Source organism: Suncus etruscus, chromosome 9 (genome assembly GCF_024139225.1).
Source record: "Suncus etruscus isolate mSunEtr1 chromosome 9, mSunEtr1.pri.cur, whole genome shotgun sequence".
Lineage (NCBI taxonomy): Eukaryota > Metazoa > Chordata > Mammalia > Eulipotyphla > Soricidae > Suncus > Suncus etruscus.
The window spans coordinates 102,892,680-102,964,768 of NC_064856.1; the positions used below are offsets into that span (position 1 = coordinate 102,892,680).

At 35.6% G+C, this 72,089-nt stretch overlaps 3 protein-coding genes across 3 annotated transcripts; all 3 read left to right on the forward strand.

Annotated features, from left to right (window-relative positions):
• Positions 1 to 14,417: 14,417 nt before the first annotated feature.
• LOC126018733 (olfactory receptor 1440-like) lies at positions 14,418 to 15,371 on the forward strand. The gene has a single exon (XM_049780827.1). It carries the CDS (start codon positions 14,418 to 14,420, stop codon positions 15,369 to 15,371), a length of 954 nt encoding a protein of 317 aa, XP_049636784.1.
• A 9,370-nt stretch (positions 15,372 to 24,741) lies between these two features.
• On the forward strand, positions 24,742 to 25,701 carry LOC126018734 (olfactory receptor 5A1-like). The gene has a single exon (XM_049780828.1). It carries the CDS (start codon positions 24,742 to 24,744, stop codon positions 25,699 to 25,701), a length of 960 nt encoding a protein of 319 aa, XP_049636785.1.
• Positions 25,702 to 51,352: 25,651 nt separating this feature from the next.
• Positions 51,353 to 52,312, forward strand: LOC126018735 (olfactory receptor 5A1-like). Its single transcript, XM_049780829.1, has one exon. The coding sequence runs from the start codon at positions 51,353 to 51,355 to the stop codon at positions 52,310 to 52,312; it is 960 nt and encodes a 319-aa protein (XP_049636786.1).
• The last annotated feature ends 19,777 nt before the right edge of the window (positions 52,313 to 72,089 follow it).

Sequence of the window (72,089 nt, forward strand, 5' to 3'; positions counted from 1 at the left end):
TTACCTAAAATAAATATGTTGATTTAAATTTGTATAATCCATCCAAATGAAAAACGGGGCTAAGAGATAGAAAATGATTTTCTCATTAAGTAAAAAACCAAATGATCAAGAAGAATTAACTCTAATTAACATTTCTAACCCAAGTGAAGAGGTAGATAAGTTTATAAATGCACTGTTAATAGATCTCAGAGATACACTGACTATACTATTATATATCTGGATACTTTAATTTTCTATTCACATCATTGGGCAGATAAAGCAAAATATATATCAATAAGAAAACCAAAATGAGAAATTGAAAGACTTGGAATTAATAGACAGTTACAGAATCCTTCACCTCTAAAGGCTATATGCATGCACTTCAATGAGAAACATCCTGCAGGATAAACCACATTCTGGGACACAACTCAAGAATCCATAAAGTCATGCAAAATAAAAATGTGGAAAATCCCAACTTAGGGGAAAGTAAACAAATAGGATACCAAAGAAAAATAAGTAGCACAAGGAGACTCTCTTCAATAAGTTGTGATGGAAAAAACTAATAAAAAAGAAATAACAATCAAGTAGGAATAAATAATATAAAATTTTGTAAAATAATATGGAGCAAATAAAAGTTGGAGTTGAAAAATAAAAAAGAAAACCATTTAAATAGCTATATGCACCAATAGCCAGACTATTTCAATTGGGTGTAGAGCATTAGTCAAGTTATGAAAATAATCCAACTACTCAAATACCAATGAATAAATCAGGAAATTCTGGTATATGTACACAATGGAGTATTCTATAGAAATAAGAAAACAGAATCAAGGAAATAGAGAGTTTCTAGCCTCAGGAATTTCTTGGACTTTGGACTTTGATTACAGAACTGAGATGACCACGTACTGGTGGACCAGACTGGGGGAGGTGGTGCTTTATAGTAGAAAAGGAAGAGGAGGAATAGAGGAAAATAAGCTAGTAAGTTTTGTCACTTTGGTGTTGGTACAGTTAACTGTATACCATAAGCATGAATACTAACAATCTTGCAAACATTACTTCTACTAACAATAACATTTATAATATTATGATAAAATTATAAACAAAGAATTTTGCCATTGTGGCATTATTACTATTGAAAGACTTGGAATTAATAGACCTCTAAAGGCTATATGCATGCATTTCAATGAGAAACATCCTGCAGGATAAACCACATTCTGGGAAACAACTGAAGAATCCATAAAGTCATGGAAAATAGAAATGTGGAAAATCCCAACTTTGGGAAAGTAAACAAATAGGATACCAAAGAAAAATAAGTAGCACAAGGAGACTCTCTTCAATAAGTTGTGATGAAAAAACTAGTATCATATCATATGATATAAGTCACATAGATAAGACAAATACTGTATGATCTCTCTTATGTGGACCTTCATCAAAATAGCTTATAGAAACATAAACTTTAGTTTTAATACAGGATTAATGACCATAATATGTAAATGGTTCAAGTTTCTAGTCAGAAGATAAATAAAATCAGGAAGAGCAAGAATAAATAATGTGATGACTATATAATATTCTATTAGACACTCAAAAGTTTCTGAGAAGATCTAAAAATAGTCATGAGGGAAAAATATAATTTGGTGAGAAAAGTCACATTCTATAATCCTATAGAATTAATGACTATAAATATTTACATATGTGAAATTACTGTATTATACCTCTAAGTTTATACCTCATTACTGTTCATTGTATCTCTCAGTATAAATATACAATAAGTGACAAATAATCACTGGCTATTAGTGTTATAAATTGTTTACACATAACAAAGAATGATAGCTATATCTGGTGATAGGAAATTCAGGGTTGTAATATTATACAAGTCATTATGAAGAAATTACTGAAGAAACATTGACCCTGTATATAGTTAGGCGACAATGCTCAAGGACTTTGTAGATTCAGTCCTCCTGTATAGGAGAATGCATTTATTTGTGGCATTGTCAGTGCAAATCATACATGTAGTTTTCGCTTTAGAATTAGGTGGCCTGTATATCACATTAACTTCCAGAGCTACATTCCATTTATGCTAGTGACTAGAGGCACTGAAATGATGGCACAGATCACTGGAGACTCATTTCTTTAGAGTATTTTTAGATCAATGTGATGTACTTTATTTTACTTTTACTTTCTCTGTCTCAGACACATCGATACTGTCTTTCTGTCTCACTTCATATTTCTTTTGAATAAAAATGTTTTACAGTTTTGCATTTTACATTTTACATAAATTTACAAACTAATTAAATAACTTTTCACTTTCTTCTTCCTTTCTGGTAACAGAGGCAGCCAGAGCATCAAATAGCCAACTTAATCATCACTATCAGATAAGAGTAAGTATACTTTATCTTACTTAGGGTACATTAAAAAGTGCTATAATTCATAAATATAGAGGAAAAGAAAGTTTATGAACCGATTCACTGTCTTTGAACAATTATTTGCACACATTAAAGGTCTCCTTTAGGAGAGTTTTACAAAGGAACATGACCAATGTAAATATGCACTGTAGATTTCATCATGCAATTAACAAATTAAAATCCTTTCTGATCCTGATGTACATTTAGTATATGTATAGAATTTCTGGACTTTCTGCAGTGTAACACATCAGTTTACAAAATCCAGAACTTTACTGAGTTATGAACAGCAACAAATACAGAAATGTACAAAAATATAACAATACTTGTGTTTGGAGAGAACTATCTTTGTTACCTGTGCCACCCAGTCTTATGCTGTGAGATTCAAGAATCTTCCAAGATTACACCGGAGATGTACTCAAAGTACTTCAAACAATCTATCACATTCCTTTTGAGCATTTTTAACACCTTGATGTGGTGCTCTAAAATATTCTGCTGAAATCAGTAAATTATAGTTTTTGGCTCACTTCTCTACTAACAATTATAATGTGTCCATTATTATAGACCTACCACATTGATTCCAATTATCACATTATATTCACTTTAAACACAAAAATTAGCTAGCAATATGCAAGATCACACCTTCTAGATTGAATTCCTGGATATTTATTTCCATTCAGCACCCAGGTTTAAAGAAGATCAGTGTTTCAGGACCCTCAAACTTTTTCTACATAGAAAACAAAAAAAGTTCTATTTTCTCTAACATTAGATTTATCACCTTGACGAAGATCCCGAGTAAGACAGAATACTTGCCCAGTGTTAACCAAGTATATTTTGCTCTCTCAGTTTTTCAGGATGGATCCTATTGACTCCAAGATGAAAGCTGATCACCGAGAAATAGATCACCACAAATAAGAGTGGCGTACTGTAGAAGAGATTCTCTAAATTGTGTTAATAGTGTAGGCGAATGAAGAAAAGACAATTAAAGGGAATCAATTCTCCAAGCACTTGCTCTCCAGGGTCATGATTATCATGGAGATTTTCATCATATTTAACATACCTGAGTTTCTCTTTCCCTTCTGGATTCATTATTCACATCCCCATAGTCCAATCATAACTTTATAGCTAAGGATTTACTTTAGTGATTTTGAATCCATTAGATTTACAACGAGTTCCCTCATTACCCCAAATTTCCAGGTGAGAAAGTCAAAACCAAAGTAGGTATGCGAGTTTTCCAAAACAATAAATTAGATATGGGAAAATGTACCTATAATCTTTAATTGTACTTATTGGTGGAGGTCTCCCCAGTAGTACTCAGGAAGCCCCTCCCATTGAATTTTGGCCAACATTTCAATATAAGGACTTAAAGGTGTAATGTGTTCAGACCCTGTTGTATTCAGAGGCCAGCACTATTACAAAGAGGGGGATTTAGAGACTGTATCTAGTGATGCTCAGTGGGAATATGTGGACTTCAGGTATTAAATTGGGATCAGCTGCACGCAAATCTCTCCTTTACCCCCCATAATGCTAGTGTAACTATTCCCCACTTGTACAGCTTGTTGTAAACTGGGTATCGATTCTGTTGTCGTTGAAGACATCTCTTAATTAAATCTCTTGAAATGTTTTACTTATGTTTCTAAATATAATATCTAGGTCTTGAAGCCCTTTATAATTGACCTTTGAGCACAATGTGAGAAAGAAACCTGAAGTCAGTTTGTTTACATGTGACTGATCATATTTCTCCAACCTATTTGTCACTTGCTATGGAATACAAATAGAAACAACAGTGGTATATCATCTCACACCATTGAGACTGGCATAAGTCACAAAGAACAAAACCAGAGTTGACTTAATTGTGGTGAAAAAAGAGACCCACTCCCATTGCTGTTTGTGATATCAATTGTACCAACCATTTAGAAAATCAATATGGGCACTTGTCACATAACTAATAATTGAGCTTTCAGATGACTCAGAAATAAAACTTCTTGGCATCTATCCCAATGGACCCAAAAGACTATTTAGAAAAGACACTTTCACTCTTGTATTTTTATGTATACATTATGAATGTATACAAATAAATACTATAAATATTCATGTCACTATAAATTCAGTCACTATGGAAAACAGTAATGAGATTCTTCACAAAAAGGAAAGTAGAAGTGCCATATTACCTAACATTTTCATATATCTGGATATATAATATTAAAAATATGTTCACTCCATACTTGTTTTAGAATTATCCATAACCAAATAGAAAAATAAATTTCTATCAACAGATGCCTAGATTAAGAAGTTGTAGTAGACCTAAACTTCTGAATATTATTCAACCATGACACCTAGGAAAAATTTGCTCTTTGTGACTACATAAATGAAATTTGTGGGCATTATATTAATATTAAATAAAACAAGTCAGAGAAAGAAATCCTAAGATATAAAAATAGTGGCTATGATGGAATTATTGAAGTAGAATATCTAGAATATGTTACTTAATATTAAAAGTTGTGACTGCATGATATTTACTGAGATTGAATGATCTCATTCAATTATATAATTATATATAATTATAATTATATATAATTATATATAATTCATTATATAACCATAGTTATATATAACTATATATTATAATTATTATTATATTATAATATTAATATTATTATATTATATTATATTATTATTAATATTATATTATTATATTATAATGTTAATATTATTATATTATATTATATTATATAATTATATATAATTATATATAATTCATTATATAACCATAGTTATATAGCCAAGAAGACTTTCTTGCTTGCAAATGTCATTGTTCCTAAGAAAGTAGGTTATTTCCCAGAAGAATAAATAATTATGCTCATTAATAAGAGTGTTCGAAAACAATAGTGGGGTAAATTCATATTGCAATATGCAATATACCAAGTCCACACCATAAGCACTTTGTTAATCAAATTGATTATCAATCAATTTTATTTCAATAGTAATATAATTTATAAATAAAATTATCAAAAGGAAAAAGAAAAAGAGAAAAATTTAAAAATTATCAAGGAAGTTTTTTATTTATTTTTATAAACTAAAGCTAAGTATGAATATTATTGCTTTACTTTATGGGTAAATACTTCTTTATCATTTTATCTCTTAATTGTTATCTTTGGGAGTCTTGGTTTTTTTTCCGGTACTCACCCCTATTGGGAGTCTTAGTTTTAAGAGGTATATGGATATTGCCTCACAGGCCTTTCTCACTCATCCATAGCTCTTTCAAACTCAAGTTTTATAGGAATAAAAGACAGGTGCCAGTCCTTGACCTTTGTGGTTTGCTCTTACTCTTTATCATATTAATTGTCCCTCTGGATTTATATGTCAACCCACTGCCTCAACCATAAGTCATGCATTTCATGTAGGATCACTGTCTTCTTTGAACAGAGTGATAGCCACATTATCAAATAAACATAAAAAACAATATGTTTATTAAATTTTGTTATTTATTTATCATTAGCCATTTTCTCTCATCCCCTACTATTCAGTTTGCTTTCTATTTATCCCTTCAGATATGATTTATGTTAAAAAACATTACAGAGATCTGGAATAGGAGACTAGACTACATAAAAGTCTAATTTTTCATTTCCCATATGCATGCTGTAAAGAAGTAAGGAGAGTCAGAGGAAAATAAAACCTTATAATAAGAAAGACCAGGAGAAAAAGAGGTAGCTATGTAAAAAGTCTATACAAAATTTTAAAGAGATCAGTTATGTCTGTCTTTGAAAGGGACATAAACCAAGTATTGAAAAAAATCATGGATACACCAGCCATGCAGCTGAAAGCTGGCAATCTCTAGAGGAGAAGTTGGACAAGTGACTGCCCTGTCAAGCCACACCTGTTCCACCCAACACCCATAATTTTTGCTTTGCCTATGGCCTTGCTTCATCACTCCTCTATGATTCTCTGCAGACACCAATTTAATAAAATTGCAGATCATTAGGCTGATATCATTGGTGTGAATGCGGGCACCTCTCCCCTTTCACTGCCTTCTGGTACTTACGGAAGACTTGACAACTGAAAACACTCCCCACAAAAGTTGCAATATCAGCAATTGTGCCTTGATTTCCTGAACCACAGGGACACATTCCCTGCCATGCAAGAACTTTATTTTGTCATTCACATAAGAACTCACCAATTTAGATGCCAATGTGTAGCTGAAGTCACTTAATGTTCAGAAACAAATGAAATAACAGAATGATTAGGTAGCAATAAGAGCTTACTAAACTCTCTGACAGTGACCTAATGATGTCATTGGAGATGCAATAAATTTCACAAATTTGCTTGTCTCTGTACATTTTTCCCCTTCCTTGATCTTTTCCCCTCCCCTCCCCTCCTTTCCCCTCCCCTCCTCTCCCCTCCCCTCCCCTCCTTTTCCCTCCCCTCCCCTCCTTTCCCTCCCCTCCCCTCCTTTCCCTCCCCTCCCCTCCTTTCCCCTCCCCTCCCCTCCTTTCCCTCCCCTCCCCTTCCCTTCCCTCCCCTCCCCTTCCCTCCCCTTCTTTTCCCTCCCCTTCCCTCCCCTTCCCTCCCCTCCCCTTCCCTCCCCTTCTTTTCCCTTCCCTTCCCTTCCCTTCCCTTCCCTTCCCTTCCCTTCCCTTCCCTTCCCTCCCCTTCCCTTCCTTCCCCTTCCCTCCCCTTCCCTTCCTTCCCCTTCCCTTCCCTCCCCTCCCATTTCCTCCCCTTCCCTTCCCTCACCTCCCCTCCCCTTCCTTCCCCTTCCCTTCCCTCCCCTCCCATTTCCTCCCCTTCCCTTCCTTCCCTCCCCTCCCCTCTTCTTCCCTTCCCTTCCCTTCCCTTCCCTTCCCTTCCCTTCCCTTCCCTTCCCTTCCCTTCCCTTCCCTTCTCTTCTCATTTCTTTCTATTTTGGGATTTATTTTTGTGATTTTGTTTTGTTTTGTTTTGTGCCACTTCCAGCAGTGTTCAGGGGTTACTTCTGGCTCTGTTGCTCAGAAATCGCTCCTGGCTCAAGAGACCATATGGGATGCCAGAGATTGAATCCAGGTCTGTCCTGGGTCAGCTGTGTGAAAGGTAAGTGCCTTACCACTGTGCTACCACTCTGGCTCTATTCCTTTCTATTTTTTAAATCTACTTTATTTAAAGAACATGTATCACATAGTCAACATAGTTGCCTATAATTCATGTTTCCAGAAAAATGAGTAAATATTAATTTTAAATAGAAATAAAAAAGAAAAAGAAAATGGGAAGAAAGAAAAAGTAATTTAAAGAAGTATTACAGATACTGAGACTTTTGTGGGGGCATATTTGGGCTGTTAGGTCTCCCAGATATGTGAGAAGGTGCTAGGGGAGGTATCCCATATTTATTCCAAAAAGTTCTGGTAATATCAACCTAAATACTGACATACACGAAGTTTAGTTGATTGGCATCTCTGCTGAGAATCATAGAGGAATGGTGAAGCAGGACCATAGGTAAAGCAGTATAATGGTGATGGATACAGCAGGCGTACTTTAGGCAAGGTGGGAGCTTGGTCCACCCTCTCTCTCTGAGATTGCCAGATTTTATCTGTATGGCTACGGTACCCATTATTATTATTGGCTTGGTTTATATCTCTTGAAAACAGAGTGAGTCTAAGGAGCTGGCCCAGAGAAGACATTCTTTTTTTTCCTGCTTTTTGTGCCATACCAAATGACGCTCAGGGGTTACTCCTGGCTATGCATTCAGTAATTACCCCTAGCTTGGGGGACCATATGGGATGCCAGTCCATGCTAGGTCAGCAAATGCAAGGCAAATGCCTTACCACTTGTGCCACCACTCTGGCCCAGAAATTCTATTTTTATTTTAATATTTCTCTCTCACTTATCTGGAAACAAATGTATTATGAACAACTATGTCAACTATATAATACATAATATATTTTTTTTGGTTTTGGGTCAGACCTGGCAGCGCTCAGGGGTTACTCCTGGCTCTGTACTCAGAAATCACTCTTGGCAGGCTCAGGGAACCATATGGGATGCTGGGATTCGAATCACCTTCCATCCCGGATTGGCTGTGATACATGATTTTTAAATAAATTTAACTAAATATAAAAGGAAAAATGTATGAATGTACAAAGAAAATGTGGCCTACGTACACAATGTACTAAAACTCAGTGATCAGAAAGATAAAGACCTTCATTGGCTACAACTTGAATGGAATTGCAAATTATCATCTGAATCAAAATGGATCAGAAGGAAAAACAGAAACTGGGAGTGGTACAACCAATAGGGTGCATGCCTAGCATAAGCCTAACCCAGCTTCGTACAACAATTAGGGCGCATGCCTAACTCACCTTCATTTTCCAGTCACTACATAGTCTCCTGAGCATCACCAAGTATAGCACAGGAGATCCCTGCACCCCCATTGAGGTGGTCTAGGTATCCTTGGCATAGCAAGGCAGAAGCAACTTTGCATAATGGGTCCTTTATTGAACTACTAGCCCACTTTGGCCTCCTAATAACTGATTGACATTTGCCTTGCCTCTCACATACAACCCTCCCAAAAAAAGATTTAAAAAAAAATCAAAATACCGTCCTTATTCGAGTATAACGCACACCCATATATAACACGCACCCCTAATTTTCGATTAAAAATTGGTATAAAATTTTGTTTCACACCAGGCATTGAAATTGACAAAAAAAACAAACAAAAAAAAAAAACAAAAAAAAACGTGTGCCACGATAAAAATTATTTATTGACAACATAAACTGGTATAAACACAATACCTAAATAAAATGACTGGTAACAATATTTATTTAAAATGCTTCAAGTCAGATTCATCATCAGATACACTAACGAGTTGTTCCCATTCTTCTGGAGTGAATTTTTCATCAGTGTCCCAGTTGGCAGGAACATCTGTTTCTCCAGTTAGTTGGCTTTCTTCGGAGTCTGAATTCCACAGCAGGTCATCTTCTGTGTCGTCCATTAGATTGCTTGATGCCTGTCTTCCAAAAACTCTTGATGATCATTTCTTTTGGCGTGTCTTCCCATGATGTTTTAGCCCAGAATGTCACTAGAGATGGGCTAGGTTTCTTGAGGTTTTTTTTTTCTTCTCATTCACGTACAGTGCATGGCTGCAGCCCGGAAAAGGCACAGTGCAAACTCACAATTTGCCTGCTCCCTCATTGGACTGGCCCCCCACTGCCACCCCACTCCCAGCCCTCGTTTATAACGGGCACCCAGACTTTGATTTCTTCCTTTTATTTCTTTTTTTGGTAGAAAATTGTGTGTGTTATACTCGAATAAATAAGGTCATGCCAAAAATTTTTAAGAAGAAAAGAAAGCGACAATTACTGGATGGTCACACATATGTGGAGCATAAAGAAATTAAGCAAGGGATTAGACAACCTGCAATAAAACAAAGTCTGAGATACTGCAAAAGAATTGTGTCAGGATTGGATGGAATAAAGGACCTAGGGATTGTGGTGGACTGAGACTGAATGTTGATTCTGGGTGTAGTAAGACTAAAACATTAATAGTATTATAAATATGGAGAGGCCAATAATTTTAATGTATAATTCTGAGACAACTTATTTGTATTTATAGAGGTCTGACTCTGTCTAGAGGTTCTGATGCCTGATTGCTTATTGGGCTGATAATATTTCAAGAATTCTCCTGAAATCAACCCATAAAACTATGACCTTATTGTACATGAACATAGCTTTCATTCAAGGGTCTCTTCAAGTAATTATTAAACATAAGAAACAATACTAATTAAAAGTTAATATTTGGAATTTTATATTTTTGATTTTACATTTTAATAGGAGTTGGAAAACATTAAGCTAGATTTTAATAATACCCATTTAAGACCATTAGCTTCAAAGAACAGAAATTTAAAATGATTCATCAGTGAAGATTTATAAGTATACACAGAAAGTACAAATTTACTACATTGTTACTCAAAGTTGTGGTCTTTTAATAACTAAAATATTTCAATTTATTGTATTTTTAAGATTACTTTTATTTCCTTTTCCTATTAAAACCATACAAACAAGTTCAGTGATATGATTAACTTATTATAATTCTTATTAGAGAGATTACATATATTAAAAAAATACTTCACTCACATAACTCTTTCTGGAAAGAATTTTGGTTGATGTGTAAATAAAAGAATTGAAACTTAAATTAAAACTAAGATTGCTAATAATAAGAGTAAATAATTTTGATTCCTCTTTCACCATAAAATTTGAGGCAATGATTTAAAGTGCTTTTAATTAATAGTGGGGCAATTGCAGGCAGGAAATTAACATTGGTGAAGAAATAGGTGCTTGAGTATTGTATGACTTAAATATAACCATTAAAATTGTTATAATTAGGGGGTGAAGTGATAACACAGTGGTAAGGCACTTGCCTTGCATGTAGCTGACTCAGGATGGACCTAGGTTCTATTCCAAGAGTTCCATATGGTTCCCTGAGCCAGAAGTGATTTCTGAGTAATCCCTGAGCATCACTGAGTGTGGCCCAAAAACAAAACAAAAAAATGTTAAAATTATATTTATTTCACAGTGATTTAATAAAATACTTTAAAGTTAATAATATAGTCTATAATTCTGGGGTCCTCAAACTTTTTAAACAGGGGGCCAGTTCACTGTCCCTCAGACCATTGGAGGGTCTGACTATAGTAAAAACAAAACTTATGAACGAATTCTTATGCACAGGCATATATCTTATTTTGCAATGAAGAAACAAAACAGATACAAATACAATATGTGGCCCATGGGCCATACTTTGAGGATCACTGGTCCATATAATCTTATATAGTATATGATATTATCATGTACATATTACGTAATATATTATATTATTTTGTAAAATATTATATATTATATTTAATATATAAGAATATATTAGATATAGCATTTAAAATACATTAATAATATAAATATGTAAGTGAATAAATATAAGATAATTTTGCATCAGAGATCATAGGTTAATAGAAGACAGAATTTATATTATGAATTTAGTAATTGCTTTATAAAACTAAAAAAAGTTGAGTTTTCTGTGACCATTTGATTAAGTAATGTAATGCTAGTAGCATCCACAATTAATTGGTGATAAGACTGAACTTAATTTGTTTATCTGAGTTTCAAAAGGAGGATGATTTTTGTTGGTCATAAAATTATCAAATGGAAAACCCAAAATTCTTGATGTCATCAAGATAGTTGTCTTAAGACTAGTTGCATTCCTTTCTTCATGAGTTTTCATACTAATGATAAAGAAAGAATGTCTTAAGCCAAGGGCTTAAGACAATGTCTGAATGTAAAATAAAACTAACAAAAGTAAGGAGGGAAGTGTTCATTCTCATGTCTAATTGGTCATTATGAAGCCATTTACCAGCTGTTTTTCTGGTTTGAGTTTCTCACTAGGAAATTAAGTATAATGATGGAGCATTTCCAAAGTCCATTTTCAATCTTTTTTGGCTCCAAGGTTGTTTTAGTGAATCTTTAACCAGGATATAAAGATTGGACTTTTTAAAAGTCCCATTCTATCTCTATTGTCTTCAAGTTTGTTATAGTAAATCTTTAGCCATGGTATAACAATGGGACTATGGGGATATGAAGGATGGATCCAGAGACAACAGGGAAAATTAGGCAGGTAGCCATGATCAAATCTCCATGACAATCATCACCTCAGAGAGCAACTACCTGGAGAGTTTTCTCCATTTAAGTGTCTTTTCTCTGTTCACCTCTGCCCTTATTAGCACCACTTAGAGGTCCCTTGGTTGTGGACACTTTTCTCCTTGTGAGTGGGAAGTTTGGTTCATGGCTTACAACTTCCATATTAGAGTTGATAGGACCCATTCTGGAAAAACTGGAGGGAGCACAATATACAGTTTCAACCTTTGTCAAGAATTCTATCTTCCTTGGGAGTCTTGGTCAAGGTGAGACAAAAAGTTAGAAAAAATAGTGGTAATTGATGTCTTAGCTGAAATCATGTGGAAAAGGTTTATGTTCCTCAAATACTCACAATCATTAGCTATTGTTACTTATTCCTTAATTTAAACTTGTTCTAATTCTATCTTTTTTCAAGTTTTATGACCATCTGGGAATAGCTCATCTAGAGTCATCAGGCTTAATCATAAGGTGTGGTGTGGATGTTAATTCAGTTAATGTAATTTCTTAGAGATAAGATATTTAAACTGTAATACCTTCTGGTATTTTATGTATGAGATGAGTATAATATTATAGATAAAAGTTAAATGAGGTCTATAATGCCTGACATATTATCATAGACAATGGAGCCAAAAATATTTATTTACTAAATTTTGGGAGAATTTAGGATTAACAGAGCTTATCCCTGGTTTCCAAATTTATTCATACCTAGTACTTTTCCTTTTTCCCTCCATGCTTCTGTTTTAAAATAAAAATTTTGTTTATAATTTATGTTTATGATACAGATATTTGATTAATAATGTTTGTCTATCAATAGATATTTGCCACAAAATTAAAATACTAATTTTCATAAGCAATATGAGAGACCATCTGAAATATGTTTGGAAATTTTTAGAGTAGCACACAAGAACAAAGCTGGCCCGTTCCAACACAGGTAGCTTTTATATCCTATCTTATTTACTTTTCTAAATTATATTTCCTACTTTTCAATAATATCTTGGCCTTTTAAAACTTATTTTGCACCCTGCAGAAACCCAGAACACATGTTCCATGGAATTCAGGATTTAAAAGGCTTTTAATTCACATGGTGATCTGCAAATGAATATTTATATTGGCTACCTTCCTGTCTCCAAACTTTCTTAAAAGAGAATGAATATATGGAGATTTTTTTCTTTTCTCAAGATTTCCAAATTTTAAGATGGAAGAATATATCCTGGGTACCAAATTACAGTCCTCATTATAGGAGTGATAAATTTATATTGACTATTCATAGCTATGGCTGTTTCTGTTTTTTTTTTTTTTAATTTTATTTGTTCTTGGGGACCATACCCAGCAGTGCATAAGGGTTACTCCTGGCTATTATTCAAGAATTACTCCACGTGCTATTCGAGGAAATGGCAGCTTCTATTACCAGAATGTTAAAAAGAAAAAAATTTGCAGAGGAAATAATACAGAGATTAAGTCTCTTGCCTTGAATCTAGCTGATTCCTGGTTTGACTTCCCATCACCACATATGGTTCTCTGAGTAGCTTTAGGGGTCGATACCAAGCACAGAGTAGGAGTAAGCCCTGAGCACCATTTCCTGTGATCCCTCCAAAACAAACAAACAAACAAATAAACAAGGGCTAGAGAGGTAATATAGAGATTAACTCAGCTGATTGGTTTCACCATAGAAGTTTCTATGGTCAGCTGATGCTCTCCAGGAATGATCCCTAAACTCAGTGCCAAGGGCAAGCAAGCCCTAAGTATATAGTTAGATGTGATCTAGATTGCCCCCTCCACGTGCAAAAGAAGTAAAACTTTTAATATAATTAACTGACCAACAACTGGACTTAATGTATTTTTGACTTATATAATAAAATTTATGCATCAAAAGTAAGTTTTTTATGATCAAATATGTAGCACTGACTAAAAGGCTCTCTGGGAACAGAATAGATCTGGAATGATCTCTGTCCTTATGGCTGTGTTTACTGGTATTTGGCACAATCAAGAAACAGTTCTTGAGTGTTGGCAAGGCTCACCCTGGTGTAGCTAACTCAGCCATAGAAAGAAAAATAATTCTGTGCTTTCAATGTATAGGGATGTGACAGTTTCATCCCACATTGGCATATTTCCAAATCTCATATATTTGTATTTTGAAAGGCAAAACATGAAATTAAGATACCTTATGAGATAATTTTCTAATGAGACTAAACTATCAATATTGTCCCCCAGGACAGAGTAAAATATATTTATACAAAATGTTTGCCAGTTAAGGTTGTGATTATCCTGGAAAAATTAATATAATATTAATAAAAATGGGTGACTATTCATTTGTATGAATTAAAAAACAGAGAATATTTCTGTAATTGTATGTTTTAAGAAGAAAAATTTTCTGTCTCATTTTTTTCTCAGGAGATGGTGCAAAGCAGATGCATGGAAGGGCAGAGCAATCACACATCTGTTATCATGTTTATTCTCCTGGGAATCTCAAATGAAAGAGACCTGCAACTTATTCTATTTCCAATATTCCTAGGAACCTACATGGTAACCCTAATATCGAACCTGACTCTTATTACCCTAATTAGGACAGACTCTCACTTGCATACACCTATGTATTTTTTTCTTAGTGTCCTTTCACTTGTAGATGTTTTCTATTCTACTTCCATCAGTCCAAGGATGCTTTCAGATTTCTTCAGAGATCTAAAAACAATTTCCCCTATTGCTTGTGCCACTCAGTATTTTTTTGCAGCTTGGATGGGTCAGGCTGAGTGCTGCCTCTTGGCTGCCATGGCCTATGACAGATACGTGGCTATTGGGAACCCTCTGCAATACTCAACCATCATGGCACCTGAGCTCTGTCAGATGATGGCTGTTGGGTCTCTTGGAATTGGTTTGATTTGTGGTTTAGCTGAAACAATTCCCTCCTTTAGTCTGTACTACTGTGGGCCAAACATCATTCAACATTTCTTTTGCAATGTTCCTGAGATTGTTACCTTATCTTGTTCCAGTCCTTTTATTAGCCAAATGACTCTTTTTGTAGTAGCTACATTAGTTGGCTTTGGGTCTTTGCTCATTATCCTGCTATCCTATGGTTACATTGCAGCTTCCATCCTGAAAATATCCTCCCTCAAAGGTAGTTTGAAGGCCTTCAATACCTGTGCCTCCCACTTGGCAGTAGTGACCCTCTTCTATGGTACGGCCCTTGCTGTGTATGGACACCCTAGTTCTGGCCACTCTGATAAGCAAGACACGATCCTGTCAGTGTTCTATGTTATTATTATTCCCATGTTGAACCCTCTAATTTATAGTTTAAGGAACAAAGAAATCAAAGAGGCATTCAAGAGGGGAATAAAAAAGGCAGCACTTTAACTTTAGAAAAAAACAATGTGCTGTGTTTTCTATGTATATATAATAAAAAAAAATCACTGGCTGAACAAGTAAGAAACTAAAAGAAAGATCAAAATATAATGTTTTTGCATGAGTTTTTTATTTTAAATGCACATCCAGGTACGAAATAATTTTCTGTTCATCATAGGGCTTGTGGAATAATTAAAAATATAAAATCTTGGTGGAATTATGTTTATTTTGTTTAATTACCTTTTGAATGAACTTAATTTATAGTAGATATTTTTAAATTATATTCATTTATTGGAGATTTCTGTTGCCTAAATAAATGTATATATTAAACTATAGCCATCATGATCATATTGACTTTCCCAACCTCTCTCTTCTGATTACCACCATTTTCAATTTAAAAGACTAAATAATTTTGTTGTGTCTTTTTTTAACATTCTCTTTTTGCTGTTTTTATTCCAAATAGAATTAAGCCTTATATTAATGCTATTTTATTTCTTAATCATTCTCATTTATTTTTAATTATTAGTAGTAAGATCAGCATTTTGGCTTTCAATCCATTCTGGTAGTGCTTAGGTTTCAGTTCATGCTGTTCATGGCTCAGAGACCATTTCTGATGATGGCTTTGGGACCATCTGTCATGCTATCAATCAAATCTCAGATGAATTCATGCAAGGTCAGCACCTTAACCATAGAAATGGACCTGGCAAATAAAAAGAAAAAGAAAAAGAAAATTCTAAATAATAACCACAAGCGTGAAAAAGAAAGAGAAAAGTCGAAGAGCAAAGAGAAGAAAAATAAAGTCACTTTTTTTTTTTTTTTTGCGTAGGCTTACTGTGCTAAATCAAAACAAAACAAAACAAAAGTATGGGTGCTGGAGTGGTAGGGTTTGGCGTTCCCTCCACTTTTTTTTTTTTTTTTTTTTTGCATAGGCAAAAAAACCCGCCAAACCCTACCACTCCAGCACCCATACTTTTTCTTGTTTTGTTTTGATTTCTTAGTTTTTGACTTTATTTTCCTTCTCTTTGCTCTTCCACTTTTCTCTTTCTTTTTCACACTTATGGTTATTATTTAGAGTTTTATTTTTATTTTTATTTGCCGGGTCCATTTTTTTCTTTTTTCTTCCATTTTTTTTCTTTTTTTTTTTTGTCTTTTCTCCTTTCTTTTTTTTTTGGGGGGGGGTAGTTGTCACCACATTTTTTTCTCCCCTTTTTCTTATCCTTTTTATCTCCAATGAAGGTGGAATGGATGCTCAATCTACAACAAACTGTAAAGTGGAGACCAGTTGCACTGGCATACTGGGGGGTAGAGGAGAGAGATGTGGGATGCATGCTGGGAATAGGGGCGGAGGGAGGACACCACTGGTGTTGGGAACGCTCCTCATTCATTGTCACTATGTACCATAAATGATGCAGTGAAAGATTTGTAAAGCACTTTGGTCACAATAAAAATTAAAAAAAAAAGAAAGCTATATATTTAGACCTTTTATTTAGTAGAATTACTTTAAGATACATCTATGTTGTTACAAGAAAGCAAGATTTTTTTAAAAAATTTTTTTGTGTCAGCACTACATTATCTTAGCAGTAAAATCAACTTACAAGTTTTAAGGACAGGAGAGCTAATGTAAGTGTTAAAGTTTGCCTTGTACTGAGCCTATCCTGATTCTACACCTGAGGTATTGCGTATCATCAGCCAAGAACACTATCCAGAGTCATGTTTGAACAAAGTCATGGTTAAGTCCTGAGCACAACTGAGGGTAGCCAAATGAATAAGGAAAGAAGTCAGTTTTTAAACCCTATGGGCCCTGTCTTCCACTTCTTGGCATTTATTTTAAGAAGACAAAGCATTAAATAGAATGTTTTGTGCACTAAATATGCAAAACTATGTTCATTGCAGCATTACTTAAAGTAGCCAATGTCTAAAACTAAGGCAAATGTCCAAAGGCTTATTAGTGTATAAATAAAAATGTGATTTCGGGCCCTGAGTGATAGCACAGCTATAGGTTATTTGCCTTGCCAACCCCAGACAGACCCATTTTGATTCACAGCATCCCATATGGTACCCTGAGCCTGCCAGGAATGATTTCTGAGGGCAGAACCAGGAGTAACCCAGGAACACTGCAGGGTGTGGCAAAAACAAACAAACAAACAAGCAAAAAAGTAATGTGTATTTACAATGTAAAACAACTCAATTGTAGTAAAGTGAAATCAAATTTTCTACAACTTGGCGGAACAGTTAAGATGTCAAAGTGTCAGATGATTGCACTCAGATGTGATGTATAAATAAAGAAATAAGCTAGGAAATGAAGAGTGTCCATAGAAAACAAAACCCAATATATGAACTGATAAGAGATTGCAAAATCTTGAATAAAATCTTCTCCATAATGTGGAGGCATCACCATGAAAACTGAATCAAGCTAAGAAAATCTATAGATACTTTTTTATATAGTTTTCGAATTAAACATCATGTATACTATATTGACATTTATAGAACATTCTGACTTTACCTAAGTACATGCATAGATTGTATTTTGTTATAGTAATTTGTAAATCTTCATGTGAGTAACTATTGTTGAATTCTGGGCCAGTGAGTGATGCTCTGGTCACTATCCTGGGCCCCTCTCAATGGTCCAATTTTTTTTCTTTTTTCTTTTTTTTTGTTTTTGTTTTTTGGGGCCACACCCGGCTGTGCTCAGGAGTTACTCCTGGCTGTCTGCTCAGAAATAGTTCCTGGCAGGCACGGGGGGGGGACCATACGGGACACCGGGATTCGAACCAACCACCTTAGGTACTGGATCAGCTGCTTGCAAGGCAAACGCTGCTGTGCTATCTCTCCGGGCCCAATTTTTTTTTCTTTTATACCTGGCATGACAAAGGGTATGTGTCCAAGGGGGTGTGTCTAAGTGGCATGTCCAGATTCAACTATCATTACAATGGGGTATCTAAGGGTTGTGTCTAAGTCCAACTACCATTACATCAACACACATATGCTTTTGAGTATAATTGCTTTAAAATAATGGTTTATGAGTGAATCAAAAATTGTTTTAGTTTTGGGGGCACTCCTGAGTTGTGCTTTAGGATTTATTTAGGATCTATGCTCAGGTATCACTCCTATCAGGATTTGATGGAACTTAAGAAATGCCATGGATTGAATCCTGGTCAGCTGCATGCAAGGCAAATACCTAATATGTGATATTATTGCCTATTAACAATATTTTATTGTCAAAATTAAACATAGAAATTTAAAATAAGGGTCTGAGAGAGTCCAAGGGTTAAGTGTTTGCCTTGCATGCTAAGACCCCAAATGGATTCCAGGAACCACTGAGACGTCTCAAGAAAGACCCCTGAACACCACTGTAACCCCCAACAACAAAAAAAAAAATTTAAAGTAATTAAGGACCTGAGAGATAGTACATAGATAGGATGCTTGCCTTCTCCATGGCCAACTCTCAACACCAAATACAGTGCTCTGAGAAACACCAAGATATTATGTTAATATCAATTTCTGGGTAACAAACCCAAGCTTTGTGACTTTAAATACATGGCTCAATGGAATATGATCAACAAACATTTTATTGGGGCCCAGAGAGATAGCTTAGCAGCGTTTGCCTTGCAAGCAGCCTATCCAGGACCAAAGGTGGTTGGTTGGAATCCCGGTGTCCCATATGGTCCCCCGTGCCTGCCAGGAGCTATTTCTGAGCAGACAGCCAGGAGTAACCTGAGCACTGCCGGGTGTGGCCCAAAAACCAAAAAAATATTTATTGATTCTTTGGGTTATTATTTATTGAAGACATCTGCACAAATATGCTCTTAAATTTCTTCCCATGAATCTCAAGGGTTATTGGTAGACGTATGACATTTGTAATTTTATTTTATTTTTTAATATCTTTATTTAAACACCTTGATTACAAACATGATTATGGTTCGGTTTCAGTCATGTAAAGAACACCCCCCTTCACCAGTGCAACATTCCCATCATCACCAATGTCCCAAATCTCCCTACTCCCCTCCACGCAGCCCCACCTAGACAGGCTTTCTACTTCCCTCATTCACTCTCATTGTTAGGATAGTTCTCAATGTAATTATTTCTCTAACTGCACTCATCACTCTTTGTGGAGAGCTTCATGAAGTGAGATGGAACTTCCAGCCCTCTTCTCTTTTGTCTATGAAAATTATTGCAAGAATGTCTTTCATTTTTCTTAAAACCCATAGATGAGTGAGACTATTCTGTGTATTTCTCTCCCTCTGACTTATTTCACTCAGCATAATAGATTTTATGTACATCTATGTATGGGAAAATTTCATGACTTCATCTCTCCTGATGGCTGCATAATATTCCATTGTGTATATGTACCATGGTTTCTTTAGCCATTCATCTGTTGAAGGGCATCTTGGTTGTTTCCAGAGTCTTGCTAGGGTAAATAGTGCTGCAATAAATATAGGTGTAAGGAAGGAATTTTTGTGTTGTATTTTTGTGTTCCTAGGGTATATATTCCTAGGAGTGGTATGGCTGGATCATATGGGAGCTCGATTTCCAGTTTTTGGAGGAATCTCCATATAGCTTTCCATTAAGGTTGGACTAGGCAGCATTCCCAACAGCAGCGAATAAGAGTTTCTTTCAACAAACCAACACTGCTTGTTCTCATTATTTGTGATGTATGCCAATCTCTGTGGTGTAAGGTGTAGTTGTTTTGATTTGCATCTCCCTGATGATTAGTGATGTGGAGCATTTGTTCATGTGCCTTTTGGCCATTTGTATTTTATTTTTGTCAAATTGTCTATCCATTTCTTCTCCCCATTTTTTGATGGGACTAGATGTTTCTTTCTTGTAAAGTCTGTAAGCCTTGTATATTTTGGATATTAGTCCCTTATCTGTTGGGTATTGGGTGAATAGTTTCTCCCACTCATTGGGTGGCTCTTGTATTCTGGGCACTATTCCTTTGAGGTGAAGAAGCTACTCAGCTGAATATATTCCCACCTGTTAACCTCTGATTTTACTTATTTGGAGAGTGCAGTTTCCTCCATGAAGATGCCTTTAGTCTCAATGTCATGGAGTGTTTTACCTACTGTTGTTCTACATTTCTTTTGGTTTCAGGTCTGATATTAAGGTCTTTAATCCATTTGGATTTTGATTTGTTACATGATGTTAGCTGGGGGTCTAAGTTCAATTTTTGCAAATGGCTAGCCATTGTGCTAACACTACTTGTTAAAGGGGCTTTTCTTGACCCATTTAGGATTTCTTGCTCCTTTGTCAAAAATTAGGTGATTGTATGTCTGGGGAACATTCTCTGAGTGCTCAAGCCTATTCCACTGATCTGAGGGTCTGTTTTTATTCCAATAGTTATCATTTGATAACTATTGCTTTATAATACAGTTTAAAGTTGGGGAAAGTAATGCCTCCCATATTCTTTTTCCCAAGGATTTTTTTTAGCTATTTAAGGGTGTTTATTGTTCCAAATGAATTTCAAAAGTGTTTGATCCACTTCTTTGAAGAATGTCATGGGTGTCTTTAGAGGGACCACATTAAATCTGTACAATGCTTTGGGGAGTATTGCCATTGTAATGATGTTACAAGCATGGACTTGTGGACAATTTTTTATAATAGGGACATGATCTCTAAAGTAAAAAAGAAAACATCTCAGTCAGACATAGGACATAGAATTACTTTTTTCCCTAAAAAGTGAGTTTACATACAGTTTCCTATTCTGCCTCTATAGTAAGGAGAATTGCCAAAGGGAACAACAGTTTTTCTATTTCTATTTCTATTTCACCAGCTGAGTCTCTTCTCCTTGGCAGTTCTGAGCCTAGAATTCTGTATCTCAATGGTTTTCTAGACTCCTGGGGGCTGCGTACAGTTTCAGAAATTTTTTTCTGAATTGGTGTTGTCCTTCTCATTTTCTACATGAAACTTGAAATCTTTATCCCTATTGATAAATGTTCTATGAGCATCATTAGTTTTATATTTTCTCTTGGTACTTTTCAAAGTCCTTATTGTCTCTTTTTGTATATAATAAGATTATAGAATGAAGAAATAGCTTCTAAAGCTCACATAGTTTACATAGCTTGTCACATTAGTGGCAAATAGAAATCCACACTATATTAAATGATTTCAATGATATGGCTTATAATCATGCTATATTGGTCAAAGGTTAAATTTATTGTATTTCTTTTCACCTAACTTACATAATTTACAAATAGAAATAATGCCATACTTGCCTAATGCATTAATTTCTGCTTGATTTGGGTATAGAATTAAACAACGAAGTGTGTGAATTCAATGTTCTTTACTAATAAGAGAAGTAGGCAACTATCTTGACTATTGTTATTAACTATTTTACTTTCTACTTGGATCCTGTTCTCTACTGGGTTTATAATCTGCACTTAAAACCTGAGTACTTACTGATTAGTACAGTACTTAAATCCTGCCATGATTTAATTAAGAATTCCAACTTCATTAAAAGTAAAGTTACAGTTATGAGGTGACAATTGAACTAGGGAAGTGGGATAGGATCCAAAAAAGAATGACCAAATGAGACATACAATGATCAGGGACCAAAACTACATGACTCAAGAGAGCAAATACCTTGAGAATTCTTCTCTCTAATTGTCTCTTTATTTCACCTATACCATCTAGAACAAGTTCTGTAGTTGTGTGTATCATCTCTGTTACACAGTTATATTTATATGGACAGAAACTCCATTGTAAGTGCAGTAAAACTACAGAAAATACTTTCAGAATTAGGAGCAAAATTTCAGTCTTTGGAAGGAAATATTCTCCTCAGCATTCTGGATACAGGTGAGAGGGCAACTGTCTAAAAGATCAGAGAATTTTGTACTATACTAACAGCCACTTACTCTTCTAGTAGGAGCTTATAGAGCAAGGCTTATGGTCTGCACACTCATCATCAGACTTATGATGAAAACTACTCACTTTTATAAGACTCTTCATCAGACTCTTTGCCCTGCACAATTGGTATTTATTTGGTTCTTATCTCCTTACTCAACTTTCCTGCTCATCAGTGTTCTCTAATTAACCAGGTATGGCATTAGTCTGAGGTTAGATGGAGATTGATTTTAAGCGCACAACTTTAAGAGTGTAATCTTGATAATGGTTTTCTTCTCCTCATTTACCCATTTAAGGGGAGAATGGGTGGTATTGAATTAAATTTGATAGTGTCTATAAAGTCTGGCACTTAGCAAAAGCTGAAAACTTAATTCAGAATCAAAACAGATAACTTACTAAACTTTAGGGACATCCCCAAGAATAACAATCTTTGTCTTTAGTACCAATGTTATCCATTCTAATTATGATTTATATTTAAGATTTTGCTTGAGTATTTCATTTCACTATAGCATAATAATTATGCTTCATTAAAAGTATACAATCTTTAGATAAGTTCCAAATGATATATCTCTATAAAATTATGTATATATACGCCAAATATAAATGAAAATTATTGCTTCATATTTTATGTAATAAGAGACAAGCTTGGCAATCTATAATGATATAAAGTACTGATTTTCAGTCCACTGATCTTTTGAAATACTCAAATATTTCTACAGTGCTGTCTTTGGAGAATCTAAGTATGTGAATATACTAAAATGAGTCACACAGATGCTCAGAGGTGCTTCCTCCAAGAACAAATGGAATAGTTCTGCCGCTTTTAAACTTCCTGTGCTATATAGTTTTGTTTGGTTTTTCAGTCAGTAGTACCCTCGCTTTTATAAACTGTTTATTGAAACCTATATAACCTGGCAAAATGGGCATACCTATGTAGATATAAATGTTATGTTTTGATGACCTAGAACTACTTAGAAAAAATCTCCCTGAATATTTATGACAGTCCTATTCCAAACTTATCTAGAAGATAGTAAAAATATACAAGAAATAATATTTCTACTCAAATAATTAAAAAATCATCCTATGACTTGGCCATTCTTAATGAGATTGTTATTATTACACATTAAATATACAAGAAATAATATTTCTACTCAGATAATTAAACATCATCCTATGACTTGGTCATTCTTAATGAGATCATTATTATTACACATTAAGTTCCCAAACTTTTTTAGTCTTAATTAGAAATGATTATCAACATAAATTCTTCTATTTATGCCTACCTAATTAAAAAGAAAATAATTTGGAGCTGGAGCAATAGCAAATCAGGAATGATGTTTGTCTTTCCTGTGGTCAACCTAGATTTTACCTCCAGCATCCCATGTGGTCTGCAAGCATTCTAGGAGTTATTGCTGTACAAATAGTCAAGAGTAATTAATCCTTGAGTGCTGCCAAGTGTGGCCCAAACCCACCATGTTAATAAAGAAAGGGAAGAAAATTAATTGTATGAAATTCATCTGCAGAGAAAAGCTTCCTGATGTATTTATTGTAGTATTCCTGTATTTTTCTCTTTAAAATAACATTATACACGATTTAAGGACAGTTCATTGTAATTACGGCATTATATAATGATTAGTGTAGACGTATCTGTGATTGAAAACTGTATTTCCCCTATTATCACAAGTATAAAGCAGTCCCTGGAAATTGATGTGGTAAGTCCAAAGTAAGGAGAATTAACAAAATAGAATAATATGCGTGGTATCTTCATGATCCCAGGTGACATTTCACAACCCTTCCCATGCCTAACTACCTACAGATGTGCTTTTGTCTCTGTAATCCAGTTTACAAGACTTTAAAAATAAATCAAAAGCACAGAGATCAATAATTACAATCCTAAAATTTCTGCCTAAAATATGGAAAATCTGGGTATTATCATCCTCACATATTGAAAATTTTCTAGGTTCATTCACATCATTTCCTAAGGATATTTTGTTGTATGATACTTTCCATTATTGGTTGCCATTATTGTATGTCTCAAGATTGTATAAAACTAAAAAGGGTGTTATAGAATAATGTATCTCCAAGATTCAATGAATGGTAGTTTATTTTTAAAATGCTAAAGAAATTTATTCTGGGATCCTCATTTCATATGAGGCTCAAGGTGACTCAGCATTTAAACAGCATTAGAGCCAGACGTGGTCAAACCATTGGGTTGAGAAAGGACAGAATTATCTTATTTGGGTCTCTTTCCAATATTCATATATGTAAAAAATGTGGAAAGGTTAAATAAAAAAATGTTAGTGAATCATGTACTAATGCTTGCCATTTAATTCTTTTTGCCATTTCTTTCTTTCTGTCACACAGAGTGTGACCATATTTATTCAAGAGAACTTTTTAGTTAAGAAATTATTATATATGGAATACACATTAAATCTTCAATGCTCATGAGTCAAGCTTGTATATTTCTTAGCCATAATAAAAAAACTAAGAAGTATCTCATTTTGTTTTCTGAGAATGAAAGCATGTCCTTCTCATCTTTTAGCAGATGGCACCAGGCAGGCCTGTGGCAGATTCCAGAAATCACACCTCTGTGTCCATATTTGTGCTCCTGGGACTTACAGAAAATAAAGAGCTGCAACTTCTTCTTTTCCCAGTCTTTCTAGGGATCTATCTGGTGACCCTGATATGGAACTTGAGTCTGATCATCCTCATTAAAATGGACTCTCACCTGCACACACCTATGTACTTCTTTCTTAGTTTCCTGTCATTCCTAGACGTCTGCTATTCTACTACCATCAGTCCAAGGATGCTTTCTGATTTCCTCAAAGAACAAAAAACAATTGCTTTTGCTGCATGTGCTACCCAGTATTTCTTTGTGTCTTGGCTGGGTTTATCTGAGTGTTGTCTCTTGACTGTCATGGCCTATGACAGATATGTTGCTATTGGTAACCCCTTGCAGTATTCTGCCATCATGGTTCCAGATGTGTGTAAGAAGATGGTTACTGGTGCTTGTGGGAGTGGGCTTTTTAGCAGCTTAGTTCAAACAGTCCCTGGATTTAATCTTGATTACTGTGGACCGAATATCATTGAGCATTTCTTCTGTGACATACCACGTATTTTTCCTTTGTCTTGCTCTGATACCTTTATATTGCAAATGATTATTTTTCTGCTAGCTATATTTGTTGGATTTGGTTCTTTCTTTCTTATCTTATTATCCTATGGTTTTATTGCAGCGTCGATCCTAAAAATATCATCCATTAAAGGCAGTTTGAGGGCATTCAATACTTGTGCCTCCCACCTGGTTGTTGTGACACTCTACTTTGGCACTGGCTTTTTTGTTTACATTCAGCCTACTTCTATCCACACTAAGAATCAAGACAAGGTGCTGTCAGTGTTCTATGTTAATATTATCCCCATGTTAAATCCTCTTATCTATAGTCTGAGGAACAAGGAGATCAAAGAGGCTCTCAAGAGGGTGACAGAAAGAGTAAATAACTACCTCTAAAATTATAATAAATGGCAGAAATTTTCTTCCCTCTCAGAAAAGAACAGTTTGGAACATGAATTTTGGTACATCAATAAAATCTAAAAAAACAAAAGATAATCTGACTGCCTAGAATTTTATTTCCATTTATATTTTCTGCACCCACAAATGACTTTTTTGAAACTGTTATTAGTTTTTAATTTAGCATGATGACTACTTTCCTGGTAAGTCTGCAGATAATTCTTTATCTTGAGATTACAGAGGTCTTGATGATATGTGCAGAGAAATGTCAATTACCTACTAAGCCGTTAAGATGGTTTAATTAATTGATAAAATTCCATATATTTAATATTAATCATATAATATGAAGTTTAGTTTCATTAAATATTAGATTATTTTGACTATCCTACTTATTTTCTTCTTTTTTGAGGAAGAAATTTACAATACTGTGAATACTTAAATAACACTTTTGTTAAAAATTATTACATGTGTTGTTCTAACAGGATATCTAACTCTTAATTCCTACTTTCTTCTATCAACATCCCAAAGATCTCCCCTCCACTTTTCTCCCCCTACATGAAAGCTAAAATTTTGATACCAACTATTTCTGTTGTCTTTGGTCCCTTATTGCTCCCTTCCCATACTTCTATATACACCACATATAACAAATTTCCTTCTGTATTTGTTCTCCTCAGTATGATGTCTTCTAGTTATATCCTAAGAAGCAGCAGATAATATAATGTCTTCTATTCTTAGGGTTGCATTCAATTACATTGTGTATGCATACCACATGATTTTTAAAAGTTAAAAAAGTGTTCTGAATTTAATCACTGTGAGACAGAGTTAAAAGTTGTTAATCATTAAGCTTCAGTCATACTGTTCTAATGCCCATCCCTTCACCAGTCTTTATATCTAACACCAATTTCCTTACTTGCCCCCATTCTCACCCTAAGACTTCTAATGGCCAATACTTTGCTTTTTAATTTTTCCATTTTCTTACATTTAGGCACTATACTTTGAAATACTGTTACTGAAGGGAAATCATGTGTATCAGTTCACTTCCTTTCAGTCCCCAGTTCTTGTACAGAGCAATAATTTCCAACTGTGATTGTCATGGTGGTCCCTTCTTTATCCTGGCTGTACTCTTCCTGACCATCATGTCTATTCCTCCTACTATGGTATACTTATACTATGGTAATGTTATACTATACTTATTCTATGGTATTTTTAATATTATTATACTATGGTATTTTTTAATATTCTGTAGATGAGTGTAATTATTCTATATTATTCTCCTCTCTTTGACTCATATTGCTCACCATGATGCTCTCCATAGTCTATCCATATATATGCTAATTTCATGATTCCTTTTTTTTTTCTTCATAGCTGTATCATACTCCATAGTGTCAATGTACTATGATGTTTTTAGCCACTTCTCTGTTCTTGGGCACATGAATTGTTTCCATTCTGTCTATTGTGAATAATGATCCAATGAATATATGAGTACAGATATTTTTCTGCATTTGAGGGGCCATATTGTTGGGTCAAATGAAAGTTCAATTTCTAGTTTTATGAGGAATGTACATATTGTTTCCTAGAGTGCTGAACCAGTATTCATTTCCATTGGCAGCGAATGAGAGTTCTTTTCTCTCCCCATCTGGTTGTTCTGTTCTTTTTGATGTAGATCACACTTTTTGATCCATTCATATTTAGCTGAACATTTGGGCTTTTTTCCATATTTTACTAAAGGTTACAGTGGACACAGGCATATTTATAACCTTTGAAATTATTTTTTGTGTTTAAGGTAAATACCAAAAAGCTGTATTATTGAGTTATATCAGAAAAGTATGTGTAAAATATTGAGTCATTTAAAATAGTTTAAAAGATAACTTTATAATGAGAAAGAGAAGAGAGTCAAGGAATCATCAAATCAGGACAGGGTGCAATTAGAGAAAGAAAATTTACCTTGAGCTTCTTAAAACATTTTTTTGAGGAAGGCTCAGAGGTGGTCATTGGATAGGTTTTGGGCCCCACTGAGATTTTCAACAGACCCTCTCTTGCATATGCAGGAGACTGAGGAAGTAAAATATCTTTGGCTTTGTGGTACCAAAATACCTTGACAATCTCCAGGGTGCTGGGGGCTTTCTCAACTGCCCCAGCAAGGCTCAGAGGATCTGATATGTACCCTAAATTGCCTGGTATCCACCCTAAACACTGTGAGGTAAAGACCACTGTGGTCTTTATTACATTATTTCTCCTTTATACTTAATGAAAAGCTAAGTGGAAAGAAAAAGGATGAAAAAAGGGGCACCTTTAAGGTTAACAGTTTGGAAGATTTCAGAAAGTAGTCAGAAGTTAGAAGATCACTTTCTATATCATTTGTAAATGCAGTAAGATTCATTGTTAGTTTCTTTTTTTTTTTTTTTTTTTTTTTTGGTTTTTGGGCCACACCCATTTGACGCTCAGGGGTTACTCCTGGCTATGTGCTCAGAAATCGCCCCTGGCTTGGGGGGACCATATGGGACGCCGGGGGATCGAACCGCGGTCCTTCCTTGGCTAGCGCTTGCAAGGCAGACACCTTACCTCCAACGCCACCTACCCGGCCCCCCATTGTTAGCTTCTTAGAGGCCTTAGAGATCTACAAAAATGAGGGTTGTTGTATTGTATTTAAGAAAGCGTGAACTGTGTTTCAGCAATCATAAAATTTCAGGACTTCCAGAGCTTTCTTCATGACTGGCAATCAGAAGACCCATCAGCTATGTGAGCACTAGGGAGACAGAGAAAAACATGAGAATTTACAGAAAAATGTTGGCATATTTTCAGGCAAGAATTAGTTAATCATTTCATATTTTGGCAGTCTGGATACATCATATGCCTTTTTATGTAGTTAATTTGCAAAGGTTATTTGTCTATTTCCTGCAAGAGTGACAGGAAAAAATATCGTTTACCTTTAGGTAAGTTGAGGTTTATTCCTTTCTTCCCAATGATGCAATAATCTATTTGCATATCACAAAATATAGATCTTAAAATATAAATGGTTCTTGTGACCAGATGTAGTTTCTTCTTCTTTGGCCCCATTAGTTTTTGTTTCGTTTTGTTTTGGTTTTGGTTTTGGGGCTACACCGGGTGACGCTCAGGAGTTATTCCTGGCTATGCGCTCAGAAATCGCTCCTGGCTAAGGGGACCATATGGGACACCGGTGACGGGCATGCGAGGAAAATGCCCTACCACTGTGCTGTTGCTCCAGCCCAGTATTTTTGTTATATTTTTAACACTAGTGTAAGCACCTTAATTAAAGATTATAGGGTAGCTATGTAGCAACTAACCTGTTAGAAATCATTAAATCAAAAACTCACCTAATCACACCCATCCCTTTATCAATATAAAAAATCTGACAAAAGTAGATCAAACCCCAAATAGAAACTGTGTAAAACATCATATATCCTGTGGAACTGGCTTCAACAAATGAAGATTTGGGGGAATCATCTGGAGTCTTTCTTTAATGGTAGAGGAGAGAGGTTTTGGCCTTACTTGGTTGTGCTCAGAGTTTTTTTTCCCTGCTTCTATCTTTTTTGCTCAGAGGAATCAAATAGGGCATAGACAATTGGGCAAGGGCTGGCTCTGGGCAAGCAAGATATTTAATAATTTAATATCTCCTATCCTTAAGTAAAATATTTTAAAATTAAATATTAATCCCCCACCACTTTATGTTGAGTAATTATCTGAATATTTTCATAATACAGTTATGAAAGTAATTTTTTTAATTTTTAAAATTTAAACATTTTTAAAATGACTCTTATATTATAGGTTCAGTAGTTTCTATTATTTTAATGTTTATAGTGTCAATATACCATGTTACTATACCACTTCACTCCTAACCAAAGTGCCCATGACTTTCTACCACTGTTTTCATATCACTTCTATCTAGTATGTCCCTGCTCTAAATGTTTGATATTTATTTATTTATTTATTTATTTATTTATTTATTTATTTATTTATTTATTTATTTATTTATTTTGGATTTTGAGCCACAGTAAATGATGCTCAGGCTATACTCTTGGCTCAGCTCAGGGAACCTGATAATGGGATTGAGTCCTCAGCCTGCCACATGGAAGAAAATGCCTTAGTAGTCGTGCTATTGCCTCTGTCTCTACTTTATTTATTCATCCATCCATCCATTCAGTCATTCTTATTACATACAACTGTTTCTATTCCTGGTTTTCTGCTCAGGAATACTTGGCAGTCCTCAGTGGACCATAGATAGTGCTAAAGATTGAACCTTGATCTACTACCACAAAAGCAAGTGCCTTATTCATTGTACTATCTCTCAGGCACAAGTAATTGCTTTTGGAGTTGAATGCCAAGGGTTTATCATTGTTTAGTATTATCTAATCTTTTATTATGATTTTACATAACCATAGTTGAGTGAGGTGAAAGATTAATAATTCAGCATAATATATGGTAATTTTTACAACTCAGAGCACAGAAATTTGCACTTTAGTGTTTATTTCAGGACTGTTCACAACTACCCAAATCTGGAAATAGCACAAGTGACCAATAACAAATGGATGGATAAAAGACTAGATTAAAATACATGTGTAAGTACATAGTACAAATGCACAATAGTATACTACTCAACTTTAAAAAAAAAGACAAAATCATGAAATTTTCTGTTACATGGATGTGAACAGTATTATACTGCACGTTAAGTCTGTTTCCTTGCATTCCCTTTTCTTCATGAATTTTTACATTAATAAATAAAGAAATAATGCCAAGAATATCTCACAGAACTACTATCTGTGATGCTTGATTCAGGCCAAGGTGTTGAGACAATACCAGCCTGAATTTAAAATAAAACTAAAATGAAATAAAAGTGAGCAGGAAATTGTCCATTCTCATGTCTAATTGGTCAATTTGAAGCCACTTATCCACTGTCTATTTAATATTGTATGTAGTTCTTCAGGTTTCAGTTTCTCAAAAGTAAATTAATTGTAGTGATAGGACTTTTCCTACGTCCATTCTATCTCTATTGGCTTCAGGTTTGTTATAGTAAATCTTTAGCCATGTTATAACAATTGGACTATGGGGATATGAAGAATGAATGCAGAAGCAACAAGGTAAATTAAGCAGGTAGCTATGATCAAACCTCCATGAAAACCATCACTCCAGAGACCAACTACCCAGAGAGATTTCTCCATTTAATTGTCTTTTCTCTACTCACTTGTGACTTTATTATCAACAATTACAGGTCCCCTGGTTGTGGACATTCTTGTTATGAGTGGAAAGTTTGGTTCTTGGCTCATAGTTTTTATTTTAGAGTTCAGAAGACCCATTCTGAAAAAATCTGAGGGGAACACAATATGCAGTTGTAGCCTTTGGCAAAATTTCTCTCTTCATTGGGAGACTTGTAAAGATGAGATCAACAGTTAGAGAAAATAGTGGTCATTGATATACTAGTTGTAACTATGTGGTAAAGATTTAAGTACCTCAAATACTCACATTCATTAACTATTGTTACTTTTACTTTACTCTGAACTTATTCTTCTGATTCCTAACTCTTTTTCAAGTTTTCTGACCAATAGGAAATAGCTCATCGTAAACACCAGGCTGAATCCTAGGGGGTAGAGTGGATGCAAATTTTTAGTGTTATGGTATTTAAACTGTGCTACCTTCTCATGTTTAATGTACAAAATGAGAATAATTTATAGAAAAAGTTAAATGAGGAAATATCTATAAAGCCTGACATTATCATATACAATGGAGTTATGGCAAAAGTATTTATTTACTGAATTTCAAATTTCATAAGAACTTTCTAGATCAACAGTACTTATCCTTGATTTCCAAATTGATTTATAGGGCCTGGAGATATAGTACAGTGGTGCTAGCCTTGCAAGCAGTCGATCCAGGACCTAAGGTGGTTGGTTCGAATCCTGGTGTCCCATATGGTCCCCTGTGCCTGCCAGGAGCTATTTCTGAGCAGAAAGCCAGGAGTAACCCCTGTGCCTGCCAGGAGCTATTTCTGAGCAGACAGCCAGGAGTAACCCCTGAGCACTGCCGGGTGAGGCCCAAAAACCAAAAAAAAAAAAAAAAAGAAAGTCCAAATTGATTTATACTCAGTACTTTCTATTTTTCCTACAATAATTCTATTTTAAAATAAAAACATTGTTTTTTAAAATTTTATGATATACATATTTTATTAATAATTGTGTAGAAGATATATTTGCCACAAAATTATAATACTAATTTTCTAAAGCAATATAATCAACCATCTGAAATTGATTTTAATATAATTTATTTTGATCATAGTGGGTTACATATTGTTGACAGTAATATTTTAGGTACATATTTACATAAAATCAGGGGGATTCCCATCATCGATTTGTCCTCCCTACACCTCCGTTTTCGTCCTACCTCCCATATCCTCCTCCCTCACCCCCGGGGTGGTCCCCTCTGTGTCTAGCTTATTACTTAGTAGTCTTGGTCTTGGTGCCTCCCTTATTTCCCCTCTAACTGGGAGGCAGGACTAGATAGTTCAAGTTATGTGGCTTTGTTTGAAGAAGAGAAAAGTAATAAACTGGGGTAAAAGTCTAATACGCCGAACATGGGCAGAATCCTTCTAGACTAGAGGCTCTCATCGTCGGTTTGAGAGATGAAGGAGAAAGAGAAGATGAAATACCCCAACAGTACAAAAAGAAGTGTCAAATATCCAGTGAGCACTCCAACAATAATGATTAGCACCACAAAAAAAAGCCATGGTCTTGAGATAAAAAACATGGCAGAGCACATAAAGAAAGAAAAGAAAAGAAGAAGAAATAAATATAAATGGGCACAACAACTTCAATAACCACACCAAAACAAAGAAATCGACCAAAAATAGATAGGTAAATAAAAATAAAATAATAATAATAAATGAAGATAAAAAATAATATATAAAAATAAAAAATGTTTTGTGTTTTTTGCCTTTTTTTCCCTCCTGCACTGGCACAGTAAATATTGGGGTCATTTGAAAAGGAATTCACTTGGCCTAAGAGATATGGGGTTTCTCCACCCTTGGAGTATATTGTCATGGGAATAACTATAGACTCTGTTCAGGTTCATTTACTCTCCCGGTGGTGCTTTCATGGTGTTTGGAAGACTTCTGCTCCGTCCTGGGTGATAAAATCAGACCTCTGTATCTAGAGATCTCAGTATCTGCACAGGTTCAGGACTGGGACTTATGATGAAGTCTTTCTTTGTGGTTTTAGAAGTTCTGTTCCCTCAGTGTCATTTTAATCCATCTTCTGTGATTGGTGGTCTTGGTCTTACACTGATCCTAGGATGGAACCCAGGATAGAGTCTTTCATTGTGTTTCCAGAAGCCCCATTCCATTGCAATTGTCTCTGCCAGACCTTTGGAACTGGGGAACATGGTTGTTGTGCAGGTCGTAGTTCAAACCCTAGACTAGGGCTTTTTTATTGGTCCCAAGATATATATAGTCCAGTCATGGTTCTAGCAGCCAGTCATCTGTAAATCGCGATCTTGGCTTTTGGACTGACCAAAGGGTGACAAGTCTTCTGATTTTGTCTTATCATTAGCTGGTGAGGTAGGATAACCTGCTCTTAGGTCAAGTTGCTCCCATTTTCCTCGTTGTCAGGATATCATATTAGAGCTGGCACTTGTTGGTGGACCAGCAGTATTAAGGATGTCCCGGATGGGATTTGTTTCCTGTAGCTGTTGTGAAGAACTGTGTCGATTCTATGTCTGGGATCCAGGGTTCAAGGCTGGATGGATGGTGTCTAATCACCTGAGGTCTAAGTTCGGTCCGTGTGACATATTTTCAAGGTGGGAGATATCCCTGTATTGTAAACAAGTATGAGTTCTTATCCCTAGTAGATAAGAGCTCTTTTTTATATGTAAGATTTCCCTTATTTTTAGTGTGCCTTTGCAGAGAGAAATGGTGCTACATTATATTGTCATTGCATTTGGGGGTGAAGAGAGAAGAAAACAGAAACAGGTCACACATCCAAAAAAGATAAAAATAGGAATAAAAATATATGTGCTCACATATGTATATGTAGAACAAAATTTAAAAAAAATGAATTAAAGTAATTAAAGGAACAAAGTGATGCAAGAGACTACATTACTTTTGGGTAAAAGCAGGTAAAGAGGTGGTGTAATACAGGTCTTATACTTATGTTGAAGTATAGGTTTCCCCATTGTCTTTTGGGATTTTCTGTGGTGCATGGGTTCCCAGGCACCTTTCCATCACACCCCCTGACCTTCTTCAGATTGGCAAAAGATTTGCGGCAGGGAGGTCTTAGAAGAGTTCTTGCCTTGGGGATACTAGAGCTAAGTCCGGTTTCAAGTAACAGTCCACGTTAGGGGGAGTTGGTAGGGAGGGCTGCGCAGCATGAGTCCACAGGGAGTTGGTTGCCTTTTCTTGCAGGGGGCGAGGTGTGGGTTTGACTGGGTGTCCTTTCGCTTGGGTGCTGGGTACTGGTTTGTTGGGGTAGGAGGTCAGTCTTGATGCCTAATGGATTAAGAACTGAGGGTGAAGAGTTTTAATACAGTGGGAGGTCTGAATGGGATTGAGGGGTGAAGGGATAGTTGGATTTCCAAAGGGGGGAAAGGGGAAAGTATATGGAAGGGGTAGGAAAGAAGAAAAGAGAAAATATATTAGAAAGAAAGGGAGAAGAGAAAAGAAAAAAGAGAAAAGAGAAGAAAAGAAAAAGAAAAAAGAAAGTAGTGCGAGAGAGGATAAAATATCAAGGAAATGCTAGTTTGCTTGAATGTTTTCGATGAGTAGGGCCTGTAGTTTAAATCTGTATGTCACAGTTGCTGCTTCGGTGGTCTGACTGGTCACATGCTTCAAATCGTAAAAGAAGGTATAACCTAGAGATAAAGTGTATGTTAAAGAGTTTTCTCGGGACATTCTCATAGTGCAAGCTGGGTATGGTATCTCGTTGACTGAGCCCCGAGATGCCATCTTAATTTGTCCACCCTTTGTATCCAAGAATGCCTATGGACAGAAAAGTTAAGAGGTTATTTTAAATATAGTAAGATTAAGGTATTAAAACATAGTGTTATGAGATGTTTCCATTGGAGTCAGTGATTTTCCGTGATATTCTTTACCTGCGATCCTGTATAAGAGACCTACGGGATTATTATGGGCATTTGTAGTAGAAGGCTGATTACATACCTTTTCTCTCTATGCTGCTATTTCTGCTGTTGCTGGTTTCTTTGTGGTATAATGTGTAGTCCAGAGTTTGTGTTGTTCCTTTTTCATGTATTTTAGGCACTTCTCCCAAGTATATGTTGACTGTTACAATGTTTGGAGTTTCTACCCTGTTAAACGTGTTATTTGATTGTTAAGTATTAGTTGTATATAAGGTGTATGTTCTAGGTGCTTCAGAATAGTGCTATCATTCTGTGTTTATCTTTTGTCTTCTGACTTATTTCGTTTAACATGATATGTTCTAGGTCCATCCACATTGCTGCAAAGTCTGTGATTGTATCATTTCTGACTGCCATGTATTATTCCATTGTGTATAGATACCACATCTTAATGATCCATTCACTTGTTGTTGGACATCGAGATTGGTTCCAAGACTTGGCTGTTACACTGAGTGTTGTGATAAATAGTGGGGTGTACATGTATTTTGGAATGAATGTCCTTCCAACTTGGGGGTATATACCTAGGAGAGCAATTTTTGGGTCAAATGGTAGCTCAATTCTGAGTTCTTTGAGCACTCTCCAGACTGTTCTCCATAGGTGTTGGACTAGGGGGCATTTCCACCAGCAGTGGATGAGAGTGCCTTTCATACCGCATCCCCACCAACAGAGATTGTTCCCATTATATTTTTTATCTGAACCATCCTCACTGGTGTAATGTGGTATCTCATTGTTGTCTTGATTTGGATCTCCCTGAGGATGAGTGAAGGTGAGCATGTTTTCATGTGTTTGTTGGCCATACTTCTGTCTTCCTCAGAGAAGTGTCTATTCATTTCGTCTCCGCATTTTTTATGGCTTTATTTGGCTTTGGGGGGGCTCAGCTTTCTGAGTGCTTTGTATGTTCTAGATATCAGTCCTTTATCTGATATGTCGAGTGAAAAGATTTTTCCCCCATTCTGTTAACTGTCTTCTTGGTTAAGTAAGATTTTTTTCACCATGCAGAAGCTTTTTAGTTTGATGTAGTCCCATTTGTTTATGTTTGATGATAACATTTTTGCCATTGGTGCTCCATCCTCGAAGACCTTTTTGATATATAGGTCTTCGAGTGTTCTATTTTATTCTCGATAAACTTTATAGATTCAGGTCTGATTTCAAGGTCTTTGATCCATTTTGAGTTGACTTTTGTATAAGGAGTGAGTATGGGTCAATTTTCACTTTTGTACATGTGGTTTTCCAGTTGTATCAACACCATTTGTTGAATAGACTTTCTTTGTTCCATTTCAAGTTCTTGCCTCTTTTATCAAATATTAGTTGGCTGTATATCTGGGGGTTTATGTCTGGGAATTCTGTTCTGACCCACTAGTCTGAGGTCTGGTCTGTTTCAGTACCATGCTGTTTTTATCACTATGGCTTTATAGTATAGTTTCAAGTTAGATAAGGAGATGCCACCCAGTTTCTTGTTTTTCAGTATGTGTTTGGCTATCCTGGGTCTTTTGTGGTTCCAGATGTATTTTGTGATTGATTGTTCTAATTCTTTAAAGAATGCTGTCTGAATTTGAATAGGGATTGCATTAAATCTATATAGTAGTTTGGGTAGGATAGTCATTTTGACTATGTTAATTCTACCTATCCATGAGCATGGGATGTTCTTCCATTTCATTATATCCTCTTCAATTTCTTTCTGAAGTGTTTTGAAAGTTCCCTGGTATAGGTCCTTCACTTCCCTTGTAAAGTTGATTCCTAGGTACTTGATATTTTTGATACTATTTTAAATGAAATTGTATTTTTAATCTCTCTCTCCTTGACTTCGTTGTTTGTATATAGAAACGCTACTGTCTTTTGTGTATTGACTTTGTATCCAGCCACTTTGCTGTATTGGTTAATTGTTTCTAGGAATTTTACTGTGGACTCTTTAGGGGTTTTGATGTGTATCATCATATCGTCTGCAAATAGAGATAGTTTGAGTTCCTCTTTCCCAATTTGGATTCCTTTGTTTCCCTTCTCTTGTCGGATTGCTATTGCTAGGATTTCTAAGGTTATATTGAATAATAGTGGAGAGAGTGGACAGCCTTGCCTAGTTCCTGACCTTAGTGGGAATGCTTCTAGTTTCTTGCCATTAAGTATAATGTTGGCGGGGCCGGAGAGATAGCATGGAGGTAAGGCGTTTGCCTTTCATGCAGGAGGTCATCGGTTCGAATCCCGGCGTCCCATATGGTCCCCCGTGCCTGCCAGGAACAATTTCTGAGCCTGGAGCCAGGAATAATCCCTGAGCACTGCCGGGTGTGACCCAAAAACCACAAAAAAAAAAAAAAAGTATAATGTTGGCTGTAGGCTTTTCATAGATAGCTGTAATTATCTTGAGGAAGGTTCCTTCTAATCCTATTTTGCTGAGTGTCTTTAACATGAAAGGGTGTTGGATTTTGTCAAACGCCTTCTCTGCATCGATTGATATGATCATGTGGTTTTTGACTTTCTTGTTGTTGATGTGATGTATTATGTTGATTGATTTGCGTATGTTGAACCAACCTTGCATTCCTGATATAAATCCCACTTGGTCATGATGTATGATCTTTCTGATGAAGTGCTGGATTCGGTTTGCTAAGATTTTGTTGAGTATCTCTACATCTATGTTCATTAATGAGATTGGTCTGTAGTTTTCTTTCTTGGTGGTGTCTTTGCCATCTTTGGGAATGAGTGTAATATTAGTCTCATAAAAGGAGTTGGGGAGGATTCCTGTTTTTTCTATGGTTTGGAAGAGCCTATGGAAAAGTGGCAGTAAGTCTTCTCGGAATGTTTGATAGAATTCACCTGTAAATCCATCTGGGCCTGGACTTTTGTTCTTAGGGAGTTTCTTAATTACATCTTCAATTTCCTCTGAGGTGACTTGTCTGTTTAGGGTTTCTAGTTCTTCCTTTTCCATCTCAGAAGATGGTATTTTTCCAAGAATCTGTCAATTTCTACTGGGTTCTCTAGCCTAGCTGAGTATAGTTGTTCATAATATGATCTCATGATATGTTGTATTTCTTGGGGTTCTGTTGTAATCTCTCCACTTTCATTTGTGAACCTACTGATTTGGGTGTTTTCCCTCTTTTTTGTTTTGGTGAGTTCTGCCAGTGGTTTGTCTATCTTGTTTATTTTTTCAAAAAACCAACTCCTGGTCTCATTGATTTTTTGTATTGTTTTCTTAGTTTCTATGTTGTTTATTTCTGCTCTGGTTTTTATTATTTCTTGCCTTCTGGTTGTGGTTGGATTTCTCTGCTGCTGTTGTTCCAATTCCTTGAGGTGATCCTTTAAACTGTTGATTTTGTCGTTTTCCTGTTTCTTGACATAGGACTGTATTGCTATGTTTCCCCCTAATTACTGCTTTTGCCGTGTCCCACAACTTTTGACAAGTTGTCTCTTCATTATCATTTGTCTCAAGGAATATTTTTATTTCTTCCTTGAGTTGTTCTTTGATCCAGCTGTTGTTGAGCAGCATGTTGTTTAATCTCCAGGTATTAGTTTTTCTCCATTGCTTCTTCTTGAAGTCAATTTTGACCTCTGTTGCACAGTGATCTGATAGGGTACTTCTAATGATCCTTACATTTGTGGTCTTATATAGGTTGGCTTTGTATCCTAAGACATGGTCTATTCTGGAGAAGGTTCCATGTGGGCTTGAGAAGAATGTGTATTCTGCTTTCTGGGGATGGAGGTTTCTATATAAGACTATTAGACCTAGATCTTCTAATTTTTCATTTAGAGTTCTTATTTCTTTGCTACTTTTCTGTTTGGTGGACCTCTCCAGTGGTGATAGTGAAGTATTGAGGTCCCCTGCTATTATCACATTTCTCTTCATGTGTTTCTCCAGGTTTGCAAGCAGTTGTCTCACATATTTTGCTGGCTCTACATTAGGTGCATAGATATTGACCAGGGTCAGTACTTCTTAATTTAATGTTCTTCTGATCAGTAAGTAGTGGACCCTCTTTGTCTCTGATCACTTTCTTGAGGTTGAATGCAATTTGGTCTTATATAAGAATGGCTATCCCTGCTCTTTTTTGTTTTCCATTGGCCTAAATAATTACTTTCCATACTTTTACTGAAATTGATTTTTAATGCCATCTTTGGAGATTTTAATTATCATGTTATTAGGGGAAATAGCAAAGAATAACAGAGCTGGCCTCTTCCACAAAGATATTCTTGGTCTCCTGTCTTCTTCACTTTACTAAATTATATGTCCCTTTTATCAATAGTTTCTTGGCCTTTTAAAATTTATTTTGTACCCTGCAGAAACCCAGAATACACCATGTTCCCTGAACCAGAATTGGAAAGACTTTTAACCCACATAATGGACTTTACTATAAATATTTATAATGGTCACCTTTTCTTCTCCAAACTTTCTTAGGAGTTAATGCACATGTGGACAAAATTCTACAGGAGAATTTTTTTCTCAAGATTTCCAAATTTTAACATAAAAAATATATATATCATGGGTGCCAGTCCATTATCCTCATTCTAGAAGTAATGGGTTTATATTGAATTTCATAGCTATGGATGTCTCTGTTTTTGTTTGTTTATGTTTGGGGCCACACCCAGCAGTGCACAGGGGTTACTCCAGGCTCTTCACTCAGGAATTACTTCTGGTGTTGTTCGGGAAAGGGGAGCCTTTATTACCAGAATGTTAAAAAGAAAAGAGTTGCAGAGGAGTTAATACAAAGATTAAAGCTCTTGCTTTGAATCTAGCTGATTCCTGGTTGAATTTCCAACACCACATATGGTCCTCTGAGTAGCTTTAGGATTGATGCCAAACACAAAGTCAGGAGTAAGCCCTGACTACCACTGGCTTTGTTTTCTCCAGAATAAATAAATAAATAAATAAATAAATAAATAAATAAATAGGGGCAGGAGAGGTAGTAAAGGGTCAAGGTGCTTTCCTTTCACTCAGCTGACTTGGTTTGACCATAGCAATGCATTTGGTCAGCTGATGTCCTCCAGAAGTGACCCATAAACTCAATCCCAAGGGCAAGTGCCCTGATTATAGTTAGTTGTGGTTTAAATTACCCCCCACATACAAAAGAAGTAAAGCTTTTTAATATAATTCATTGATCAAGAACTTGACTTAATGTATTAGTTGACTTATGTAATGCAATTTCCTATCAAAAGTAAGTTTATCATGATCTAATATGTAACACTGATTACAGGTCTTTTCAGGAGAAGAATAGATCTATGGCTCTACTTTCTGGTATTTGGCACAAGCAAGAAGCAGCCCTTGAGAGTTGGCAAGCCAACCCTAGCCATAGAAAGAAAAATAATTTCTGTGTATTCTTTGTAAATGAATGTGATATTTTCATCCCAATTTGGCATATTTCCAAATCTCATATATTTGTTATTTTTAAAAGGTAAAACATGAAATTAAGGCATGTTGTGAGATAATTTTCTAATGATACTTAACTACCAGTATTGTCTCTCAGGACAGAGTGAAAATATTTATACAAAATGTTTGCCATTAAGGTTGTGATTATACTGAAAAATTAATACAGCATTGATAAAATGGGTGATTATTCATTTGTATGAATTATAAAACAAAATGAAGAATATTTCTGTAATTGTGTTTTAAGAAATAAATTCCTGATTTACCTTTTTCTCAGGAAATGGTGCAAAGCAGGTGCATGGAAAGACAGAACAATCACACATCTGCTATTATGTTTATTCTTCTGGGAATATCAAATAATAGAGACCTGCAACATATTCTCTTTCTAATATTCCTAGGAACCTACATGGTCACCCTAACATCCAACCTGAATCTAATTACCCTAATTAGGACATACTCTCACTTGCATACACCTACGTAATTTTCTTAGTGTCCTTTCACTTATAGATAGATGTTTGTTATTCTACTTCTATCAGTCAAAGGATGCTTTCATATTTCTTCAGAGGCCAAAAAAACAATTTCCCTTATTGCCTATGCCACTCGGTATTTTGTTGCAGCTTGCATGGGTCAGGCTGAGTGCTGGATCTTAACTTCCAGGGTCTATGACAGATACGTGGCTATTGGGAATCATCTGCAGCACCGCCATCATGGCGCCTAGACTCTGTCAGATGATAGTCTGGGTCTCTTGAAACTGGTTTGATTTGTGGTTTAGCTGAAACAATTCCCTCCTTTAATCTGCACTACTGTGGAGCAAACATCATTCAGCATTTCTTTTGTAATGTTCCCGAGATTGTTACCTTATCTTGTTCCAGTCCTTTCATCAGCCAAATAACTCTTTTTTTAGTAGCTACATTAGTTGGCTTTGGGTCTTTGCTCATTATCCTGCTATCCTATGGTTACATTGCAGCTTCCATTCTGAAAATATTGTCTCTCAAAGGTAGTTTGAAGGCCTTCAATACCTGTGCCTCCCACTTGGCAGTAGTGACCCTCTTCTATGGTACGGCCCTTGCTGTGTATGGACACCCTAGTTCTGGCCACTCGATAAGCAAGACACGATCCTGTCAGTGTTCTATGTTATTATTATTACCATGTTGAAGCCTCTAATTTATAGTTTAAGGAACAAATGAATCAAAGAGGCATTCAGGAGGGGAATAAAAAAGGCAGCACTTTAACTTTAGCAAAAATAATGTGCTTTATTTTTTATGTTTATATAATAAAAATTTCATTGCCTGAACAAGTCAGAAACTAAAAGAAAGATCAAAATATAATGTTTATGCATGAATTATTTATTTGAAACTCAGATTTAGGTACAAAATAATTTTCTGTTTGTCATTGGGCTTGTGAAATGAAGAAAATTAAAAGATGAAATCTGGGTGTAGTTATGCTTATTTTGTTTAATTACCTTTTAAATGAATTTAATTTAAGAAGATATTTCTAAATTATATTCATTTATTGGGGATTTCTGTTGCCTAAATAAATGTATATATTAAACTGCATCCATCATGATCATAATGACTTTCCCAACCTCTCCCTTCTGATTAGCACCATTTTCGATTAAAAGACTAAATAATTTTGTTGTGTCTTCTTTTATTCTTCTTTGTTTTGCTTTTTTTATTCCACATAGAATGAAGCCTTTTATCAATGATATTTTCTTTCTTAACCATTCTTATTTATTTTTATTTTTAATTACTAGTAGTAAGATCAGCATTTTGGCTTTCTGTCCACTCTGGTAGTGCTAAGATTTCAATTCATCCTGGTTCATGGTTCATTCCTGATGATGGTTTGGGGACCATCTGTCGTGCTATCAATCAAATCTCAGATGACTTCATGCAAGGTCAGCACCTTAAACGTAGAAACTATGTATTCAGACCTTTTATTAAGTAGAATCACTTTATGATACATTTATGTTGTTACAAGAAAGCAAGATTTAAAAAAAAATCTTGTGTCACCACTAAATTATTTTAGCAGTGTAATCAGCTTACAAATTTTAAGGAGAGGAGAGCTAATATAAGGGTCAAATTTTGCCTTGTACTGAGCCGATCCTGATTCTACAACTGAGGCAATGTGCATCATCAGCCATGAACGCTACCAAGAGTCACATCTGAACAAAGTCATGGTTAAGTCCTGAGCACAACTGAGTGTACTGAGTGTAGCCAAATGAATAAGGAAAGATTTCAGTTTTTCAAACCCTGTGTGCCCTTTTTCCACTTCTTGGCATTTATGTCAAGAAATTAAAACATTAAATAGAATGTTTTTTGCACTAAATATTCAAAGCTATGTTCATCGCAGCACTATTTAAAGTAGCCAAGGTCTAAAACTAATGCAAATGTCCAAAGGCTTATTAATGTATAAATAAAAAATGTGATTTCGGGCCCTGAGGAATAGCACAGCCATAGATCATTTGCCTTGCATGCGGCCAACCCCAGACAGACACATTTCGATTCCCAGCATCCATATGATACCCTGAGCCTGCCAGCAATGATTTCTGAGTGCAGAACCAGGAGTAACCCATGAGCACTGGTCAGTGTGGCCCCAAAACCAAAAAAAAAAAAAGTGATATGTACTTACAATGTAAAACAACTCAGTTGTAAGTAAAGTGAAATCTTATATTTTCTACAACTTGGAGAAACTTATAAGATGTCAAAATGTCAGATGATTGCACTCAGATGTGGTGTATAAATTATAAAATGAGCTAGAAATGAACAGTGTCCAAAGAAAACAAAACCTTGTATTTTTTCAATAGTCAGGAAGTTACTGAGTTTGAGATGGCATGGAGATGGGGAAAGAAATAAAGGAATATAAATGACATAAGTACAGTTGTAGAGAGTCTTTGGCTTCTTGGTGGTGGTTGAGATGCAGTTATTTTGTACACTAAAAGCATTAGAAATAACACTATTGTAAACCTGTTTCTTCAACAGAAATCAAAAATGAAAATAAATAAATAACATATTTTCTGTTTAAATTAATATGTATGTATGGTCTGAAGTCATAGGTTGCATATACTTATGAGATGTGGAAAATTAAGAATTTAGAGTGTCCACCCACAGAGAGTTTTTCACATAATTTCTGTATTTTCTTTCTTTCTTTTTAATTATCCACAATCTATTCAATTTTAATAAAAATTTTTCAAAATTAAAATGGGAAAATTAAAAATTTAAATCATTACAAATATTGAGATAAATTGTTGAGAAAATGAATAGAAGAGAAAAGGTAGAAAAACTAGTCTGTCTCTATTGCTATAAAATTTATTTTTTCTAGTATGGTAAATTGAGATAAAGAGATGAAATAAAAGAATGAATAAGAAGAGGCCACAGAAATTTCAATAAGGGATATTTTCAGAGGTTACTGGATAACAGAGTAATTCATTTCTGGGCACAATTGGCAAGGAATATTTTTGGTGGAAGGTTCCCTGGAACCATACAAGACTTCAGATATGATCTTCTAAATTGTGTGTTCAGATAGGTGGTATTGATACCCAATATATGAACTGATAAGAGATATCAAAATCTTGAATAAAATCTTTTCCATAATATGGAGGCATCACCATGAAAACTGAATCAAGCTAAGAAAATCTATAGAAATATTTTATACAGTTTTTGAATTAAACATCAAATATATTATATTGACATTTATAGAACATAAGTACATGAATAGATTGTATTTACATAAGTACATAAGTTTGTATTTTGTTATAGTACTCTGTACATCTTCATGTGAGTAACTATATGATTGTTGAATTCTGGGCACACTGAAGCCAGCCACATTCTTCTCATTGTATCCATGCACCATCCTGAATCTCAGAAAGTTTGACTTGTAAAACAGAAATTATATTTACTATCCATACATATGATTTCTATTAATGTACTTTGTGGCTTTTTCTGTACTTTTTATGTTATATATTAAAACTAATTTTTATACTGCTAAATTGCACACATATATAGTAAACAGCATCCTTCTGCTGCTTGGCTGCTGCTTAGATGCAAGTACACAAGGCTGTCAGGGATGCAAACACCCTAGGCTGCCAGGGATCATGCTGCAAGATTTGCAGAGGACCCTGGGCACAGCTGCAGTGTGAGAGCAAGAGCTCACCAAGAAATGCCAACTTGTAGAACTGCTCTCCTGGGAGAGAGAGAGAGAGAGAGAGAGAGAGAGAGAGAGAGAGAGAGAGAGAGAGAGAGAGAGAGAGAAACTGAGAGAGAGAAACTGAGAGAGAGAGAAACTGAGAGAGAGAGAAACTGAGAGAGAGAGAAACTGAGAGAGAGAAACTGAGAGAGAAACTGAGAGAGAAACTGAGAGAGAGAAACAGAGAGAGAAACTGAGAGAGAGAAACAGAGAGAGAAACTGAGAGAGAAACAGAGAGAGAGAAACTGAAAGAGAAATTGAGAGAAATGGATGGCGAGAGATAGAGATAGAAAGACCAACAATCCCTTTTTATTCCTCTTGGAGTGTGAGGCCTTCTGCCATCATCTAGGGGTTTCAGAGAGTGGGAGAGAGAAAGAGAGAAAGAAATTCACTTGCCAAAGGTGGCAGGGAAGGCGAAGGTTCAAGGGAGAGAAATAGAGGAGTAGATACAAAGCAGGCAGCATCTCTTCCAATGTGTTATCTCCAAGCCCTGGGGACTAGCGGGTGATGCTCTGGTTATTCTCCTGGGCCCCCTGCCAATGCTCCATTTTTTTCCTTTTATACCTGACACGACAAGGGTTGTGTGTCCAAAGGGCCTGTCCAGGTGGCATGTCCAAGTTCAACTATCCATTACAGTGAGGGTATTCAAGGGGTGTGCCTAAATCCAACTGCCATTACATCAACACACATATGCTTTTGAATATAATTGCTTTAAAATAATGTTTATGAGTGAAGCAAAAATTTTTTGGGGGCCACTCCTGGGTTATGCTTTAGGATTTATTCAGGATCTATGCTTAGGTATCACTCCTCAAGTCCTATCAGGACTTGAGGGAACTTAGGAAATGCCATGGATTGAATCCTGGCCAGCTGAACGCAAGGCAAATACCTACTATGCTATACTCTTGCCTACTAACAACATTGTATTGTCAAAATTAAATATAGAAGTTTAAAATAAGGGGCTGCAGAGAGCCCAAGGGTTAAGTGTTTCCCTGGAATGCTAAGACCCCAGATTTATTACTGGTACCACTGAAAACTGTCAAGAATGACCTCTGAGCACCATTGTAACCCACAATGAACAAACAAAAAATTAGTTTTTTAAATAATTAAGGGCCTGAGAGATAGTACATCAATAAGATGCTTCCTTCCCCATGGCCAGCTCACAACACCAAATATAGTACTCTGAGAAACACCAAGATAATATGTTAATATCAATTTCTGGGTTAAAAAACCCAAAGCTTTGTGATTTCAAATGACATGGCACACCAGAATATGATCAACAAATATTTTATTGATTCTTTGGGTTATTTATGGAAGACATCTACACAAACATGCCCTTTAAAATTCTACCCATGAATCTCAAGAGTTATTGGTGGGTGCTTGACCTGGGATCAGAAGAGGTAGTTAGAGGTTTGGTGCTATTGAAATCGGGGTGACCAAGCATCACACGGGGGAGTAACAGAAGCTGGACAATATCTTCTCTCTTTTCAAAAATCCAAACAGTTGACATTGAAATGATATAATTTCTCCAACATGATTAGAATCTATTATCCCCACATGAACAGTAATTCCATTAAGAGTCAGACTGCTTATTTCCAGGAGCAGGCCTATAGTGGCAGAATTGACTACTTTATGCCAAATTTTAACTTGTAGTGGAGCAAGTTCAATGTTATGATTATGGTATCAGGGCAGGGGCTATCCAAGCACAATTTCCTGCAGTAGCAGACTGCAGAAAGTCTATTGATTGTAATTCTACTGGTCAAGGCTGGGGAGGGGACACAGATGAGAGTATTTCCTGATTTTGTAGGATCTTGAACTGGCCCCTTACTTAAGTTCCTCAAAACAAGAAGTTTGGGTCAGGTCTCAAGAAAGAAGGTCCAGGAGGAATCATACAGTTTCTATTAAAAAGCCCTAGTTTACTATAGTTAAAACATCTTCTCAGGACTTGTGAAGCCTGGGGCTGGCTTCTTCTCCAGTTTCTCGAGACTGGACTATCATACCAATTGCAGTCTCTAACCCAAAGGCTTCCTTTGCTCATCTTGGACAAAGTCTCATTTGTGCCCAGTAGAATAAATATATAAAATATAAAGTCTACAAGTTGGGTAAGGCTGCCCCAGGCACCATGTTTCTAACCCCTCAGGCAGATGGGTCTGATGAAGTAAGGTAAGGTAGTAGCAGAGGAGAAATAATACACAACAGTCAGAAAAGATATTCATTGGATTCAGCTCACTTTATTCCTCTGAGCTTTTCTTTGTCATGAGTCTCTCTACCATCTGCTTTCTTTGCCGAGTTCATCCAGACCTGTGGACCTAGCCATGTCTTTCTTCCTGTGCTGCCTGTCTGTGTCTTCCTCCTCCTCTAAATCCAGCACTTTTTCTTGATTATCCAGAACACCAGCCACCAGTGTGGGGGAAGGCCCTTTATAACAGGTGTGGTTTTACATACCAAAACAGGAATTTGGGGGAATGGCCTTAGTTAGACTTTTACCTAGGTTAATTTTATATTTTCCACATTTATGCTTTAAATAAAACAAAAAAATGAGAAAAGTTAATAAATTTGTTCTACTTGACTCTCCAGAGGCTGGAAACTCAGATCTGAACTCAAAGCATTAAAGATTAAATTGTATATCTCATTCTCAAATTTTTCTAGACTTCTCTGAACATAAACAGTAGAACCTTTCCACAGATATATTTAATTTGAAAATTCTTAAACATTCTTACACAAGCAGTGTTAATAAGCCTAGAACAGTCAATTTCCTTCCCATAAACTTCTCTAAACAAAATCACAAGAACATTTCTACAGATAATACAGTTTGAAAATAAGTTTCTATATAAGATACACAATAGAATATCACCATAATTTGAAAACATTCACTACAATAGCTAACACCATTATGCATTTCCCCAGAATTGTGCAAACTAATATTAAACCACTAAAGTTAAATACAAAATTGTCTGTTTGCAGTAATTCTATTGGTCAAGACTGGGGAGGGGACACAGATGAGAGTATTTCCTGATTTTGTAGGATCTTGAACTGGCCCCTTAAGTTCCTCAAGACAAAAAGTTTGGGTCAGGCCTCAAGAAAGAAGGGCTTAGAACATAACAGAAAGTCCCATACAGATCTTCAACATGAACCAATTGTAAACACAGGTCCTAGTATCAATTTAAATAGTACATTTTTATATGAAAATTAAGGGAGGAATGTAGAGAGGGACATGTGTGCTTGACAGAAACAAACTACTCCAGAAAGCAAAAACACAAAGAATGTTACAAGCATGGACTTGTGGACAATTTTTCATAATAGGGACATGATCTCTAAAATAAAAATAAAACATTTCAGTCAGACATAGGACATAGAATTACTTTTTTTTCCCTAAAAAGTGAGTTTACATACAGTTTCCTATTCTGCCTCCATAGTAAGGATAATTGCCAAAGGAGACAACAGTTGATGGTCTTTTTTATTTCACCAGTGGAGCCTCTTCTCCTTAGCAGTTCTGAGCCTAGCATTCTGCATCTCAATGGTTTTCTAGACTCATGGGGGCTGCATTTAGTTTCAGAAAATGTTTTCTGAAATGTTTTAACCTTCTCATTCTCTGCCTGAAACTTGAACTCTTTATCCTTATTGGTAAATGTTCTATGAGCCAAATTAGTTTTATATATTTCCTTTGTATAGTTATTTGCAAAGTACTTGTCTCTTTTTTGTATATAATAATATAGAAGTTTGAAAAAAATTTTTTCGCTAAAACTCACATAGTTGACATAGCTTGTCACATTAGTAGTGGCAAGGAGAAATACACACTGTATTGACTAATTCAATGACATGGCTTATAGTGATGTTATACTGTTTAAAATTTGCATTTACTGTATTCCTTTTCACCTAAATTTCCTAATTTACAAATAGAAATAATGCCATGCTTGCCTCATGAATTAATTTGTGCTTGATTTGGCTAAATAATTACACATTAAAGTGTGTATACGTAACGTTCTTTACTAATAAGAGAAGTAGGCAACTATCTTGACTATTGTTATTAACTATTTACCTTCTAGCTGGATCTTGTTCTGTACTGGGTTTATAATCTGCACTTAAAACTTGGGTACTCACTGATTATTACAGTACTTAAATCCTGCCAGGATTTAATTAAGAATTCCAACTTCATTAAAAGTAAAGTTACAGTTATGAGGTGAAAATTAAACTAGGGAAGTGGGATAGGATCCAAAAGAGAATGACCAAGTGAGACATAAAATGATCAGGGACCAAAACTTCATGACTCAAGAGAGCAGATACCTTGAGAATTCCCCTCTCTAATTGTCTCTTTATTTCACCTATATCATCTACAACAAGTTCTGTAGCTGTGTGTATCATCTCTGTTACACAGTTATATTTATATGGACAGAAACTCCATTGTAAGTGCAGTAAAACTACAGAAAATACTTTCAGAATTTAGAACACAATTTCAGCCTTTGGAAAGAAATATTCTTCTCAGGATTCTGGACACAGGTGAGAGAGCAACTGTCTAAAAGTTCAGAGGATTTTGTACTATACTAACAGCCACTTCCTCTTCGAGTAGGAGCTTATAGAGCAAGGCTTATGGTCTGCACACTGGTCATCAGACTTATGATGAAGTCTGCTCACTTTTTATGAGACTCTTCACCAGACTTTTGCCCTGTACAATTGGTATTCATTTGGTTCTTTTTCTCCTTACTCAACTTTCCTGCTCATCAGTGGTCTTTAATCAACCAGGTGTGGCATTAGTCTGAGGTTAGATGGAGATTGATTTTAAGCGCACAACTTTAAGAGTGTAATCTTGATAATGGCTTTCTTCTCCTTATTCACCTATTAAGGGGAAAATAGATGGCACTGAATTAAATTTGATAGTGTCTATAAAGTCTGGCACTTAGCAAAAGCTCAAAACTTAATTCAGAATCAAAACAACAGATAACTTACTAAATTTTCAGGACACTTCCAAGAATAAAAATCTTTGTCTTTAGTACCAATGTTATCCATTCTAATTATGATTTACATTTAAGGTTTTGCTTGAGTATTTTGCCTCACGATAGCATAAAAATTTTGCTTCATTAAAAGTATGCATTTTAGATAAGATCCAAATGATACATCTCTATAAAGGATGTGTATATATATTCCAAATATAAATGAAAATAATAGCTTTATATTTTTAATAGAGACAAGCTTGACATTCTATAATGATATAAAGTACTAACTTTTAGTCTACCGTTCTTTGAAAATGCTCAGATATTTCTCCAGTGCTGTCTTTGTAGAATCTAAGTATGTGATTATACTAGATTGAGTCATACGGATACTCAGAGGTGCTAACTCCAAGAACAGGTGGAATTATTCTGCCACTTTTAAAGTTCCCATGCTACACAGTTTTATTTATTTATTTTTTCAGTCAGTAGCACTCTGGCTTTTATAAACTGCTTATTGAAATATACGTAACTTGGCAAAGTGCGCATACCTCCATAGATCGAATTTTAGGTTTTGGTGACCTAGAACTATTTGGAAGAAATCTCCCCAAATATTTATGACAGTCCTATTCGAAACTTATCTATAAGATAGTAAAAATATACAAGAAGTAATATGTCTACTCAGATAATTAAAAACATCAGTCTATGACTTGGCCATTCTTAATGAGATCATTATTATTACACATTAAGTAAAGCTGCCCAAAGTTTTTCTGTCATAATTTGAAATGATCATTAACATAAAATCTTCTATTCATGCCTACTTAATTAAAAAGAAAAGAATTTGGAGCTGGAGCAATAGCAAATCAGGGACGATGTTTGTCTTTCATGTGGTCAACCTAGATTTTATCTCCAGCATCCCATGTGGTCTGCAAGCATTCTAGGAGTTATTGCTGTACAAATAGTCAAGAGAAATTAACCCTTGAGTACTGCCAAGTGTGACCCAAACCCACCATGTTAAAAAAGAAAGGGAAGAAAACGAATTGTAAGAAAGTCATCGGCAGAGAAAAGCTTCCTGATGTATTTATTGTAATGTTCCTGTATTTTTCTCTTAAAAATAACATTATACACGATTTAAGGACAGTTCATTGTAACTAAGGTACTTTAGAATGATTAGTGTAGATATATCTGTGATAGAAAACTGTATTTCCCCTATTATCACAAGTAAAAAGCAGTGCCTGGAAATTGATGTGATAAGTCCAAAGTAAGGAGAATTAACAAAATAGAATAATATGAGTGGTATCTTCATGACCCCAGGTGACATTTCACAACCCCTCCCATGCCTGACTACCTACAGATGTGCTTTTGTCTCTGCAATCCAGTTTACAAAAGATTTTAAAAATAAATCAAAAGCACAGAGATCAATAATTACAATCCTAAAAATCTGCTTGCAATAGGAAAAATCAGGGTATTTCCATCTTCACATATTGAAGGTTTTATAGGTTCATTCACATCATTTCCTAAGTATGTGTTTGGTGTGTGACAATTTCCATTATTGTTTGCCAAAATTTTTCTATGTCTCAAGATTGTATAAAACGGGAAAGAATGATGTATCTCCAAGATTAATTGAATGGTAGTTTATTTTTGAAAATTTATTCTTAGAGCCTCATGTCATATGAGGCTCCAGGTGACTCAACATTAAAACAGCATTAGATCCATACATGGTAAAAACCACTGGGTTGAGATATGACAGAATTATCTTATTTGGGTCTCTTTCCAATATTCATATATGTCAAAAATGTGGAAAGGTTAAATAAAAATAATTTAGTAAATCATGTACTAATGCTTGCCATTATTTCCTTTTGTCATTCCTTTGTTTTGTCACACAGAGTGTGACCATAATATCTATGCAAGAGATCTTTTTAGTTTTATTCAGTATAACTCTTTAGTTATTATATATGGAACACACATTAAACCTTCAATGCTCATGAGTCAAGCTTGCAGATTTATTCAGCCATAATAAGAAAAAAACATTTTATGTCTGTGAATGAAAGCATGCCCTTCTCATTTTTAGCAGATGGCACCAGGCAGGTCTGTGGCAGATTCCAGAAACCACACCTCTGTGTCCATGTTTGTGCTCCTGGGACTTACAGAAAATAAAGAGCTGCAACTTCTTCTTTTCCCAATCTTTCTAGGGATCTATTTGGTGACCCTGATATGGAACTTGAGTCTGATCATCCTCATTAGAATGGACTCTCACCTGCACACACCTATGTACTTCTTTCTTAGTTTCCTGTCATTCCTAGATATCTGCTATACTACGACCATCAGTCCAAGGATGCTTTCCGATTTCCTCAAAGAACAAAAAACAATTGCTTTTGTTGCCTGTGCTACCCAGTACTTTTTCATGTCTTGGCTGGCTTTATCTGAGTGTTGTCTCTTGACTGTTATGGCCTATGACAGATATGTTGCTATTGGTAACCCTTTGCAGTATTCTGCCATCATGGTTCCAGATGTGTGTAAGAAGATGGTTACTGGTGCTTGTGGGAGTGGGTTTTTTAGCAGCTTAGTTCAAACAGTCCCTGGCTTTAATCTTGATTACTGTGGATCTAATATCATTGAGCATTTCTTCTGTGACATAACACGTATTTTTCCTTTGTCTTGCTCTAATACCTTTATACTGCAAATGATTATTTTTCTCCTATCTATATTTGTTGGGTTCGGTTCTTTCTTTCTTATCTTATTATCCTATGGTTTTATTGCAGCTTCCATCCTAAAAATATCATCTATTAAAGGCAGTCTGAGGGCATTCAATACTTGCGCCTCTCACCTGGCTGTTGTGACACTCTACTTTGGATCTGGTTTATTTGTTTACTTTCAGCCTACTTCTAGCCACCCCAGGAAACAAGACAAGGTGCTGTCAGTGTTTTATGCTAATATTATCCCCATGTTAAATCCTCTTATCTATAGTCTGAGGAACAAGGAGATCAAAGACGCTCTCAAGAGGGTGACAGAAAGAGCAAAAAACTACCTCTAAAATTATAATAAATGGCAGAAATTTTTCTTCTCTCTCAGGAAAAAACAGTTTGGAACATGAATTTTGGTACATCAATAAAATCTAAGAAAAACAAAAGATAATCTGACTGCCTAGTATCTTATTTCCACTTATGTTTTCTGCATCAGTAAATGACTTTTTGAGACAATGTTACTAGTTTTTTTTTTTTTTTTACTTTACTTCATTTCTTTATTTTAGAGTTTATAATAGAATTTCTTCAGTTATAGTTAGTCAATATTTCTGCATATACTTTCTTTTTTTTAATATAATTTTTATTTTGATCATAGTGGCTTACATATTGTTGACAATATTTTAGGTACATATTTACACAAAATCAGGGGGGCTTCCCATCCCCAAATTGTCCTCCCTAACCCTCCGTTTTTGTCCTACCTCCCATTTCCTCTTCCCTCACCCTCAGGGCGTCTAGAATATGTGGTCCCCTCTGTATCTAACCTACTACTTAGTAGTCTTGCATCAGTTTGGTCTTGCTGCCTCCCTTATTTCCCCCTGTAAGTGGGGGCAGGGCTAGCTAGTTCAAGTTACATGGTTTTGCCTGAAAAAGAGAAAGTAAATACACTGGGGTAAGGGTCTAATACCCCGAAAATGGGTAGAATCCTTCTAGATGTTACTAGTTTTTAACTTAGCATGATGGCTAGTTTCCTGGTAAGTATGTAGATCATTTTTTATCTTGAGATTACAGAGGTATTGATGCTCTGTGTAGCATCATAGATCATTTGCCTACTAAGTTGTTAAGATGGTTTAATAAATTTTTATTTTTACATATATTTAATATTAATTATATAATTGAAATTTTAATTTTATTAAATATTTGTTTTTTTGACTATCCTGCTTATTTCCTCCCCATTAGAGGAAGAAATTTACAATATTGTTAATACTTAACGCTACTGTTAATAAGTATTACAGGCATTGTGTTGTTCTAACAGGATATCTAACTCTCAAGTCCTACTATTTCTACCAACATCCCAAAGACACCCTCCCTCCACTTGTCTCCTCCTACAGGGAAGCTAAATTCTTGATACCAACTATTTTTGTTTTCTTTGGGGTCTTATTGCTCTTTTACCATACATCTATATACAGAACCTATGAAAAAGTTCATTCTGTATTTGTTTTTCTCAGCAAGATCACTCAGCATGATGTGTTCTAGTTATATCCAAAAAGGCAACAGATAATATATTTTAATCTATTCTTACAGTTTCATTCTATTACATTGTGTATGCATACCACATGGTTTTTAAAAGTTAAAAAATGTTCTCAATTTAATCACTGTGAGATAATTTTAAAAGTTATACATAGTCAAGCTTCAGTCATACAATGTTCTGATGCCCATCCCTTCACCAGTCTTTATTTCCCAGCACCGATTTCTTTCCTCACTTGCCCCCATTCTCACCCTCAGACTTCTAATAGGCCAATATTTTCCTTTTACGCTTTTGTCCATTTTTTTACATTTAGGCACCATACTTTGAAATACTGTTACTGAAGGGACACCATATATATCACTTTACTTCCTTTCAGTCCCCAGTTCTTGTCCAGAGAGATCATTTCCACCATGATTGGCATTGGGGTCCCTTCTCTACCCTGGATGTACTCTTCCTGACCATCATGTCTATTACTTATACTATGGTTTATTTATACAATGGTAATGTTATAATATTCTTATTCTATGGTATTTTTAATATTATTATACTATGGTATTTTTAATATTCTGCAGATGAGTGCAATCATTCTATATTATTCTCCTCCCTCTCTGACTCATATCACTCACCATGATACTCTCAATGTCTATTCATATATATACAGATTTCATGATTTCCTTTTTTCCATCACAACTGTATCAGATTCCATTGTGTCAATGTACCATGGTGTCTTTATCCACTTCTTTGTTCTTTGGCACATGAATTGTTTCCATTCTGTTTATTATAAATAATAATGCATTGAATATATGAGTTCAGATTCTTTTCTGCATTTGGGTGAGTATTATTGTTGGGGCAAATGGAAGTTCAATTTCTAGTTTTATGAGGAATGTATATATTGTTTCCCCAGAGTACTGGACTAGTCAACATTCCCATCAGCAATGAATGAGAGTTCTTTTCTCCTCATATCTGGTTGTTCCTGTTCTTTTTTTATTTAGATCACACTTTTTGATTCATTCATATTTAGCTGAACATTTGGGCCTTTTCCATATTTTACTAAAAGTTACAATGGACGCCAGCGTATTTATATCCTTTCAAATTGTTTTTTGTGATTGGGGTAGATACCAAGAAGTTGTATTATTGAGTTATATCAGAAAATTATGTGTAAAATATTGAGTCATTTAAAATAGTTTAAAATATCACTTTATAATAAGAAAGAGATGAGAGAAGAGAGTAAAGGAATCATCAAATCAGGACAGGGTGCAATTAGAGGAAGAACATTTACCTTGAGCTTCTTATGAGATCTTTTTGAGGGAGGCTCAGAAGTGATGATTGGATATTTGGGGGACCCCACTGAGATTTTCAACAGACCCTCTCTTGCATATGCAGGAGACTGAGGAAGTGAAATATCTTTGGCTCTGTGGTACCAGAATAACTTGACAATCTCCAGGGTGCTGGGGGATTTCACAATTGCCCCAGCAAGGCTCAAAGGACCTGACATGTATCCTAAGTTGCCTGGTATCCACCCTAAACACTGTGAGGTAAAGACCACTGTGGTCTTTATTACTTTATTTCTTCTTTATATTTTCTGAAAAACTAAGTGGAAAGGAAAAGGAAGAAACAAGAGGCACCTTTATGGTTAAGAGTTGGAAAGATTTCAGAAATTAGAAGCTAAAAGATCACTTTCTATATCAGTTGTAAATGCTGTAAGATTCATTATTAGCTTCATAGAAGACTTGAAGATCTACATTAATGAATGCTGCTGTTGGGTTGTATTTAAGAAAGTGTGGGCTATGATCCAGAGATCATAAATTTATAGGACTTCCAGAACTTTCTCCATGACTGGCAATCAGAAGACCCATTAGCTGTGGGAGCAGTAGAGAGACACAGAGAAAACCCATGAGAATTTACAGAAAAATTCTGGAATATTTTCATGCAAGAATTTGTGAATCATTTCATACATATTGTGGCAGTCTAGATACATCCTATTTCTCTTTATTTAGTTTGCAAAGGTTATTTTTCTATTCCCTGCAAGGGTGACAGGAAAAAATTCTCATTTTACAGATGGAACCTTTAGGTAAGTTGAGGTTTATTTTTTTCTTCCCAATATTGCAATAATCTATTTTTATATCACAAAATATGGATCTTAGAATATAAATAGTTCTTGTGACCATTTGAATTTCTTCTTTGGTTGGCCTCATTGTTTTTGTTATGTTTTTAACACTAGTGTAAGCATCTTTAAAGATTATATAGTTTAAAGATCATATAGGATTAGTTCTTGGTAGGATAGCTTTGTAGAAACTAACCTGTTAGAAATAATTAAATCGGGGCCAGAGAGGTGGTGCTAGAGGTAAGGTGTCTGCCTTGTAAGCGCTAGCCAATGAAGGATTGCGTTTTGATCCCCCAGCATCCCATATGTTTCCCCCAAGCCAGGGGTGATTTCTGAGTGCTTAGCCAGGAGTAATCCCTGCCATCAAACGGTTGTGCCCACCCCCAAAAAAAAACAAAAAAAGAAATAATTAAATAAAAAACGCACCTAAACACACCCATCCCTTTATCAATATAAAAATCTAACTAAATTAGTCATAAAATCCCAAATAGGAACTGTATAAAACATCTTATATCCTAGGCAACTGGCTTCAACAAATGAAGATTTGGGGGAATCATCAGGAGTCTTTTTTTCATGGCGGTGAGAGAGAGAGGTTTTGGCCATACTTGGTTGTGCTCAGAGTTTTTCCCTGTCTCCATGTGCATGTGCTCATATGTGCTTCATTTTTGCAGTGCTTCGAGGAATCATATATCTCTTGCCCTTAAGTAAAATATTGTTAAATAGAATATTTTAAAATTAAATATTCATTTGATTTAAATTCCCCATCACTTTATAGTGAGTAATTATCTGAATATTATATTAATACAGTTAAGGAAGTGATATGCATTTTCAAAATGGCCTTTTCTATTATAATTTACATAGTTTTTATCGTATTAAAGTTTATGGCATCAATATACCATGTTATTATACCCTCTCCACTCCTTGCCAAAGTGCCCATTGCTTTTTATCACTGTTTCCATATCTCTTCTATCTGGTCTAACCCTACCCTCAAATGTTTATTTATTTAGGTTTTGGGTCACACCCAGTGTGCTTTGGGGTTACTCCTGACTCTGCACTCAGAAAACACTCTTGTCAGGCTCAGTAAACCCAAAGATGGGTTTGAAACCTCAGTCTGCTGCATGCAAATGCCTTAGCTGCTGTGCTATAGCTCTGGCCCTATTTTTGTTTTTATTTATTTATTCTTATCACATACAACTGTTCTTAATGCTTATTCCTGGTTATCTGCTCAGGGATACTGGGAAGTCCTCAGTGGACCATAGATAGTGCTAGAGAATGAACCTAGGTCTACTACCAATAAAAGCAAGTGACTTACTCACTGTACTATCTCTCAAGCACAAGTAATTGCTTTTGGACTTGAATGCCAAGGGTTTATCGTTGTTCAGTATTGTCTAACCTCGTATTATAATTTTGCATAACCCAGAATTGAATGAGGTGAAAGACTGATAATGAATCATGACACATGGTAAAGTTTTACAACTCAGAGCACAGAAATTGGCATTTTAGTGTTTATTTCAGTCCTGTTGACAAAGATTTAAAATCTGGAAATAGCACAAGTGACCAATGACAGGTGGTTGGATAAAAGGCTAGATTAAAGTACATAGTACAGATGCACAATAGTATATTACTCAATTTTAAGGAAAGATAAAATCATAAAATTTTCTGTTACATGGATGTGGAGAGTATTACACTGCATGTCAAGTCTATTTCCTTGCATTCTTGCCTTCACTAATTTTCACATTAATAAATAAGAAATAATGCCAAGTACATCTCACAGAGCTACTATCTGTGATAATTGATTCAGACCAAGGAGTTGAGACAATATCTGCCAAAACATAAAATAAAACTAAAATGAAATAAAAGTAAGCATGGAAGTGTCCATTCTCATGTCTCATGTCAGGTCATTTTTAAGCCACTTATGCACTGACTATTTAATATTGTATGTAGTTCTTCAGGTTTGAGTTTCTCAAAAGTAAATTAAGTGTAGTGATGGGACTTTTCCTAAGTTCATTCTATCTCTATTGACTTCAGGTTTGTTATAGTAAATCTTTAGCCATGGTATAACAATGGGACTATGGAGATATGAAGAATGGATGCAGAGGCAATGAGGTAAATTAAGCAGGTAGCTATGATCAAACCTCCATGAAAACCATCTCTCCAGAGACCAACTACCCAGAGAGATTTCTCCATTTAATTGTGTTTTCTCCACTCACCTGTGCCATTATCACCACTAAGAGGTCCCCTGGTTGTGGACACTTTTATTGTTGTGAGTAGGAAGTTTGGTTGTTGGCTCATAATTTTCATTGTTGAGCTCATAGGACCCATTCTAAAAAAAAAAAAAAAAAAAAAAACAAACTAGTTTGCCTGGAGCCTAGAGTCAGTCCTGTGCCAGGAAACTTCAGGGGTAGGGTCTCCATCTATTTAGACCATAATTTGTCTTTCCATGTCCCTTATGTTTTGGTGGGCCTATGCAAACAAATGCCACTTTAATATCGTTTTTTACTATGGTCCCTTGACTCCAATCCTTAAGAAAAACAACCCACTAAAACTTTTGAGGTTAATTTAAACTAGTAAGCATGTGCATGAATCTAGATAAATGTACTTTGCCCTCAATGTTTAAAGAGTTACATAAGTCTAATATCTTTAGATTATATGGTGTGCTGCTAAGAAATAATATGTACTACAACGGGGGATTTGAGGGACAAAGTAATTGTATGGTACATGGGTTCAGTTTTGTTTTTCTTAATGTTCTTTGGCTGAAAGTATAAGGCTGGGATATCATCGATGGGACTACTGAGAATCCTGTTTATGGGTGATTGGGCTTCCACTGTAACTTTACCCTGTCCTCTTTCTTTGCATCTTTGTTGTCATAATTAAAATAAAAAAAATAAAAAAAAAACAAAAAAAAACAAAAAACTGAGGGAATCACAATATATAGTTTTAACCTTTGGCAGGTATTCTATTTTCCTTGGGAGTCTTGGTAAAGAGGGATCAAAAGTTAGAGAAAATAGTGGCCATTGATATCCTAGTTGTACCTACATGGAAAATACCTCAAATACTCACATTCATTAACTATTGTTTCTTTTTTCTTACTCTGAACTTATTTTTCTGATTCCCTACTCTTTTTTTTAAGTTTTCTGACAAATAGGGAACAGCTTATCTGTAAACATCAGGTTTAATCTTAGAGGGTAGGGTGGATGACAATTCAGTTATGCAAATTTTTAGTGATATGGTATTTGAATATGCTATAGTCTGGTGTTTAATGTCTAAAATGAGCATAATATACAGAAAAAGTTAAATAAAGCAATATCTATAAAGCCTTCCATATTATCATAAACAATAGAGTTATGACAAAAGTATTTATTTACTAAATTTCAAAAGAACTTCCTAGAATCAACAGTTCTTATCCTTGGTTTCAAGATTGATTCGTATCTAGTGCTTTTAATTTTTTCCACAATGATTCTGTTTTAAAGAAAAACATTGGTTTTTAAAATTATATGACATACATATTTGATTATTAATGTCTGTGTAGCAAGAGATATTTACAACAAAATTATAATATTAATTTTCAAAAGCAATATGATCAACCATTTGAAATTGTTTTTCAATGTCACCTTTGAAGATTTTAATATAATTTTATTAGAGTAAATAGCAAAGAATAACAGAGATGGCCTCTTCCACAAAGATATTTTTGGTCTCCTGTCTTATGCACTTTACTAAATTATATGTCCCTTTTATCAATAGTTTCTTGGCCTTTTAAATTTTATTTTGTACCCTGCAGAAACTCAGAGCACACCATGTTCCATGAACCAGAATTAGAAAGACTTTTAACTCACATAATGGACTTTACTGTGAATATTTATATTGGTCACCTTTTCTTCTACAAACTTTTTTTTTTTTTTTGGTTTTTCGGGTCACACCCGTCTGATGCTCAGGGGTTACTCCTAGCTACGCACTCAGAAATTGCCCCTGGCTTGGGGAGACCATATGGGACGCCGGGGGATCGAACCATGGTCCTCTCATTGGCTAGTGCTTGCAAGGCAGTCACCTTATCTCTAGCACCACCTCGCCGGCCCCTCCTCTCCAAATTTTCTTAGAAGATAATGCACATGTGGACAAAACTCTAAAGAAGATTTTTTTTTCTCAAGATTTCTGAATTTTAACATGAAAAAATATATCATGGGTGCCAGTCCACAGTCCTCATTCTAGGAGTAATGGGTTTATATTGCATATTCATAGCTATGGATGTCTCTGCTTTGTTTTTTTGTTTGTTTATGTTTGGGGCACACCCAGCAGTGCACAGGGTTTACACCAGGCTCTTCACTCAGGAATCACTCCTGGTGCTCAGGGAAATGGGAGCCTCTATTGTCAGAATGTTAAAAAGAAAAGAGTTGCAGAAGAGATAATACAGAGATTAAGTCTCTTGCCTTGAATCTAGCTGATTCCTGGTTTGAATTCCCAACACCATATATTGTCCTCTGAATAGCTTTAGGATTTGTGCCAAACACAAAGTCAGGAGTAAGCCCTGACCACCACTGGCTTTGTTTTCTCCAGAATAAATAAATAAATAAACAAACAAACAAACAGGGGCAAGAAAGACAGTATGTTTAAGGTGCTTTTTTTCACTCAGCTGATCTGGTTTGACCATAGCAATGCATTTGGACAGCTGATGCCCTCCAGGAGTGATCCATAAACTCATTCCCAAAGGCAAGTCCTGATTATAGTTAATTGTGGTCTAACTTACCCCCCACATGCAAAAGAATTAAAACTTTTAATATAATTCATTGATAAAGACCTTAGCTTAATGTATTTGTTGACTTATATAATTCAATTTCCTATCAAAAGTAAGTTTACCATGATCAAATATGTAGCGCTGACTAAAGGGCTTTCCAGGAGTAGAATAGACCTGGCGTAACCTGTCATTTATGACTGTGCAAGCAAGAAGTAGTCCTTGAGAGTTGGCAAGCCAATCCTAGCCATCAAAAGAAAAATAATGTCTGTGTATTTATGGTATGGGGATGTAATACTTTCATCCCAATTTGGCATATTTCCAAATCTCATATACTTGTTATTTTTAAAATGTAAAACATGAAATTAAGGCATGATATGAGATAATTTTCTAATGATACTTAATTACCAGTATTGTCCCTCAGGACAGAGGGAAAATATTTATATATACAAAATGTTTGCCATTAAGGTTGTGATTATACTAAAAAATTAATATAGTATTGATAAAATGGGTGATTATTCATTTGTATTAATTAAAAACAAATTGATGAAATATTTATGTAATTATTTGTTTTAAGAAGAAAAATTCCTGTCTTATCTTTTTCTCAGGAGATGGTGCAAAGCAGGTGCATGGAAGGGCAGAACAATCACACATCTGTTATCATGTTTATTCTCCTGGGAATCTCAAATAATAGAGACCTGCAACTTATTCTCTTTCCAATATTCCTAGGAAAGTTCCTAGGAACCCTAATATTGAACGTGACACTTATTACCCTAATTAGGACAGAATCTCACTTGCATACACCTATGTATTTTTTTCTTAGTGTCCTTTCACTTATAGATGTTTTCTATTCTACTTCCATCATTCCAAGGATGCTTTCAGATTTCTTCAGAGACCAAAAAAACAATTTACCCTATTGCCTGTGCCACGCAGTATTTTGTTGCAGCTTGGATAGGTCAGACTGAGTGCTGCATTTTGACCACCATGGCCTATGACAGATATGTGGCTATTGGAAACCCTCTACAGTACTCAACCATCTGTCAGATGATGGTTGCTGGGTCTCTTGGAATTGGTTTGATCTGTGGCTTAGCTGAAAAAATTTCCTCACTTAATCTGTATTATTGTGGGCCAAACATCATTCAGCATTTCTTTTGCAATGTTCCCGAGATTGTTACCTTATCTTGTTCCAGTTCTTTCATCAGCCAAATGATTCTTTTTCTAGTAGCTACGTTAATTGGCTTTGGGTCTTTGCTCATTATCCTGCTATCCTATGGTTACATTGCAGCTTCCATCTTGAAAATATTGTCTCTCAAAGGCAGTCTCAAGGTCTTTAATATCTGTGCCTCCCACTTGGCAGTAGTCACCCTCTTCTATGGTATGGCCCTTGCTGTGTATAGACACCCTGGTTCTGGCCACTTTGATAAATAAGACACAATCCTGTCAGTGTTCTATGTTATTATTATTCCCATGTTGAATCCTCTAATTTATAGTTAAAGGAACAAGGAAATCAAAGAGGCATTCAGGAGGGGAATAAAAAAGGCAGCACATTAACTTTAACAAAATAGTGTGCTGTATTTTCTATGTTTATATAACAAAAAAATCACTGCCTGAACAAGTCAGAAACTAAAAGAAAGATCATAATATAATGTTTATACATGAATTATTTACTTGAAATTCAGATTTAGGTACAAAATAATTTTTTGTTTGTCATTGGGTTTGTGGAATGGAGAAAATTTAAAATATGAAATGTGGGTGCAATTATCTTTATTTTGGTTGATTACCTTTTAAACTTAATTTATAGTAGATTTTTCTAAATTATATTTATTTATTGGGTATTTCCATTGCCTAAATAAATGTATATATTACACCCTTCCATCATGATCAAATTGACTTTCCAACTCTCTCTTCTGATTACCACCATTTTGAAGTAAGTGACTAAGTTTGTTGTGTCTTTTTTAACATTTTTGTTTTGAATTTTTTATTCCACGTGGAATGAAGTTGTTTGTTAATGGTCTTTCATTTCTTAAACATTCTTATTTATTTTTATTTTTAATTATTAGTAGTAAGAGTAGCATTTTGGCTTTCAGTCCAGCCTAGTTGTGCTTAGCTAAGTTTGAATTCATCTTGGTACATGGCTCAAGGAGTATTCCTGATGGTGCTATGGGGACCATCTGTGGTGAAAACAATCAAATCTCGGTTGGCTACATGCAAGGTCTGCACCTTAACTATAGTAGTAAACTATGATTCAGACCTCTTATTTAGTAGAATCACTTTAAGTTACATCAATGTGGTTACTGGTTACAAGAAAGCAAGATTTTTAAAAATTATTTTGTGTCACCACCAAATTATCTTAACAGTGTAATCAACTTACGAGTTTTAAGGACAGGATAGCTAATATAAGCGTTAAAGTTTGCCTTCTATTGAGCCAATCCTGATTCGATGCACGAGGCATTGTGTATCATCTGCCATGATCACTGCCAGGAGTCATGTCTGAACAAAGTCATAGGTAAGTCCTAAGCACAACTGAATGTAGGCAAATAGAATAAGAAAAGAAGTCAATTTTTCAAACCCTGTGTGCCCTGTTTTCACTTCTTGGCATTTATTTCAAAAAGACAAAACATTAATGTTTTATGCACTGAATATTTAAAGGTATGTTCATCGCAGCACTATTTAAAGTAGCCAATGACTAAAACTAATGCAAATGTCCAAAGGCTAATTAGTGTATGGATAAAAAATGTGATATGATTTTACAATGGAATACATAACAACTGAAATTAAAGTGAAATTCTATATTTTCTGCAACTTGGAAGAATTTATAAGATATCAGGTTGTCAGATTATGCACTCAGATGTGGTGTTTAAATAAAAAAAATAAGCTAGAAAATAAAAAGATCCAGTGAACACAAACCCTTGTGTTTTGACAACAGTTAGAAAGTTACGGCCCGGAGAGATAGCACAGCGGCGTTTGCCTTGCAAGCAGCCGATCCAGGACCAAAGGTGGTTGGTTCGAATCCCGGTGTCCCATATGGTCCCCCGTGCCTGCCAGGAGCTATTTCTGAGCAGACAGCCAGGAGTAACCCCTGAGCACTGCCGGGTGTGACCCAAAAACTAAAACAACAACAACAACAACAAAAAAACAAAAAACAACAACAACAAAAAGAAAGTTACTAAGTTTGAGATGGCATGGAGATGGGGAAAGAAGGAATAGAAATGACATAAATGGGCCCGGAGAGATAGCACAGCGGTGTTTGCCTTGCAAGCAGCCGATCCAGGACCAAAGGTGGTTGGTTTGAATCCCGGTGTCCCATATGGTCCCCCGTGCCTGTCAGGAGCTACTTCTGAGCAGACAGTCAGGAGTAACCCCTGAGCACCGCCAGGTGTGACCCAAAAACCAAAAACCAAAAAAAAACAAAAAACAAACAAACAAAAAAAAACAACAACAAAAGAAATTACATAAATACAGTTGTAGGGAGTCTTTGGCTTATGGTGGTGACTGAGTGCAGTAATTTTGTACACTAAAAGCGTTAAAATTACACTACTGTAAACCTCTTTATTCAATAATAATTAAATATGAAAATAAAGAAATAGCCATTAATAATAATAAATAGCCATTTATATTTGAAATACAAATGGCTAAAAGACACATGAACAAATGTTCCACATCACTAATCATTAGGGAGATGCAAATCAAAACAACTATGAGGTACCATTTCACACCACAGAGATTGGTGCACATCACAAAGAATGAGAACAAGCAGTGCTGGTGGGGATGTGGAGAGAAAGGAACTCTTATTCCCTGCTGGTGGGAATGCCATCTGGGTCCAACCTTTGTGGAAAGCGATGTGGAGATTCCTCCAAAAGCTGGAAGTTGAGCTCTGTTACAATCAGCTATATCATTCCTAGGGATATACCCTAGGAACACAAAAATTCAACACAAAAATCCCTTCCTCAAACCTATATTCATTGCAGCACTGTTTACAATAGCCAGACTCTGGAAACAGCCTGGATGCCCCTCAATAGATGAATGGCTAAAGAAACTGTGGTACATATATACAATGAAATATTATTTAGCCATCAGAAGAGATGAAGTCATGAAATTTTCCATATACATGAATGTATATGGAATCTATAATACTGAATGAAATAAGTCAGAGGGAGAGAGGTAGACACAGAATGGTCTCATCATCTATGGGTTTTGAGAAAAATAAAAGACATTTGTGCAATGATTCTCAGAGACAAAAGAGAGGAGGACTAGAAGGTCCAGCTCATGACTTGAAGCTCAAAACAGAGAGTGATGGGTGCAGTTAGAAAAATAATTATGCTGAGAACCATCATAACAAAATGTGACTGAATGAGGGAAGAAGAAAGCCTGTCTAGAGCACAGGCCGGTGTGGAGAGGGGAGGAGGGACACTTGGGACATTGGTGATGGGAATGTTGCACTGATGAAGGTTTTTTTGTTTGTTTTAGTTTAACAAAAATGTTGTAAAACACTGAATCCTTTTGATAAAAAAGAAATTAAGTAAAAATAAAAAACATATTTTTCTGTTTAAACTAATATGTATAAGTGGTCTTAATGCATAGGTTATAAATGTATCTGAAATGTAAAAAAGTATTTAGATTGTCTATCCACATATAATTTTTGACATGTTTGCTGTTGTTTTTTCTTTAATTTTAACTATCCATGATCTACTCTATTTCAATAAAAAATTTGAAAATTAAAAATGTGAAAGTTAAAAAATCTAAATCTAAAAATCTAAAATCTAAATAAAGTTTAAATATCTAAACAAGCATTGAGATAAATGGTGTGAGAAAAATGAATGGAAGAGGGTAGGTAGAAAGACTAGCCTTGCTTTTTTGCTGTAAAAATATTTTATTCTAGTATAGTAAATTGAGATAAAGAGATGGAATAAAGGAATTACTAAGAAGATGCCATTAAAGATTCAGTAGTGGATATTTTCCGAGGTTGTAGAGATGACAGAGTAATTCATTTCTGGGTACAATGGGCATAGATTATATTTGCTGGAAGATTCCCTGGAATCATGCAAGACTTGAGACATGATATTCTAAATTCTGTGTTTAGAGAGGTGGTATTGATTACCCAATATGTAAACTGATAAGCGATTTCAAAATCTTGAATAAGAACTTCTCCATAATGTGGAGGCATCACCATGAAAACTCAGAGTCCAGCTAAGAAAATTGATGAAGCGTCTATAAATATATATACTTTTTCATATATTTCATGAATTAAACATAATATATATGATATTAACATTTATAGAACATTCTGACTTTACATAAGTACATACATAAATTTTATTTTGTTACGGTACAATGTACATCTTCATGTGAGTAACTATGTGATTGAACTCTGGGCACAGAGAAGCCAGTTACATTCTTCTCAGTATAGTCATGCACCATTCTGAATCTCAGAAAATGTGATTTGTAGAACAGAAGTTATATTTACTATCCAGGTATATAATTTCCATTAATTTTCTTTGTGGCTTTCTTTCTGTACTTTTGATGCTAGATATTAAAACTAATTTTTATATTGTTATATTGCACACATGTAGTATTTCTTGCTGCAGATGATTTATCTCCGGTTCCCTGCGGATCAGCAGGTGCTGCTCTGGTCACTCTCCTGAACCCCCTCCCAATAGTCAATTTTTTTCTTTTTATGCCCTGCATGACAACGGGGTGTGTCCAAAGAGTAAGTTTATGGGGCTCGTCCAGGTTCAACTGTCATTTTCATGAGTGTATCCAAGGGCTATCCAAGTGTGTCCAAGTTAACTGCCATTACATCAACACACATATGTTTTTGAATATAATTAATTTAAAATAATGTTTTTTGAGTGACGCAAAAATTGATTTTGTCTTGGAGCCACATCTGGGTTGTGCTCAGGATTTATTTCAGACTCTGTGCTCAAGTATCATTCTTAGTAGGACTTGAAAGACTTTAGGAATTGCCATGGATTAAACCCTGGCTTACCACATGCAAGGCAAATACTATAGTCTAGTCTACTAACAACATTTTTATTGTCAAAATTAAACATATAAATTTAAAATAAGGGGCTGCAGAGAACCTAAGGGTTAAGTGTTTGCCTTGCATGCTAAGAACCTCAGATCAATTATCATTGAGAACTGTCAAGTATGACCCCTGAGAACCATTGAGTGTAACCCCTAATCAACAACAAAAATAAACTAAAACTATTTTTAAAACAATCAAGGGCCTAATGGAATGATAGCACAATGGTATAGCATTGGCCTTGCACATGGCTGACCCTATAAAAACCCGGATTTAATCCCTGGCATCCCATATGGCCTCAAAGACTGTCACAGAGCACAGAGCCAGGACTGACACCTGAGCATAGTCGAATGTGGCCCAAAAACCAAAACCAAAACCAAACCAAACAAAAAATTAGGGCCTGAGAAATAGTACTTAGATAGGATACTTGCCTTACCCATGGCCAGCTCCGACCACCAAACATTGTACTCTGAGAAACATCAAGATAGTATATTAATATCAATTTTGGGGTAATATGGATAATAAACCCAAAGCTTTGTGACTTCAAATGATGTAGATCACTGTAATATGATTAACATGCATTTTATTGATTATTTTAATATTTTTGCTTATTACTTATGGGAGACATCTGCACAAACATTTAAATTTCTTTCTATAAATCTCAAGGGTTATTAGAGGTAAAGGTCATCAGAGGATCAGCAGAGGAAGTTAGGGGCTTGGTGCTACTGAAATCTCCAATCCTAGGGAGATCAGAGTGGCCAGGCATTACAAAGGGGAGTAACAGAAGCTGGGTGATATGCTCTCCCTTCTCAAAAGTCCAAACAGTTGGCACTGAAATGACAACTTCCTTACAGTCGACTGCTTGTTCCCAGGAGCAAGCCTATAGTGCCTGGTGCAATTGGCCCCTTTACGCAAGATTTTAAATTGTAGGGGCACTTGGCCAGTATTATGGTTTGATCTCAAGGCACAACATTCTGCAGTAGCAGGTTGCAACAAATCTATTGATCATAGCTCTATTGGCAGGTTGGAGAGGGGTTGTAGATGAGAGTGTCCCCTAATTCTGTGGGGTCTTGGATTGGCCTCTTACCCCGTTTCTCAAGACAGGAAAATTGGATTGTGGTCTCAAAGAGGCAGCTCCAGGAGGAATTCTGCAGTTTCTATGAAAATGCCCTAGTTTATCATAGTTAAAACATCTGCTCAGGACTTGTGAAGCCTAAGGCTGGTATCTTCTCCAGTTTCTCAAGTCAGGCTACTGGCCATCTCTAGCCCAATGATTTCCCTTGCAGAATCTCAGTCTCAGTGGTGCCCCTAAAGAGACATTATTGGGGGGAGGTGATGTATTCTGTGCAGAAATAACCTGAACCATTCAATTATCTAAAACTCTTTCCATATTTAATAAACATCAGCAGCATGAATGCATGCCTGATGTTTAATTTGATCAACAGTTCAACACGATTTCAAGTACCCCATAATGTCCTCTCTCTCTTTAATCTCTTTATCTTTATCTATTTATCTACATCTCTCTATCTATCTCTCTTGATCTATCTCTCCCACTTCTCTCTCTCACACACACATCTCACATAGGGTGCAAGATTGCCTGGCAATCTTCATTAGCATTTCCAAAGGCTAATTGTCTTATCAATTGCTCCCTTGTTTCTTTATCTATAATCTGCTTTTGGTTTGCATCTGTCAGTTCCCCAGAAATTCTGCATGTCTTGGAAACTCCCTGAAAAATCTTTGTATAGTTTCCATTAAATTTGGCATCAGCATCAATCTTTTCCCAAGCCTTTAACACTATCTTATGGATGTTAACTAGGACAACATTGGTAGGAAAGCTTGTCTTCTTATATCTGCTCATTTCCCTTCTCTGATCAATATAAATCAATCAAATCTCTGATAATCTCCTTCTAGAATGGCCTAGGGCAGTGGTCGGCAACCTGTGGCTCTTTGCACTTTTAATTTGGCTCTTTTGTGTGCCGGGCGGCTGCTCCAAGATTCAGGACTCTGCTCCTGGCCTCTGTCAGTGCGCGCCCTGTGTGGCTCTCAAAATAAATTTTAATCGTGGTTTTGGCGAGATTTGGCTCAGTTGAAAAAAAAGTTGCCCACCACTGGCCTAGGGTGTGATGTTTTGTCTTCACCTCATCACTAAACCATATTTATATTGTAAAGGGCTTAGGTAAGGTCTTAGCAATTGCAAGAAAGTCATGAGGAATCCAAAGCGCCATCCAGCCTATAAAGTATTCCATATAGTACAGATACATTGGTCCATATGAGGTGCAGGTCTTTTTAAATTGCCTGAGTGAGTTCATATCCAAGCCCTCATAAGATGGAGGCTGATTATCCTTTAGATGGGCAGGTCAGGAATTGAGAAATTGAAATTCATGGGATCTGGCTAGTAATTGTGAACTTCGTCTACTATGCCTAGGGCAGTCTCTATAGGGTTGTGGTGGGGAAAGAAGAGCAGAGGGCATTTCTACTGAAGCCACTTTCAGACTTTGAGTCAGAAGAAGTAGTAGCCAGCTTGCCATCAGTACTAAACCTGGCAGATAATGATCTATCTGATTAAATACCAGTGATGAGCAACAAATTATTGGCCTTGGGAGATCTTCTAATTCCAGAATCCTTCACCACTGGAAAGGAACTTTTACTTTCTAGTGTAGAGAATGTTTTGGAAAGCATGGCATGTAAATTCTGGAGCATATAATGTATACAAATGCACCAGAGTAAAATCAAAGCATCTAAGAGTAACATCAAGCTACCAAGCATGCATGTCACCACAACATTAAAAGACATGGTAAAGACTTAGTATCTTCATTCTTTTTTTTTCAATTAATTTTTTATTTTTAATTATGAGAATAATGATGCAAAGAGGACAAGGTAAAATTACAGTGAAAAGACAATTGCCCATAAACAGTGTTCTCAGAAGAAATCCCCTTGCTGATGCCTAAATATTGAACTTACAGTCAAAGAACATTAAGAAAAATAAGGCAGAACCCAAGTACAATAACTTTGTCCACAAGTTTCCAGATTGTAGTACATTATAACATTTGCAGTATCTTCATTCTAAAGCCAGAAAAATATCAGAGTCTTAATCCACCAGTAAATTATGACCTTAATCCACCAGGGAAACATGTCACTCAAAATGTTGTTGAGGTCTTTCTTCTCAGGTTGCTGTTCAGGCACTAGATGTAAAAACCCCTCACACCATAATGCTACTCTGCAGAAATAGGTTTAGAGCAGGAGTAGCCACAGGAAATAATACAAACCAGGCTGAGAGGATGAAACATCCATGACCGGTTAGCTTTTAGCTTTCTGACTCTTGTGGCAATGGAGAGAGCTACAGGTTTTAATGAGTACAAAGACCAGCCCTGGTTGAAGAAAAGGACAAATGTTCTACTCTGAGCCAATACCACCTAGGTTTGCTCGCAACATGTAAAACAATATGGTAAGTAGAAAAACTTTGTTTTGGGTGAAACCAAGTTATAAACAAACAGATAAAAAGAAACCAGGAATGATCTTTGTTTTGAGTGAAGCCAAGTTCTAAGTTGTGAGCCAAAAATAGATCACTCCTAACAATACTTGGTGAATTATATTCAGTGCCTATTGGGTTACTGAACCTACCCTAATCAATATTTTTACTCCACCCTAGGGTGATGGGATATTGGATTATTCTCTACTTGGTATTCCTCTCCCACACTAGGGTGGGACCTGATTCTTGTCAGTAAAAGCAGGGATCTGAGGAAAGCAGAGGTCCTTTCTTAGCTCTTCTTCCACTGAGCTGCACTCCGTTTTAGGAGCAGAGTGGTTGAATTCCTTGCTTGAGTGTTAGATTTCCTGAACTCATTCTGGTACCTCTTCACTGTGTGGATTATTTCCTTTGTTGACATTTGCTTCCAGGCCTGCATCTCCCCAGACCCTTATTTTGAAGCAATAGGCTCCACTAACAAGTGCCAGAGACTAAGCTAGGGTTGACTGCTACAATCCTAGGATCTTAACCCGTGAATATTCTCTAGTGACTTGATTATTACTGTGAAATGTTACCCAGTAATTGTCAGTAATTAACACTGTGTCTCGGAATATAATTTTCTTAAGGACACATCAACTGAGATTGGCTGATGCCAATTTATAGTTGTTATTCTAATAAGTATATCATTGCAATGAATTGCTTTATTTCATTTCTCATTGCTTCAACATCCTGACTTCTACTTTTGACATAATGGCATATCTGTATACTAGGTCTGCTCTACTGATTGATATACATCATAAAATTTAGAAATAGTTATATCATGTATTTACAATTAAAGTACTATGATATCATGAAAGAACAATGAAAAATTTTCTTCATTTGCTTATGTTTTTTGCATTATCTCTATCCCTCAAGAACATTTTTCCAAGTGTAATGGTGTGGCACAAGGGCAGCCATCTTGTCTTTATGCTGCCATTTCACTGTGTTAAAAATAAGTTCCATAGAGGTAAATCAGCCCAGTCAGAGACAGGTCATCTTTCTGAAAATGATAAACATCTGAGGATTTTCTGAGAACTACCTATTAAAATGGTTTTCAACTGGAACCACATTTTCTAGTATTATGAAGCTGCTTATATATTTGTATACATCTATTCTAGGAAGATGTATTCCACACTTTATAAAGTATAGAAAAGCTAGAATTAAGGCTGCACTTTGTCCTCCAATTCCCACCCCCCACCACTGCTAGAATGAATTAAAGTGTAGTCACCATCCAGTTAATAAAATATTTCTGACTCAAACTTTGTCAAGTGCTTCTATTCTTGTTATTCTGGAGTATAAGGAACACCAAGGACTTCCTTGTTGTAAGTATCTATTCTGTGAATGGTAACCAAATTCAAGGTTAAAGTTATCTGTCTCATAAGGAAAAGGTCCATTAGGAAAAAAATGGGAAAGAAATGTGCTATTTTAGTTGTTACTGGGACCTGTGTTTTTAGTTGTGAATTGCTTCATGTTGAATGTCAGAGTCAGAATTTAGAGGACACTTTTAATTCTGTAGTATCTCAATATGCGATGGCATATCACAGATGAGCTTCCCCTTGCCTTGAAGTTGTAGATTGAAACTGTTGAGTAGCTCTGTTATATCTGTCAGAAAGGCAAGGTGCCATTTCCATTTTGCATCATTGAGCTCTGGTACTTCTTGGTTTTTTGAAAGTAGAAAAGCTGTAATCTGCGGAAGTAAGTCATAGAAACATTTCAAAACTCTCCCTCTACTCAGCCAACAGACTTCTGTGTGGTGCAGAACATCTTCATGGGCAACATTTACCTCAGATAGAAATTCTTGAAATTGTCTGTGATTTAGTGCATGAGTTCTAATGTAGTTAACACAAGATACCACAATTTTCATAACAGAGTCCCACTTCAATGATTTACAACACAGTGCTTGTTGGTAGATGAGGCAGTGTATGGCAATTGGATGAGGATGGTTATGTTTGTCCATCTCTTGTGTAATGTGAGCAATTACTCCTCTCTTAGACCCCACCATGCTAGGAGCACCATCAGTTGTTACACTGACTAGTTTAACCCAGTCCAGCTCCAAACCATTCACAGTTTGGCAAACCTTTTCAAATATATCCACTCCTGTGGTTGTACCTTTGATACTTTGCAGTGCAGCAAGCTCTTCTGTGACTTCAAAATACTCATTTGTCCCACGCACATAAATGAGAAGTTGGGCAGAATCATGAACATCATTGCTTTCGTTGAGTGCCAAGGAAAAATAGCAAAGTTT

Coding starts and splice junctions, on each gene's coding strand:
- LOC126018734 (XM_049780828.1), top strand. CDS start 24,742: ATGGCACCAGGCAGGCCTGTGGCAGATTCCAGAAATCACACCTCTGTG.
- LOC126018735 (XM_049780829.1), top strand. CDS start 51,353: ATGGCACCAGGCAGGTCTGTGGCAGATTCCAGAAACCACACCTCTGTG.
- LOC126018733 (XM_049780827.1), top strand. CDS start 14,418: ATGGTGCAAAGCAGATGCATGGAAGGGCAGAGCAATCACACATCTGTT.